This window comes from Lactuca saligna, chromosome 8 (assembly GCF_052625555.1).
Source record: "Lactuca saligna cultivar CGN05327 chromosome 8, ASM5262555v1, whole genome shotgun sequence".
Classification (NCBI taxonomy): Eukaryota; Viridiplantae; Streptophyta; class Magnoliopsida; order Asterales; family Asteraceae; genus Lactuca; species Lactuca saligna.
Window position 1 is genome coordinate 70767384 of NC_136424.1, and position 72089 is coordinate 70839472.

The 72089-nt window shown below is 37.1% G+C and overlaps 3 protein-coding genes, 1 non-coding gene and 1 pseudogene across 4 annotated transcripts; 3 read left to right on the top strand and 2 right to left on the bottom strand.

The window, feature by feature from the left end:
* Window positions 1–18677: 18677 nt before the first annotated feature.
* LOC145010804 (myosin-9-like) lies at window positions 18678–27403 on the bottom strand. The gene is made up of 35 exons (XM_078969352.1): window positions 27155–27403; window positions 26934–27079; window positions 26668–26824; window positions 26511–26569; window positions 26272–26431; window positions 26037–26186; window positions 25816–25952; window positions 25215–25361; window positions 25020–25121; window positions 24875–24932; window positions 24690–24791; window positions 24583–24620; window positions 24356–24482; window positions 24080–24262; window positions 23832–23963; window positions 23629–23738; window positions 23458–23518; window positions 23208–23385; window positions 22909–23114; window positions 22700–22819; window positions 22470–22568; window positions 22151–22375; window positions 21931–22070; window positions 21727–21838; window positions 21595–21639; window positions 21265–21516; window positions 20829–20981; window positions 20551–20757; window positions 20335–20478; window positions 19930–20000; window positions 19731–19830; window positions 19574–19630; window positions 19352–19489; window positions 19185–19267; window positions 18678–18998 (listed from the first exon to the last, which is right to left on the bottom strand). The coding sequence occupies exons 1-35, from the start codon at window positions 27230–27232 to the stop codon at window positions 18872–18874; spliced, it is 4404 nt and encodes a 1467-aa protein (XP_078825478.1). The 5' UTR covers window positions 27233–27403; the 3' UTR covers window positions 18678–18871.
* A 6431-nt stretch (window positions 27404–33834) lies between these two features.
* LOC145009747 (myosin-9-like) lies at window positions 33835–35065 on the top strand (annotated as a pseudogene).
* A 3712-nt stretch (window positions 35066–38777) lies between these two features.
* On the top strand, window positions 38778–39212 carry LOC145009748 (uncharacterized). Its single transcript, XM_078968385.1, has one exon. It carries the CDS (start codon window positions 38778–38780, stop codon window positions 39210–39212), a length of 435 nt encoding a protein of 144 aa, XP_078824511.1.
* Window positions 39213–41660: 2448 nt separating this feature from the next.
* Window positions 41661–41731, top strand: TRNAG-GCC (transfer RNA glycine (anticodon GCC)). The gene has a single exon. It is a non-coding gene; the product is annotated as a tRNA-Gly (tRNA).
* Window positions 41732–43020: 1289 nt separating this feature from the next.
* Window positions 43021–45138, bottom strand: LOC145011281 (Membrane fusion protein Use1). Its single transcript, XM_078969974.1, has 8 exons — window positions 44938–45138; window positions 44679–44776; window positions 44433–44500; window positions 44249–44321; window positions 43968–44089; window positions 43785–43892; window positions 43435–43534; window positions 43021–43356 (listed from the first exon to the last, which is right to left on the bottom strand). The coding sequence occupies exons 2-8, from the start codon at window positions 44760–44762 to the stop codon at window positions 43180–43182; spliced, it is 732 nt and encodes a 243-aa protein (XP_078826100.1). The 5' UTR covers window positions 44763–44776; window positions 44938–45138; the 3' UTR covers window positions 43021–43179.
* Window positions 45139–72089: the final 26951 nt, after the last annotated feature.

Genomic DNA, 72089 nt, shown 5'->3' on the forward strand with positions numbered 1-72089 from the left:
CCTTCAGCTGTCGAGACGCATATGCTATCACCTTTTCTCTTTGGGTCAAAACACAACCCAATCCAACCCCAGACGCATCGCTATAAACGGCGAAGTCTTCAACTCCATCGGGTAGAGAAAGTATTGGTGCCTCGCATAGCTTCTTCTTTAACTTCTCGAATGCTTCTTTATGCTTATCACTCCAAGCATAAGTAGCTCCTTTGTGGGTCAAAGCTGTCAACGGACTAGCGATCGAAGAAAAACCTTGGATAAACCTTCGGTAATATCCGGCTAATCCTAAAAAGCTTCGGATCTCCGTGGGACTTTTCGGTTGTTCCCACTTCATTACAGCTTCAATCTTTGCTGGATCAACCATTATCCCTTCCTGGTTGACCACGTGACCCAAGAATTGGACTTCACGAATCCAAAAATCACATTTGGAGAACTTAGCATACAGCTTCTCCTTCTTCAAAACTTCTAACACTTCTCGCAAGTGTCTGCCATGCTCCTCCTGGCTTTTCGAGTAAATCAGAATGTCGTCGATGAACACTATCACGGATTTATCAAGGAACGGATTACAAACCCTATTCATTAAATCCATGAATGCTGCCGGATCATTGGTTAGTCCAAACGACATAACCAAGAACTCGTAGTGTCCATATCTAGTTCTGAACGCAGTCTTCTCTATATCCTACTCTCTTACTTTCAGCTGATGATATCCTGACCTTAGATCGATCTTCGAGAAATAACTCGAACCTTGCAATTGATCAAATAGGTCATCAATCCTTGGCAACGGATATCTATTCTTTATTGTTGCCTTATTCAGCTCTCGGTAGTCAATGCACATCCTCATGCTTCCATCTTTCTTCTTTACGAATAACACCGGAGCTCCCCAGGGTGATGAACTAGGTCTAATGAAACCTTTGTCCAATAACTCCTGAAGTTGCATCATTAGCTCCTTCATCTCCATCGGTGCTAATCGATAAGGTGATTTTGCTATTGGCGTGGTTCCTGGTAACAAGTCAATTCTGAACTCCACTTGTCTATCAGGAGGTAATCCAGGAAGATCTTCGGGAAATACTTCCGGATAATCACACACCACTGGAATACTCCGCATCACCTTCTTCTCCTTCTTAGCATCAATCACGAATGCTAAATATGATGTAAATCCCTTGGTCAAACACTTTCTGGCTTTCATTAGGGAAATGATTCCAGAATTCACTCGGCGTTTGTCCCCATACACCATAAACGATTCATTCCCAGGCGGGTTCACTTTAACTATCTTCTTCTTGCATAAAATTTCGGCATCATTGGCGCTAAGCCAATCCATTCCCAACACGATGTCGAAACCATTAAGTTCGATAGGCAATAATTCTTCGCGGAACTTATTCCCATTCAAGTCGATTAAGATGTTTTTCATACGATGGCTAACAGGTATAAACTTGCCACTAGCAACTTCGACTAATAAAGCATTATCTAGCCTATCAACAGGCAAAGCTAGTTTTCTACCAAATTCATGCGATATAAAGGAGTAGTTGGCTCCAGAATCAAATAAAATTTGGGCAGGCAAATTGTTAACGAGAAAGGTACCTGAAGCGACATCAGCTTCATCCTTAGCAGCTTCCAGTGTCATCTAGAATGCTCTCGCCTTCGGCTTTGGTGGAATGTTGGGCTTAGCTGCCTCCTTCTTCTTCGGACAGTCCTTCAAAATATGCCCTTCTTCATTACAACCAAAACACATCCTTTTGTTGTTCGGACATTCATTGGCAAAATGTCCAACCTTTCCACACTTGTAGCAAGTTACATCCTCGCTACATTTCCCGAAGTGCTTTTTCTTACACTTTTCACACCACTTCGCTTCTCCTCCTTTTCCCCCACCAAACCTTTTCGAATCAGATTTCGAAAATTTACTTTTCCTACCGGAACCAGATGTTCCCTCAAACTTCCTCTTCTCACCAACCTCAACCTTGTTGGTGGTTCTCCCCTTGATCATGTTCTCAACAGACTTGGAAGCCCAGATAGCTGCCTCTAGAGTAAGTGCCTGACGTACTGGCACTTCGTACTCCCATGGAAGTCCCTTCTCATACCGATCCACCTTAGTCAGCTTGTCTGGAACGATACGCAAGGCAAACTCCATCTTGTCGGTGAAGTTATTGGTGTATTCATCAACTGACATACTGCCTTTCGTTAGAGTCAGAAACTTGTTCTCTAGCTCCAATAGATTTTGAGCCGAACAGAACTTGCGCTTGAACTGCACCAAGAATTCTGCCCATGACAATTGCAGTGGCTCATTTGGGCTCAAAGTTTTCCCTAGAGTGTTCCACCAACGAACGGCTCCACCTCAGAATTGACGCACGGCATAGATAGTTTGCAACTTACCTCTGCAGCCACACGTCATGAAGGCTAGCTCCATTTCGGAGATCCAATCCATAACCCCAATCGGATCCTCCTTTCCATTGAAGGTCGATGGTTTGCAAGTCAAAAAGTCCTTGTACTTGCATCCCATTCCATCATTCCTTCCATCGCGGTTATCTTGCCTAACTATCGGTGGGTTGGCTTGACCAACTGATCCACTGAAGTTTCCACCTTCCGAGTGCCCTTCATTTAATTTAGGCTCTTCCACACGAATCGACAGTTCTTCACGATTTTGTTGAAGCAACCGTCTAGTTTCCTCCATCTGACGATCCAACATCGTCTGAATCATCAATTGCACACCAGCCATGGTTATTGGCTCAGGTGCTGCTGCTACAACAGGTCTTGGTTCAATCACTTGTGGTTGATTCCTGTTTTCATCAGCATTTCCAACTCCACTTCTTGTTCTCACCATTTTTGATCTACACACCGAATAAGGTGAAATTAGATCCTTATTCACGATAGATATCCAAATCATCCTTATCACTCCGAAAAGTTTACATGCTAGTTCTAATATCGTAGACGTACGCTTAGAATCCTACACACATAAAGTTTCTAGATCCGGTCGGCAACAGACCATAGATCCGAACAAATAATATCATATATGGAAACATATAACATTTAGCACATAAAAGCATTTTAGACAACTTTCCTAACATAAACTAGTGCTCGTGTCTAAAACATGACAAACACACATCTCAAAATTCCACTTAGCATTCTAAGTTTAAGTCTAGAAATCCTAAAAATTCCTATTTCGCTTAAACTAATGCTCTGATACCAACTGTGACATCCCCAAAATCTCGGCCAGAAAAGACCGATTTTCATTTATGCTTTTAAATATTTTCAGAGTAAATCCTTTTGATTTGAAAGAGTTGCGGAATTTGTTCCCAAAACAAAACATGATAAAACGATGTTTACCAAAGCATTTCATAAAAGAAATGTATTTCCATTATAATCAAAACTCGGGGTGTCATGTTCCGATACAGACCAATAAGCATAAACGAATACATTAGAAGTCATATAACAAATATAAACATATGCAGACTTGCAAACAAAACAACTTGATGGTTCATCCATCTTACGCCCTTGCGCCACTTCCTGTAATACAAATAAAACTGAGTGGGTCAGGCTTGGGAGCCTGGTGAGCATATAGGGTTTTCAACCCACAATAAATAATTAAATTAATTATTATCAACCAACCATAACCCAGTTACCCATTCCCGTTATTCTCACTTTACGTCCCTAAAATAACTAACACAAGGGACCTAATCTAAGAATATTTTCATCGGGGTGACAACACATGCTGCGGGGTTTCCTCAGCAATATAAGTCAAATAAGGCAACCATGAGGGGGATGGAATACAGCGAATGAACACCCAAGTTCATTAACACCTACAGGTTATGAGCCTGATAGCGTTCCACTAGACTGTCTAGAAAAGTCCGTGGTCGTCCTCTAAATTCCGCTAGATGACTGAATCAAACAACAACGAGGCCTCTCATCTGTTTATTACACACCAACTATCTATCCATGTTCTACCCAACATATTAGTAGATAAAAACATACATTTTATACATATTTTCAAAACCTGTATAGCATGCTTGATCAAAACATTTTCCATATAACAGATGAGACACACGCACATAACACTTATTTCATATAGAAATAATCATATCTGTAAGATAGAAGAAAGTGAATATACATTCACACACATAACAACAAAATATACACATAACACGTATCTCGTATAAAATACTTCATAGTTATACATTATGAGAAAGTAACAACGCATTCACACGTATAAACGACAATAAACTTAATACCCTCGAACCATACTTGTATTATTATTGCGTTTATGAAAGGTAGTATACACTTACTTGATCAGAAGATGATCGGACAGCACTACGACTTGCAGAAGTAGTAATCCACAGCAGATCTGGAAGATCTCTACGAAAATCGAACTTCTCGCGGGCAGAGCTTCGGCTCGGAAACCGCACTTCTCGGGATCTTCGGGATCTCGGGACTCGCTTCGGGACTCGGGAATATTACCGGGGATTCGGGATGGCTTCGGGGGTAAAACCGCAGAGCTTCGGCACAAAAACGAGAGGAAATTAGCAAATTGGCCGGCTGCCCTCGCATCCTATTTATAGGAGGCTGGAACCCCCTCGTACGCGGGGCGTACAGCAGTACGCAGCGCGTACTGCCTCCGAATTGCGTCACTGCATGCGTCATCCGAAGTGTCGACACTTTGGCTATACGCGGGGCGTACTCGAGTACGCGGTGCATACCTCGGATCAGAGCCGTGACTCGTCTTCGGATAATGCTTCCGAATTTTCAATTAAAAATAAATACAAATTAATTAATAAACTTCGGAAATTCATATCTTCTTCATAAGAACTCCGTTTTCGACGTTCTTTATATCCACGGAAAGGTGAGACTACGCTCTACAACTTTCGTTTAGACTCCGTCGGCTAATTTTGAATTTATTTTTATTATTTATTTTTAATAGGCCGGGACAGAAATTTTCGTTATAAATTCATAACTTCTTCGTTTGACGTCCGTTCTCGCCTAACTTTTTATCGCTTTGATACTAACAACGAGATATTCGATTCTCGTTTAGATCACTAAGGCTAAATATCGCTCTAACGTAAATCTCACTTTTTACGTTAATCAGCGTTGCCAGTTCTGTCGCGAAACTTCGACAGGTCATAACTTCCTCGTTATAACTCGGATTTCGGCATTCTTTATATCTTCGGAAACCTTGTTTCAACTACTACAACATTATCTAAAGATATCAAGTTTATTTTACACTTAAATTTTGACGCTTATTTTTATTCTTAATTAATCAAACCACATAATTAAGCAATTAAGCACAAAACACATAATACTCAAATAATACACTTATATTATTTCAAAACGGGTTACAAAGGTTAACCTAGACCATTACATTGATAAAAATGGCAAGCCCGGAAACACAGGCGTTACATCGTGGTCATAATTGAATTTTGAGAACGCAATATATATATAGAATTTCCTTAAGTCGAACCATTCAGACATAAAATTCTTGAGAACGCAATATATATATAATTTCCTTAAGTCGAACCATTCAAACATAAAATTTATATATATGTCTTTGACTAAAGATGATTAAAATTTCAATCTAAGCTTCTAGAATTGAAATGAAGTATAATTTTCTCTCCCTTAATTATAGCAAAACGACTTTTTCAACCCCTACAACTTCACGAATTGAAACTTTTGTTTTCTATAATTAACATTGCTAGCTTGCAATACTAATCATAATTATCATGCTCCCACTAACATGATGATTATCAGCATAACACTTATGCTCCCACTAGCTCTGACATATTTCCAGAAATCTGCTGGACTTCTGAAATTTAGATTTATACACCCTTTCTTAGATAGCTCACATGTGTGTCTAAACAATTTTCAGAACTATGAAAAGGGATGCTGTAATCATAGTCTCAATTCCTTAGACCTTTTCGATTTCTCACAAGTCCATGTTAGTGTGCCGGTTAACCACACACGCTCCACTAACGACTTTTGAAAATGCAAATAACACAATTGCTATCTACTTAAAATCTACTTAGTGAAAGCGTTTCCTCACCATCATTTTCATGAAACGGAGAGAAACCTTATGACACTTAGATTTTATAGTGTATGAGTTCCTATCCATGTTAATTTGTCAAAACCATAATTACAAGATAAGGTTAGTGACAAATTTCAACCTTACATGGATTAAACTTGTTCAATCTTAGTTTCTTGTCACCTTGGTAGCACAAGGCCCACCAATGCTTCCAAGTTGAACTCTGATAACTCACATGCAAATTCAACTTATTTGAAGTAGGTACAGAAATAAGAATTGTGTCAACACGATAGGTTGCAAACCTTAAGTCGTGTGCTAGTGATAAATTATAGGTTTTACTCTTGATTAAATCTTGAAACTCTTTCAGGATCTTTAAGGCTCCCACTGTCCCCTTGACATATAAGTTTCCCCAGTTAAGAACCATTCCTTGACAAAATAAATATTCTAGGGATAGTGCGGATTCTTATCAAGACTAACACTTGACACAATTGGTCTTAGTTGGTCTTTGTCTCATCCAAGACATCACAACTTACCAATCTCAAATGTACAAGATTAGAAAACATTTTACACTACATTTGACAAGTGTTTTAAACCTTACTTTATGTCACTCAATGGTTACAATCTTGGAGTATGACTCTAAGAATTGTTTTGGAACGAAGTATAACTCATCTTCTTGATTTTAACCAATCCAACAATTCATGACCTCTCTTCTTAGCCATAACAATGCACTAAGACGTCCTTAGAGTATGAATTTGTGATATGGTTTCATAATCATTAAGATGATCATGAAATATGATACTAAAGTACTCTCCCATCCTTTCAGATTTGAGAAACTTTTATCTTTCTGCATAAGTTGATTCTTCTCATTTGTTTTTGTCATACATTGTATCCTTTCCAATGTTACAGAATTATACTTAACCTTATAAGTATAATCATATTTACTAATCTTTAGTAAATCATGACAAATCAATCTTTGTGGTAGACCTTGACCAGCGCACACCCAGTGTACCTAATTCCTTAGTCCTTCAATTGACTCACATATACATGTGATCAAAGAATTAGTCTTAATTTTCAAAGATGAAAATTCTCATTCATCATACAATACAACTTGTATGATTCCAAGTTTCTGTCCAATTGAAACTTAGATGATGAAAAACTTTCTTCATTTGGTAAATTCAGACACTACCACAAATGAAAGAATCAAATCCACTTTCCAATATTGCTCTTACTGGAAACATATAAGCAACAATTTTCCACAGATGCCATTGTAAGGATATTTTTAAAATAAATAAAATTAAAACCCCTTTTTTTTCTTTTTTATTTTAAAACTATGCGGAAAACTTATCCTTACAATCCACATGAAAACCTTGTTGTTATCTATTCATAAGCAATATATTATAACTCTTAAGCAACAGCTCAAAATTCTGATTACCGAACCATGCGATCAAAACCCACCTTCAAAATCAGAATCAACATATACTTACTTTAAGCTTCCTATCTTTTCTTTGATTCTTAAAACATCAGCATGAGACACATTCACATTATGTAATAAGAATCTCCAAATAGGAACTTAATAGAGTTAGACAGTGGACTTTACCCGAAGTAGAGTCAAACCTCTTGACTTGATCAACCTTATGACCTTTTAGGTGAATAGGGCAGCTTCGCAACCAATGCCCCTTCCTTTGGCAACAAAACACATGGACCCTTTGGTAATGGCACATGAGACTATCTCAGAATTTGCCTTTCTCTTTACTATTGGGTCAATCGAGTTCACTATAGCCGATCCCTTTCCATTAGGAAGAGAAATCTTTTTCTAGATATCCAATGCTACCATTGTCAATGTCCATTTAAGACTTGGGAAGTTGTTCTTTTAATCAAATTTGCTTTACTAGTGTTCCAAATCATTGTTGATTCCGCAGCACAAAGCAAATAGATAAGATCATTAAGGGTCATGTCATAGTCTGTCTCATAGTAGTCCCAAAGGGACTCACTATGTTACCAAGAAAGTGATTGAACATCCAACTTTCACGAGACTTTGACACCCAACTCTCCCGGCTTGTCAATATGTGACTTTATCTCCAAGATGTGAGCACACATAGACTATGCTTGCCAATAGGGATTGAGTGACTTTAAACTTTTCAAGAACTTGTGGGTGAGGGATAATAATTGGAGGAGGTGGAGGAAGTGAAGCATGATATTGAGGGACACTATCTTCAAGAGATTTGGGAAGATCATAGTTGTCTGAACCAGACATCTATAATGGGAGGAAATCAAGTTAGTTGATTCAAAGTCCTAAATATAACACCCAATATGAAATATTAAGGCTAGGACCCAACACAATATTTTATAACTTGGAAGAGGGATGCCGTAATCCAAGCTATAAAATATTTGAAGGTAGGCGAATGACGATTCACCAATTTCCACCATGAAAAAACAAAATAATTTATTAGGTTTTAATTGGATTTGAAATTCCTAGATCTTTTGAGATTCATTGAACTTTTCAATGGCATGTTTCAATCTCGAGTGTGCCCTCTCAAATTTTCTGACTGGGATGCCGAGGATCACAAAACAAGATGTGAATAACCATACCAATTCACTTGGTACCCTTAATATTATCACCTAATCAATGTGTTGGTTAACCACATACGCTCCATTGATCTATGACAAACATTAAGTCACCCTTCGTGATCCTTACTAATCCAAGTTAGTGTGCCGGTTAACCACACACGCTCCACCAACGACTTGGTAAGGTACAAAGTGTGAATTCCATGGGCTAGCACCAAATTCACATTTTTCCTAAAGTAACTAAGATTGGGAATTAAATAAAAAAATATATTTAGTTATTTTATAATAATCTTTATACTTTTAATGATAATTTAAAGTCATTGTCCTACCCGTTCGGCTAACGACCCTCCACCGATCAAGCAAGCGGTGGGTGAGAGTGGACACCCGTTAAGTCGCCATTTTATAGGCAACAACCTTATACCCACCTTATAGACCGGCTTCGTGAATGAGACCTACTAACGGTAAAACGACTTGTTCTTATACATATATATATAATAATTAACCATTAATGTTATAAATAGTATAAGTGTTGAATTTTAACTTTTAAAACTCTAAGTGTTGGAATTAAAGTTTATTAAAGTGTGTGAAACTTTTCCAAATTCCAAAACTTGAGGACAAGTTTTGTAACTCTTCAAAACTTTTCATTTCATAACTTTTGAATTAAAGGTTCATAAAATGAAGACTCTTCATTTTATGTACCTTATGTGTTTTTAATGTGTGTTAAAGAAAAGTGGCCTTTGGATATCCATAACTTGAGGACAAATTATGGACTCCATTAAAACACATAAATGATCAAGAATTAATCCTAAACAATTCAGCAAATAATTCCTATCATCTTCTAAATTCATAAGAACATGAACATGATTATCAAAGTTTCAAGAATTATATGACCACATACAAAGCATGAAATTTTGATATATGCTATTGTAAATGGATTACAACAACCATTACACCAACTAAAATAAGTTTTAAAACATCAAAACAGTTTAGGATAAAGTTTCTAGTCCATTTCCAGCAACAAAAGTCAAAAATCTGCATTTTGAACCTTCTACTCGGCGAGTGCACGAACCTACTCGGCGAGTAGGATGAATTTTGCCTTGGACTCGGCGAGTCCATCATGCAGACAACAAAAATTTTGACTTTTTTCACTATTTTGCATAAAGTATCAAACAAGCAAGCCTAGGCTCTGATACCACTGTTGGGTTTTTGAGCAATCTAACACTTCCTAAGTGTGCATGCAACCCTAATAAACCTTGGATCTATGTTTGTCTAAATACATGCAAAATAATAATTTCTCCAAGGTTCATAACCTATCTAACATGGCATGGGGTACTTTTAAACATAAAAGAATTAGATGAGATTACATACCTTTTGATGATGAGTTTGATTCCTAAGGAGTTTGAGGGCCAAGCACCAATAGTGTGAATGCCTCAAATGGAATCACAAATCACCACAAACTCTTGGAAAACTTTGAGAGAGTGTATACACACTTATAAAATCGGCCACACACAAACACACACACTAGTGGTTATTTCATGCAACAAAAGCATGCTTATATAGTGTACATGATTAGGGTGAAACCCTAATAACCCATGACCTTTCCTTTTCCAAGGATCCATGGGTTAAAAGCTCCATGGATCATCCATGGACTTCCATACAATCCTAGCCCATTAACAAATGAGTGTTAGCCCACACCATATAAAACAAATAGCCCACAATCTAATTAGTCTTCCTTTTAATCTCTAAATTAATTCATAATTAATTTAAGACTAAGACTAATTAAATAACATGACTTCATATTAATATATTATAACTTATAACATATGTGTATAACTCTCATAAAATTATCCATAAATAATTTGGATGAAATGCAACCCAAATAGACCATGTCGGGTCGGGTCAAGTATATACCAAATAAGTTATGGACTTAGACACCTTATCCAACAACAATATCAAATAATAGTGTGGTAATTTGGGGTTTACATATTGGATCCGGTTGATCGTACACATCACATCCTTTCTTGATTATTAGCAAACATTTTTAAAAATAATTTTGTTAAACCTTTTCATTTCCTTAGTTTGAGAATGGATTCACACGGGTGTTCCTCTAATTCACTCAAACCAAGGCTCTAATACCAACTTGTAACGACTCAAAAAGCACAACAAGTTAAAACTTTTAAAAATAACCCATAGTCATAAAATGTTTACAAAATCATTGTTTCCAAATTGTTGATCCATATCAGAGTATCCCAAAACCATAAATCCATAAATAGAGGATGTGTATGGTCATGCCTCCGCCTTCCCGCGATCATCAGAAGTACCTGAAACAACAACTAGAAACCATAAGCCAAAGCTTAGTGGTATCCTCAAAGTACCAACACACAAAAGAATTAAAATATACAACAGCATGTCGTGTCCAATCAACCATCGGGTTGGAATACCCCAGGTCCGTTCATTCTCGGGATAAAATACCCCAGGTTGGAATGCCAATATACAACATGTCAACTCAGTCATTAGACTGGAATACCCTCAGTCCCTCAGTTCAAGTCTGGCATGCCAACCGGCCCTCAGCTTGTATCTGGAATGCTCTCAAGCCTTCAATATCAGTTTGGCATGCCAACTAGCCCTATGCTCATGTCCAGAATGCTTTCGAGTTTGTTGGCTACATCACAAAGCAGTACAAACTCAACTCGACACAATATATCGATATATAACTGATAGCAAACATAAGCAACAGATATATTATCATGCATACAGAAATCACAGGTCATCTTACAGATCTACCAGTTTAAGCATATCAGCAACTAGCATATAATCATGCAAATCTATTCCATTCTCAGCATATCAATGTATAATAGGATATCAATCCAATGAGTCATTCTTGGGGCCTTCAACCCTTAAGTACAATTAGGAAAACTCATCTCACAGTCTCGACAATAGCTAATGAGGTACTGACTCTGAATCTCAGCTCTAACTGTCACCTATTCATCCAAATGACCAATTCTCAAACACTATTAAAAATACCCAAAATACCTCTTGGTTAAACTTGCTCAAATTCAAAGTCAAACTAGTCAAAATCAACAAGTCAACCGAGTCAACCCAGCCGAGTCAACACAGAACGTGTATGCGGGGCATACTCCAAAGGTATGCAGGGCGTACCTAAACCTTGACCGCAGATAGGAGCGTTGACCTCGTACATGCTGCATACTCAAGTTATGTAGGGCGTACGCCCAGATTTCCAAAAACGCCATTAAGAGCTTAATACCTGAAGCTCTTACGTCCAACTTTCAGATCCAAGGCTAAATCATCCTCAAGAGTCATAAAGTTTCCAACTTTATGACTTTGCATGTCCATTAAGTCCTTAACTCAACATCTTAATACATTAAGACACTCTAAAGAATACATGGAGCAAAACCAACCGTTAAGACCCCATTTTTATAAATCAAGACCCTTCCTAAGGTCTTAAAGGGCGACTTAATGGATCAAGAACAGGCCATGCTCAAGAATCACCAATTTCGGACCAAAAAGTGACTTAAAAGAGCAAAAACCTAGATCTACAACATGGAGTGGTAAAGTTGCAAGCTTTATACCTTTTAAAGGTTGTAATCAAGATAGAAATCCCATATCTAAGATGCTTCCCAACTCCAAGCTCTTCAAACATCACTCTTCTCCTTTAAGAACTCCTCTAAAACACTCCCAATGGCTCTAAAAAGGCACCCTTTCATTTGGGGTTGCTTGGGGGTCGTTCTCACAGAGGGTGGTTGAAGAAGGAAGGGGACATTAGGTTATAATGATGATTATATAGGGCCAAAACCCTAAAAATTTGGGTTTGCATGATCTTTATGTATGCCCTGCTTACGAGGTGTATGCCCAGTATACTATGGCGCGCCCTAGTATGCTTAGCATACACATGTACACTCAGCGTACTCCCAAAATCCTTAAATTACAAAAATGCCACTATGGGCGCTTTTTGTACTCTTTCTTTTACTTAGGGACCAATATGAAATAAATCTTAATATAAGGGTCAAAGTTAGAAGTACCTCATCATTGAGATGATACACATAACGTTTGACATGCCCCCATGACGACTGCAGGTCACCATTTTGTGTAGAATTTTGCTAAAAGCTTTGTAACTTGTTCCTTAGACTACCAATAGCCACCAAACTCTAACAATTGGTTATTAAGGACTAAATAAAAGTTATCAACTTCTCAAATACACAATTAGTTCCTATCCTCATGATGACTTAATCATTAAGACCTTTATCAAAATGTTAAGTTCATAATCCTTACAAACACTCAAATGAAAAGGTTAGGAGCTCAAGTTGCTCAAGAACACTTTTTAACCAGTATGACTTATTCCTAAATCATTTAATACCTCATTAGGTGTTATCAATTACATAAAACCACAACCAATCTCTTTTCAGGTACATGACTAACTATAGAATCCTTAAATTCCATTCTATGGTTCCCAATTTTCCCTTTGGGCCAAAACAATCACTAGGGTTAGAACTTCACTAGTATCCCTTCATTTTTATGTTCCAACATCATATACGGAGTGTAAATTCATATCCATGAATGTCATTCACTTATAATAAGTCAATCATCACGTAGTTATCCATAGATTTCCTACAATGCCCTTATGGCCACAAGTTCCATGGATTCATGTAATAATCAATCAACACTTAGTATTTTGCATCAAAATCATTCTAATAAAATCCATTGATGGCTATGAACTTCATTTGCTCAAAAATTGCTCAACTACATAGGATTCCATTGTTTTCATCATATTGTCCCCAAATCCATTTCAATTCAAGCTTATACATGATTCTACCATCATGGATGAGTTTGATCATTCCAATTGGATTTACTGTTGTCAAACATCATCTATGTCATAGAATCAAATCCTATTTCATCATCAATTGCAATATCCCTAATTTGGGTTTTTTAGGGTTCGTGGAGCTTTTTATGTAAATCATCAAATCCATCAATGGGATGATTGGATTGAGATTAGAACCATGGAAACCAATCAAATGATGTTAGAAAACCAAAAACTAACCAATATTTCTCATAAAATTTGACATGTGGTTTATCCACTTTATAAATTTGAATTTCTATATTGACTGGAAGAACAGTTATACCTTGCAAACCTTAAGTCCTCTTCTTTGCTTGTTTGCTTAATTCCTCACTTGGATCAAACCTTATATGGAGAAAGGGTGAAGAATCGACATTAGGGAGCTTCTCATGGCTGAAAATCACGTTCGGAAGAGGAAATGGAGAGGGTGCATCATATTTTTTTTAAAATGTTTACCGTTTGGTCCCCTATGTATGCCGATTTTCTTAATTTCCACCATAACCTCATATTTTTTGTTTTTAACTTAAGTTTTGACATAAGAAGTCCTCCTCCATCTATTATATAACTTTGATAGTCTTTTCTATTGACTAAGTCAACCCTTTGGTCAACTCACTTTGTCAATTTGGTACTTTTGGCCCTTTAACTTTTAAAATGTTATTATTTTCACTTCGAACCTTCTAAACTTCATATCAACTAATGATATAATTATTCCTTAATGATTTAATTAAATAAATCATCTTTCATTTATTTACTTTATGAATTTAAGAATCTAGTCTTAAATTTTAGTATGCTACAAATATAGTATGGGCATATAAGCGTAGTATACTTTTTAAACTTAACTCCAAACAATGTTAATACAAATATATGTTTTGTTAATATGATGTACTTATAAAAATGGAAAAAATAAATTGGGTGTAATTTCTACCAATAACAAGATATTAAAATTGGCATGGGGTGGTGTCGGGTGTAATTGAGTTGAGTACCGCCAAGCTCGAAATTCGACTCGACTAAAAAGTCGCACTCGAAACTCAAGTCGAGCCTCAATTTAAAGCCAAGACTGGATATAGTAATCGACACTTTTGAGCTCAATCGCACTCGAATCAGTTAGTTATCTGCGGGGAGGAAATGCATTCACGAATAAACATTAAATAGAAATAGAAATATGACTAAACTCATGAGCTGGACTCGATTAGATTATGTAAAATATGAATAATATAAAGGGTAAAAGTATAAATATGACTAAGCTCGATTATTCTAAAAAACTCCATGAGTCGAGTTCTATACTCGAGATCAACTAGATAATATACTCAAGTAACTCGAGCTCAAGCTTGACTCGACTTGAACCGAGTCGATTTTAAATATTTTTCTACCGGTCTCAAATATCTTATGAGTTTGCTCAATTCAGTTACACTCCTAACAGCCTGGAACTAAGCCAACATGTTGATTAAGGAGGGAAGGAATCAAGTCCACATGATTAATATAAATATCATACATACTTATAAAGCTAGCATTTTTTCTTGAATCTCATGCATTTGAAACCCCCATTCTTTTTTCCTTTCACCACATTCATTTGAAACTCCTATGACTTTTCAATTTCTTTATAATAATAATTATAATTTGGTAATTAGGTTAAATAAATATCAAATCTAAAGTGTATTCATATATAAACTAAATTTCAATACTAAAATAATATATTTAATTCAACTTATAAAATTGTGTTTTTTAACTTTTAACATATTATACTTAATTTATTAGTTTTAATATATTGTTGGATGTAAACCATTATGATTTTAAAGGTATAATTTTTGAACAATTTGTATAAAATACTTAAATTATTAATTAAAATATAACATTATAGGCTCAACTTAAATATAAATTTTATTTAACTTAAACAACCCAAAGATTATTTTATAAATAGTTAAAAGTGATAAATTGTAGTGTCTTTCTAATAATGATTGTAACTTGGTTAATAAGGTTAAATAAATATCAAACCGAAAGTGTAATCATAAATAGACTAAATTTTAATTTTAAAATAATATATTTACTTCTATTTATAAAGTTATGTCTTTAATTTTAACATATTATACTTAATTTATTTAATTTAAAATGATGTTGCATGTAAACCATTATCAGTTTAAAGCTACAATTTTTGAACAGTTTGGACAAAATACTTAAATTGTTAATTTAAATATAACATTACAGTGTCAACTTAAATATAAAGTTCAGTTCCACTAAAAAAACCAAATAATATTTGGTAAATAGTTAAAAGTGATAAATGCAAAAACTAAATTGTAATATCAGTTTAACTAGATAAAAATAACTCTATATAAATGATTATATTGTTACCTTTAAAATCAAAAAAATAATGTTTGTTGTTTTAAATAATTATAATGATAGAAATTAAAACATTAAACAAATAAATTTTAAAAAATTAGTTAAAAACAACAACTATAAATAATATTAAACCGTATATAATATTTTATTTTATTGATGTGTAACTCGCGAGTAGAACGATTGGGATTATGACGTTATAATAGATTTATATATTATCATATAATTCAAATAATCAATATATTAAATCAAATTAATATACGAATTATTATATCAAATTTAACAACAACGTTAGTGTTATACTTTAAAAATATATGTTTGTAAAGATTTCAACTATATAGGTGTTTCTGCGCATTACAATGTCAACTCAAATATAAATTTCAGTTTCATTTAAAAAAACTAAAGAATATTTTGTAAATAGTTAAAAGTGATAAATTGTAGTGATAAAAACAAAAACTAAATTGTAATCTCAGTTTAACTAGAATATTTCTAAAATATATTTTTATAATCGTTAAAAGTTTCCAAATAAGTAGCTTAAAATAACTTACACTAACAATAGTTAAAAACAACTCTATATAAATGATTATATTATTAGCTTTAAAATAAAAAACAATGTTTAATGTTTTAATAATATAATGATAGAAATTAAAACATTAAACAAATAACTTTAAAAAAATTAATTAACAATAAAAACAGCTATAATTAACATCAAATCATATATTATATTTAATTTTATTCATGTGTAACTCGCGGGTAGAAATCATTCAAACGATTGAAATTATGAAGTTATAATAAATGTATATATTATCATATAATTCAAAATAATCAATATATTATATCAATTTAGTATATACAAATTGTTATATCAAATTTAACAACAACGTTATTGTTATATTTAAAAAATCATATATTTGTAAAGACTTCAACTATATAGGTGTTTATGCGCAACGCGCGGGCATTCGCCTAGTTATAAGTATATAAAAATGCATTGATGTATATAGGAGGTAATTGTGAAGTTCTCGTATAACAAATATAATGAATTTTCATTTTTCTCATTACATGGTTACATCTATTATGTAGCTAATTGTCTTGTCGTATTAAAATCCCAACTCTATGAAGATGTGATTTGAATCGGAACAATAGGTCAAGACATATATTTGTTGATATTCTTGCTAATTTGAATATTTTAGTGATGTGATTTATCTCTACTTTTAAATAGACAAATTCCTTGTTAATATGATTCTTTTTAATTTTTTGGTATATGAAGATCTCGAAAACTAGTAAAATTTTGATTTCTAAACATATGTATGCATAGTTGCCGCTTACTTTGTTTAGATTACTTAGGCTACAAGGACTGGTGTTAATATCACCAAGCACCACCTGAGCTTCTTTCTTGCTCACATCAACATCCAACCCTTACAGATGAGAGAGACTCGGTAGCCCACTGTTGATGGAGACATTTTTCTTCACTTGTCGAGTTTGAGGGGCGGTGCCCTCGACATGCCAAGCTCCACGTAGGAGATGCCAAGTTGCTTGTAGTCCCACTCCTCATAGCCTTAGTAATATCACATTAGATGTGAAAGAATGAATTAATAACTTATTTTATATTCTTGAAAAGGTTGAAGGACTATTAAACTAAGGGGAAAATGAATTTGTAGATTAATGAACTATCATTTTTGTACATATCTAGTTATGCTTTTTGTATACAGTTTACCATTACATTCACGAGAAGTTCAAAACCTACCATTTTGATTAGGTATTGCATCAAAATTGAATCATCGCCACCAAAAAACCAATCTAAAATCAGTTTCAACCTGCATCAAAATCTATTCAAACCCCCAAGCGATTCAAACCTAAAAGTTGATTTAAATCTCCAATCAATTCAAAATTATTCCAACAATAAAATCGCATCTTGAATAAAAGTGTTTATAAGCGGCGCACAATTCAAGAAGAAATGGGTGAGAGAAGGACATGGGAGTAGCGTGGTTTTCATAAAATAAGAGGAGAGATAGGGGAGCTAGGAAATGTATGGTCTAAACAAGAAGGATGTCAACAGTAGCAAAGAGAGGGATGATGCCGTTTTTATTGGATAGAAGGAAGATATTGTGTGATTTGTAGTATTTAAAAAAAAATAAACTTGTAAGATGGTGTTTTCTTTATTCTTTAGAATTGTATTGGGTGGAGTGATAAAAATTGCTAAATATGTATAAAAGTTAGTTGAATGATAAATTTTATACAAAATATTAGTTTGATGGTGTTTTTTTAACAGAAAAACAAACTATACCAACAGCAAAAAAAATAATATTTCTTTAATAACAAACTGAAATTGTAAATTCTGTAAAAAAAAATAACTAAATGGTATAAAAATTATATTCAATTATCATTTTTTCAAAGCTAAAAAGCTCAAATAACGCGATAACCCAAATTTCTCAAACTTTAACTTTATTGAACTAAAAAGCCGTTCAACGTAATGTTTTTACAAAAATATTTGTTATTATAAAGTAATCACATGGGAATTGTCAAGACATGTGAAAAATACCTGATGTATATAATTTGAATTTGTCAAATAAAACATGAAGACATGCACTAAAATAGTAATGTTCTGTTGTTACGTTTGTCAAAATTCAAAAGCGTTCTTTTACAAATCTTATTCATTCTTATTTAACACATGTTTTCTCTTTACACCTTGATCCTATCAACATGAATATCAAAGTTTGACACCTTTTTTCAATCCACGAATAGTTTTGTTTACTCTAAAAAATATTAACTACTAAAAAGATTCTAATCTCATCAACACTCACTATCTACGAGAGAAAAAAAAAAAGTTGATGAATTGATATAACGTGATGTATACGTAACGTTTAGGGTTGACAATAAGTAACAAACATTGACGAGGAGTTTACCAATCAATATCTTTGTTGATTTTTTGTCTACCAATGTTTTTTATTCATTGTAAGATATTAATCAATGTTTGTTTTATTATCTACAAAATCCATTTCCTCTATCCTCCTATTTTTAAAACTACAAAAATATAAACTATAGCTCACCAACAAGTCAATAGAAGAAGATCCAAATGGCATATTTGTAAATTGTACTAATTCACTAAACATTATGCTAAAATTGGAATCTGATCATGACTCGGCACGTGGCAATAAGAAACTGAAACCTGAATTGTCACGAATAAGTGGTGGGGGCTCCACATCTCCTATATTAATCTGATCCATTGATTTCGAGAGATCATCAACAGAGAATGGTATGCTGCATCACAGGATATAAAACCTCATATGTTAAAATATCAATAGAAAAATAAATATATATATATATATATATATATATATATATATATATATATATATATATATATATATATATATATATATATATATATATATATATATATCCAGAATTTTATTCTAATAATAGTAAATAAATGTTCAAAAAAACCTTGAGTCATCATCCAGCAAGAAAGAGCTGCTCACTGCGTTATTTGAATCTTCTGTCATCAGCACTCTCATGTTGGAAATAACCTGTCAAATAGATAGGTAATAATTAGACTAATAAATAAATAAATAATTATAGTAAGTTTGTGTTGATTAAAATATAAAACATACATCTGGAGAAAGGCTATGTGTGCCATATTTGTCATCCCAATACATAGTACTGATTCTGTATAGCTGTTGTATGCTAAGAACAGGGCACAAATCATGACTTATTTCATCCAGTGTCTTTTTTGGCTTTTGATGTATAACCTAAATTCAGCAAATGGAAAATTTGATAAGCAATTAATCAGATAAATTGTATAAAACAAAATTAAAAAGCATAAGATGGAATACCAGGAACCCGATAGCTTGTCTTATGTGCTTAAGCTCATCCCAAGCTGATCCCGCATACTGGAATTTTGATTTTATTATTATTATTTTTTTTTTTGTAAAATCAAATAAACAATTAGCAACAATATTAAAAAAAACAAAAGAAAAAAGTAAATGTTACTTCTTCAGTTGCTTTGTAGCACCAATGTTCCAATTCAGATAATCCTGCCTTTACATATTCTCCATTACTGAAAGAGCAGCATTCTCTTCTCAACAGAAGACTGCAAGTATACAGATTAAAAGAAAAATAAATAGATAAAAAGATTAAATTAAATGAATAAGTAAATAGACATCTAATGAAAAGATTATTGTGTGAGAACCTGTTGAATAATTGTACATTGATGAAAGAAAATATCTGTGTGAAGATTTTGCGAACCAAAAACGGTGGCACCTACAAGGACAGAATAGTAATTTTTTATATTTTGCATTGAAATCAAGCATGAGAATGATTATAAGAACATAAAGTTATGCAATAAAATAGGTTTACTGTTATTTCAGTTCTTGACTACTGAATGGACTTTCAAAGACATTGTACTTTTGAAAGTTCTACCCATTTAGCATATCATACATTGAATTTTTTTTTTTTGTTCTTATAACGATATTATACATTGAAAAATCTACTTGAAAATTGCTTTGTATTTGGATGACATTGCTATAATAAACAAATCAATGAAAGTAGGTTGGTATTTCTGACATGTGATGTGAGTGAGAGATAGTGGACTAACATTGTTAGACTTCAACATGTTTAGGAAGCATCCAATGTTGTTAACAATCCCTTGCCAGTGAGCAATGAGAATGTCCTGAGAAGCAGCACTTGCTAGAGCAACAGCTGTCCCTTTTAGCAAGTTTGCTCTGGATATTCTTGGTGCCTACTCATTCCCAAACTAACATGTTAAAAAACTTTCCAAAGAATTTATATAATAGGAGTATAGGTTAAGTACCTGAATGCACAATCCAAGCAAGGGGGAAATCTCTTTCTTTAAATTGTCACGTATCATTCCATATATTTTTTCAACATATGCTGTTAACTGCTGCTTGAAAAGCAAAGCAGGGTATTTGGCTTCAACTTGCTGCAACGTGTCAGATGCACCATCTGACCCCGCATCTATCATAGATATGTTTACACCTTGCGGGGTTCCACGAAAGCTCTACAAAAAAGAACAAATATAAATACAAGATTTTGTTTTTTGTTTTTTTGTTTATTTATTTTATTAATTACCTGAGTCATCCTTCCAAAAAGGGTAGCTGATGTGGTTCGCCGGTGCTGTGGGGCCCCAGCAGCGCCACTAGCTTTCAATGTGCGTTGTAACAACAGGAGCAGTGTTGATGCATTTGATAACCAATACGCTAGCACATCGTTGTTATCTTGTGTCTTCATTCAAAAGGTACCATATGTTTAATAATAGAGTAAATTACATTTTTAGTCCCTAGGTTATGTATAGCTGATTTATGCAATTTTGGTCCTTGTAATGTTTTTGGTCCTTGTTTGTTCCATGAGTAAAGCTGATTTTTGCAATTTTGGTCCTAAAATCATAGGAGAAAACTTTTTGGGACCAAAAGTGAAATAATCAGCTATGATCAACGACTTAAAATGTAATTTACTCTAACCGGATGTAGGTGTACCATATGGATAGAGATTTTTGAACAAATCATACCTCAATTGCTTGGCCTATGGTTTGAATTATACGATCAAAAATACTGGTTTTTTCTACTTCAAAAGACCGCCACTGTCTCAAACATTTGTATATGATGCAGGCGGCGACTGGGCGGCCTTTTGAGAACCCAAGCTGTTGGGCGATACATCGAATGAGCAGATCCTGATATTCTTGTTGTTTCTCATTAAGCGACTTTTGTGGTCTCTCCTCCACGTCATTATCCCTCATTTGCATTGAAGGGCTATGAAGATCCTGTAACATTTTAAAAGAGAGATGTAAAAATCAATTCAAAATACTAATTATAAGTGATTTTGAGATGCCTCAACTTACCACAGGAGTACTAGGAGTACTGGTACTTTTTGTACTTTCGGTTCTCTGTCATTGTTCAAGAAAGAGAGAGATATGTAAGCGTTGGAATTTATCTGTAAGATGAGAAAGGGAGATTGTTTATTATGAGTGTACCCTAATTGACTTTGAACGTGCTGCCTGTAGCTTGGTGTTTTGTGCCATTGTTAAGGCTTGTTGACGAAGGACCTTGTTTTCAGACTCTATGTTGGCGAGCTTCTCTTCAAGCCTATCAAGTATAAGAATATAGTAAATTTAGTTTTTTTTTCTGAAGTAACATGTGCAAACAGTTCTTAATATGATGACTGTAGGTGTACATACCTATTCATAGATTCCTGAAGTTGATTTGCTCTGTTCACTGTTTCTTCCAACTTCTGCTGTTTAACTTGACTTGTTTCCGCAGCTTCGTTGCACTTCTTTTCGGATTCATTAGCTCGGTTTTTCTCCGATTCTAATAATTTCTGGAAATCAACAATTATGTAAAGTGAGACTTATTAGTAAATTGAGATGTGAGATAGAATTATTAGAAAACCAACATTACCTTCAATTCCTCAACTTCTGCACTTAATTTATCAATCTTTTCTGTGTCTTCAACATGGATTGGGACAGTTTCCTTAACAATAGTCGATGCTTCTTCAATTGCTTTCTTCGCAGCTTCACGTTCCTTTGTAAGCAATGTATTTGTTTCATCAAATTTAGCCTGCATAGCTTGCAAGGAGTTCTGCAATTTCAGAATCTCCTGTCCTTTTGCTTCTTCCAAGTCAGTCTGCATCATTACCCATTTTCATTTCATCACAACACAAATTGAGTTTTAGTTCACAGAATACTAAATAATAATAACATATAGATTAACACATTACCTTCAACCGTTTTTCCAACTGTAAACGCCAAGTCAGGTCTTCCACCTGTGCTTGAAGCTTATCCTTTGCTTCTTGTAATGCCCCTGTTTCTCTTGCAGCCTGTATATATGTTGAAAATTTTATTAACATTTGTCATTGGACAGGTTGTTGGGGATCTTTGAGACCATTTTTCCCAACACTAAATTGATGCATGGTAACTTTTAGTGTAACTATATATAAGAGAAGCCAACCATCTTTAGTTTCCGAAGCTCTTTCTTAGCAACTCTTCCCCTCCATCGAGTCTGAGTGACAATTGCTGCCCTCATCAGTCTCTTATAGTATTTAAAGTCTCTATGACGATGCCAGTTAGCCTGCAATCATTGGTTCGTTAGTGTAAAATAAAAATAATAAATAAATTGAATTTAAAATGCAACATGTAAATATCCAGGTAGGTACTGACTTGAACAAGGAGTGCTGCTTTGGTTGTCTTTTTGTATCTAAATGCATTATGAGCAGCCATGGCCCGCAACCCTGTCTGGAGGACTACACTTGAGTGCTTAAGTCTGTCGTATGACATCCAAAATAAGTGTCGCCTATAATTTTTCTGTATTTTAAGTGAAGCAGCCTGCCTTTTCATGTGATCGAATAATTTAGCAGCAAGCTTTCCTGGTATAAACAAAAGAGAGGGTGAGTGAAATCATTTACAGATCATCATACATGCAAAAAAAGGGTGAGTGTTATTTATGTGGAAAGACAAACCTCTGCAGAGAGATTGTAATGAAATGGAAGCTTTCCTCAAAGAAAGGAAACGGTTCCTAGTGATATGAGTTCTTATTTTTCTTTGAATTTTTTTGGCTGCAGTGTTGAGTTTTTGTGCTCTCCTTCCATCTAGTTCAGCCATCTGACCAGCCCTAAGGAAAACTTTTGTTTTTCCTATCTGGCAAACCATTTATACATGGAAAGTTAGTAAAAATTAAGAATGCTAATGGATGCAACATCTTATATTTACCTGAGACCCTTGAAGCCCCATTTTGTCAAGAATCTTTTTACATGCATCCTTTGCATCTAGACTGATAATATAAGCAACAAACTCAGTGTAAGAGTAAGAACCAATATGTTCCTCACTTTTCAGCATTGTTTGAATTGGATAAAATCATAAAAGAAAAGAGCTTTTACTTACTTCCCTCCCAAAACCTCAGGGGCCAGAAGACTGAATCGGTTAAGGAAATCAAAAAAACTCTTGCGAGTTGGGTATCCAGCCATGCTTATACGGATAGCCTCTAGAACCCCCTTCATGATTAGTAAAAAAAAAAAAAAAATTATATGAGACTAAGTATTACAAATTTGAGTTAGAATATTGGTATTTATTTCAAATACACTCACCCCACAACGTAATTGTTGCATGATGTTGGCATTCTCAAAGATAGAAGGTTTAAGAAGATTATTTGGCTTCACACATCTAATATAATGGGGTTCTGTGGAATTTAGAGTCTCCATTAAAGATTGAAGTTGTAGCTGCATTAATCAAGAAAGATATTAGATCTATTTTCCCAACATCTATATTTTCTTTCATTCTTTTTAGGACTGATTTCTTTCTCTCTGTTGTGGGATTTTTTTTAGAGAAAACTTGCCTTGAAGCGAGAACCTATTGATGAAAACTTAGCAGATTTGCTTGAAGATTTGTTTGACTCCTCAGGGAGTGGAGGGAAAAGCCCTGCTACGAAAGAGCATTTGGAAGCCATCAATAAATCTTGATGTTCAGGAACAACATAATCTTTGTTTTTGTCTAGAAATAGTTCCGATTGATAATTAACCTGAATATAAATAAAAAGCAAATAGGTACTTCAGGTCTGGATAAACATTAGCAGCTCCTTAGTACGTGATGGATTATAAAAAATTTCATATACCTCTCCTGCATAATGAGAAATGGTGAAATCGCTTCGAGCCAATTTGGGTTTGATAAATCTTGGGTGTTTAGTAAATGTTTGGTAAAGCTTCTGTGCAAATGTTTCATGAGTTGACTTGGGAAACATACTGTAAAACATAACAAGTGGCATAAGCTAATAAAAAATCTGAGTCACCATGGTAAACTGTAAACAGACATATCATCAAACATTTTTTTCATAGTTCATACCATGCTTCATCAAGCAGAGCAATAATTCCACCAGGTTTCTACAAAAGTAGCACAACCATTAAAGCATGATTTTCAAAGTTATTATTTAGATTTCAAGTTACACAAACCTTTTCAATAAGTTCTAGGACATCTTTATTATCTACAAACTCTATGTAGCTCCAGTCAATTTGCTCTTTCGTATATTCCTCTTGCTCCATCTTGAAAACATGCTGCAGGAAATAAAATAAAAAACAATGAACATCTATGATAAGTTCAAAAAAAGGGATATGTGACCCTTTATGTCAAATCTCACCTGATTGAAATGTTGTTGCAGCTTCTCATTGGTGAAATTAATACAAAATTGTTCAAAACTGCACAAGGAAAACTCTTGGTGATCATCATGATCAAGTCAAGAAGAACCACTAAAACTAATGATTATTTCGCCAGATCAAATTTACCTATTTTGCTTGAAACTCTCAAACCCATATATGTCAAGAACACCAATCAGATATTTTGAATTTGGATCTTGCCCAATAGACATATTAATTTTATCAACTAACCTGCAGATTTGAATGATCATGCACCTTTAGAAGTTAGAACCAATGTAGTAATTCAACTTATTCTAATAAAAAAAAGGACAGAGAACAACATACCAATCAAATAAACGGGAATATAATGTCTTGGCCAAACCATCCCTGCTAATGGTTGCAGCATCAGGATTAAGACTTCTTTTAATTACTTCTTCAGGGGTAACCATCACACGTTTTAATAATGCATCCTCCAGTGCAGCACGATCACACCTGCAATTCATATAAAAATCAAATCAGAAAGGATAAATCCATACACACACACACATATTGTTTCCAAAAACAACCAGGAAATTCGTTTCTGATGTGGAAGATCAGACACAACTGCAACCACAAAGATACTACAAACCTCTATAATCAACATACAAAGCAACTGAGGGACAAAGTTGCAATCACATAAACCTCTACAAACAAGACACAAAACAACCAACAAAAGTTTGTTTTTAATGTGGAAAATCAGACAAAACTGCAACTACATAGCATACTACAAACCTCTAAAAAACAAGACCTCCCTCAAACTTGGAGCTTTGATACCACTTGTTGGGAAAATGATCTCAAAGATTTTCAAAACATACATATATAGACAGACACGCACGCACACACACTAACACACATACACATATATAATGATACAAGAAAGAAAAAAATGTATAAGTTGTAAACACACATGAGTAGCTCTGCACACGTCTTCAGATGAAATTTGGATTTGTCATCCTTCAGGAGCGATGAATCAACCTCTTTTCCTTTGATAAACTGAACATTACCAAGATGGAGAATTGCAGCCACAAGTCTAAAAATTGCTTCCTGGATAGGAGGACATGTGATATTGTTATTGCAGTTTCATTTGAATTTACAATTAAATTATGAAAATAATGAGGTTCCTGTAACCTGGTCCTTGTCAGTTATTCCAACAACATCCATAGCTCTCCTAGTTGCAAGATACTCATGAGCATCACTTATACCAACAAGTTGGAAGCAATTTGATTGATTGAGATAGTGAAACGATTTAGGGTCTCCCAATTTATATTTCTCAACTTCCTGAGAAGAAATCAAAAGAGCTATATATTATTTCATAAAATAGCTAGAATCTTAGTTACAGAATGTGCATTGCGTGTGATTCTACCTCCGGAGGTGCTGCACATAGAAGATAGAAACAGTGATAGTTACGTTCAGGATCTGAAATCTGACAAACACGAGATCTTTCTAGAAGGTATGTCCGGATGGCTGCTCCAGATATTCTATCATGTTTATCAAACTGAATCTCAACAAATTTTCCAAAACGACTGCACCAAGATGGATAAAAAAAACATCAGAAATTCACACTGAAAATGGTTTTGTGACATAATTTTACAATTACTGCACCTTGAATTATTATTCCTGACAGTTTTTGCATTTCCAAATGCTTCCAGAACTGGATTTGACTGAATTTACGACATTTAATCGAAAGATTCGGATGAGTTACTTTTAAAAAAAAAAAAGTTATTTTCATTGAGAAATCTAGAAGCTTTTGTCAACTTACTTCTAGAACTTGTTGTTCAACTGTTCTTCCTTCAGTGCCTTTACGACCACCCAAATAGGCAAGATATCGCATAAGCATTTTAGTAGTCTCTGTCTTACCAGCCCCACTTTCACCACTAACCAAGATCGAGTTGCTTTTTCCTTCAGTAATCATTGCCCTGATTCATCTCAAGTGACAATGTTTACATAATTATATTAATATATAGATATATATAGATATATAGATATATGTTAAGTTTTCACATTGCAATAAGAAAGGCAAATTACCTAAAAGCAACATCTGCAATTGCAAAAACGTGAGGACTGAGTTCCCCAAATGGTGCTCCTTTGTATTGTTCCATCATATGAGTCTCATACAAGTGAGACAGTCTTTGAAATGGATTAATGGCAATGAGGATATTTCCGGTATAAGTCTGCCATTATATAGTCCATAGCTATAATCAACAATAGCAAAAAGATAAATGAACGAGTCTTGAAGATCTCCTTACATAAATTTCATTTAGTTGAAATCTTGTGGATAAATTCTGCAAAACTCCTGGTTCGTGCAAATAAGAAAGCTTGGTCATGTCATCAACTCCGCCAGCTGGAGCATCCACATCTTTTGGATATATTTTTGATAATTTTGCAGTAATCTGTCAACAGTTATGGAGAAAGTTCCCAAAGTGATGAAAGTATGGAGCTAGAAACTAAAATTAAGTTCTTTACTTTTTGCCTTTAATCTTAATAACTGTGTATCTTTTTTTTTTCCACATAAACTGTGAATTTAAAAGATTAAAATTAAGCTGATGCTCAGTTGAAAGAGTATAAGATCAACTTACTTTTTTTCCATCAGTTGTTTCAACCTCAACTTCCTGTTTATTAATCTTTGTAACTTGTCCATCAACCCAGCATATACTTGGGTCTTCTACCCATACATGGGTGCCTAGGATGATATTAACTGCTTCAGCCTGCAGTATGATTAGATGCCAGATGTTTAGGGAGAATATACAAACATGCAGCTCTCATAGGAGATATGGAGCATTTAATCACTTGTATGCATTTCTAATCATGTCGTGTAAGTATATGCACCATTGCTCATAAACACAAAAAATACTCTACATTCAGGGATAAACGTGTCATATCTTGAATCAAAATTTTCAGTCAGACTGAGTGCAACAATTCATTCATATTTCAATAACATATACCAAATCCTTAATAATAACATCATGTAATAAGTTCAACTACTGTCGTAAATCAACATAAAATCACGCATTGATATAGAATGAGAAGCAAACGTACCATCTCAACACTGAAATCAGAGTTTGATTACTTCCACTCCCTTCATCTCTCGTGTCCTTCACATCATAAATCAAAATCGACCGCGCACTGCGATCGTATAGTGACAAACGAAAACTGAGTCGGAGTGTGGAAATGAGGTTACCGTCTCCGGCGAAGTAGATACGGCCCGGCAATAATGAAGAGTGCAAAATTGAAAATTCGAGAGAGTATTGGATTGGTGTGATTTGTGAAACATTGTTGTTAGAAAACCCTAGGGAATCGGAGGCGCTTGAATTCATGTAGAAATTCGCTGATTTCTGGGAGGTTCTTGTGGTTGTGGCTCTCTTCATGGTATTTTGGCGGGGGAGAGACGAGTTTTGCTTCAACCATAAACACTCTGATCCTACAAAGTTGGAACAGGTCTAATCATTCTTTTGTTAATTGCTTTTATAAAAGACAAAACAATTATTTTCCGTAAAAATTAAAACAAATATGAAATTTCTATTTGGAGTTTAGCTTTTGTTTTTAGAAGATATAATTAGAGATGTGGCTAAAGTTAGGACAAAGTTATATTATATAGAGAAACTAAGGGTGCGTTTGGTTGTGAAAAACTGTTTTTATTTACTAAAAAATTGTTTTCAGAAAATAGAGTTGAATTTGCGCTTTCAATTTTCAATGAAAATTTTAGAAAACGCGTTTGGTTGAAATTGAGAGAATTTTCATTTTTCATCTTAGAAATTTGAAAAACTGTAAAAATCACTTTTCTAATTTACATACAATTTGAAAAACTGAAAATTTTCATTTTCTTGGAAAATTTTAGAAAACTGAACGAACCAAACGCGTTTTCAAAATTTCCGTTTTTCAACGCATCCTAAATTTGTCATTTTTCTTAATCATTTTTTTTAACCGGCAAATAGATAGAAAGTAATTCGACCCGATGGATCATGAATATCTGGCAGGCCACCAAGAGGCGCACCACTCACCAATCACCACCAAAGCAAACGAATAATCGAACTCATGCCAATCCAAGGAAAATCCCCCAAAATATGCTCAGTCAAGAATCGAACTCTTAACCTTACCCGCTGAGACCTATAACCCAAGATGCATCACAACCAGCTAGGCTGGTGATTACTTGCGTCATTTTTCTTAATCACCTTCTAAAAGACAGCCCACAATTTTATCTTCGTTAAAGAATGTTCCGATTAATGGCGTATTTATATGTGTTTTTTTTTTTGTGATAAAAACATGTTTAGAATTGTTGAGGAAGTTTAAATTGTAGTTGTATGAAATTTAAACCAAAATGTTTATTGTTTAACCTTCACAAATTTATGACGTTCAAGTTAGACACGGTGCAAATTTATTCTTTAATGTTTGGTGTGTAAATGATGGTTATTTACTTACTTATGTGGTGTTTTAACTGGTAGACATATTTGTTGAATTAATGAAACAAATATAATGTAATAAAACAGTAACTTGTAAATATAAGATGGACTAAAATGGTGATTATTTGCAACAAAAATCTAGAAATAACTAAAAGTTAACAATATTTTACATATTTTAAATGAAAGTCAACAAAAATCTGGTTTGGACATGACAAACCATATCATTTTAACCGCAAAACCGCACCCGTTTATTTTTCGGTTAAAAACCAATAATGCACCGAAAGAACCGTAAAAACGCAAGAAAAAATCGCACCAAATAAAAACCGCAAATTCTGGGTTTTCTATAAATAACTGTAAGTTGTGGTTCAGTTTGGTCCAAAAACCGCACCATACTCACCCATATTCTATACCATATAAGGATGAAAAAAATATATGAATGTAACAGGAAAATCGAACCTGAAATTTTTAGAATGAATTTTAGATCAGAAAGTTATCAGATAGAATATGAGATTCTTATATGCTTAGGATGATTATTGTATTAAGATCATACATATGAGATTCTTATATGCTTAGGATGATTATTGTATTAAGATCATACATATATGATTACTGATCACATATGTGATCCTATTTACATATCTTCATATCATTTATATTTTTATAGTACTTATAATTTTATTATTAATAGATATGATTGTAAAATTGTTTTATACATTTTATGTGATATTAGAAACAGAAAATTTAGTAATCTAATTGTCACTTACTTCTTTAAATAAAAATTAATTATATTGTTTTTTAAAAAAAAATTTAATTATATTGTTTTTATTATTTATGTTATGATCTTGACTAATTTACTAAGAAATTTGAATATTATAAATTGTATATGATGATGGTTATATTTATACAACATTCTTAGATATTAAACTTATTGTTGTTAGAAATTAGAATTAAAAATTTTTAATTATTTTTATTTGAGATTGTTATATGATTTTAGATAATGAAAATTCCATGAAGTACATTTAACATATGATGACCATAAATAGAATACCTAATATATGCGAGTATACCTACAAACCAGGTGTGTATTTAATAACTGAATGTCTGACCTGACAAGATGAGATAGAGTTTATAATATGGTTTTATAATTTGATATGAGACTAAGATCTTCGGTACATGTCTTATACATGTTCCACTACCATTCATAATATTACGATGAATCCACATTATTCAAGAGTGTATGTGAATCCCATTTGCCATGGTCAACATATATATATATATATATATATATATATATATATATATATATATATATATATGAACTAAAAAATTAGTAGGAACCGTAAGGATAAATCCAACAATTTTCTTTTATTTTATTTTTGATAATGACATTTTTCTTAATTGTTCTATAATGGAAACAATATCACGGGATTTCAGTGGCATGCACATGCATTCAATTGTTGATTCCTTTTATCCGCCACGTGGTTGGTTCTTAATGGATAGACTTATTTAATATTTACACCCATTTTATTTTTTGGCAATAATTTTTTTTCTTTGAAAAAAAAATCTAAAAATACTAAAATTCTTAAAATTTAATTCTCTACAAATGTAATCATGAAATTTTGAAAAAAAAAATTTATTTTTTATAATTACAAAAAAATCCAGATAACAAATTCTCTAAAATTAAAAAAAATTAAGGAATACTCACTATTCTAATGACTTTGTGAAAATAATTTTTAAAAAATAAGATGTTTTAGATACCAAACTTGATTCTGAAAGATTAAAAGTTTTTAAAAATAATTAAACATAATATGATGCAAATAGAAATGATTCAAAATATTTATGATTCAAAAATATTATGATTTAATATGTTTATGATCTTTAACTTGTTATGATCTAAAAATATTTTGATTCAAATATTTAATAATCCTTAATTATTATATTTTTTATGATTTAAAATTAAATGATTCAAAAATTATAATTATCCAAATGTTATGTTGAAAATAAAAACTTTATTTAATTCAATGTATTATGATCCACAAAAAGTATGATTCAAAAAAAGTATGAATGAAAAATATTTTGATCCTTAATATTCTTCTTATTTAAAATTTTATAATTGTTAAACATTAAAAACTTGATTTGATATTTAGTTTAAAAATCAAAATAATCAAAAAGAAAAAAAAAAGAAAAAAAGAAAAAACCATACTATCTTCAATTATGTAGTAAAGATATTAAAAAAACAAAAAACGAAAAAAAATTAAAAAAAAATTTCTTATATATATATATATATATATATATATATATATATATATATATATATATATATATATATATATATATATATATATATAAACATTAAAACCGAGCATATATCTATTTAAGAAAAAAATTGAATATTTTTAAACAAAAAATTTTAAAAAAAATAATAATAAAACGAAAAAAACAAAAGAAATGAAAAAGAAAAGGAAACCCCGTTTAAATGACGTTTCATGGCTGTTCGTCGCGCATGATTATTCCCTCGAGTATGTATTACATTCCATGCATGTGCGTCGTGTGCGAACGCGCCACAACCAAGTAAATGAGTTTAAAGTTTGTGCCATTGACGAAATGATTGGTGGAGAATAGTACTAGCGGTTCCTACCAATCTTGTAGATATATAAATGGGGGTTTTATGTTACTTTTTGGTCCCAAATGTCTCATCTTGTGCATGGCTTGTTCTTGTCAAGTTTAGTTGTCCTTTCAGACCCTAGGAGGGGTCCTAAGCCATAAAAATGAAGTCTCTTTGGTTAGTTTTGCTCCATGCATCTTGTAGAAGGTCTTAATGGATTAAGACCTTGAGTTAAGTTCTTAATAGGTGTTTAAAGTCATAAAGTTGGAAACTTTATGACTCTAGAGTGTATTTGAGCCTTGGATCTTGAAACGACCCACAAATTTTTGTTTTAATATTACTAAAAATCAAATCATCGAGTATCATATATATAATAAAAACCATGGAATGAGTAACTCTATGTCATAGTAACTGTGTCAAAACAAAACTGTATCTATCATAACAATATCCGAAATAAACTCCCAGGATAAAACTGAAGTTGTGGTGTGTGCGATGCCATCATCCCGAACTCTTCCCTTTGCTAGCGGAAGTACCTGAAACCAAAACTGAAACCTGTAAGCACGAAGCTTAGTGAGCTCCCCCGAACTACCACATACCATACAATAACACATAAACAACTATTGGGCCTTGCCCACTGCATCGGACCGGAGTCCGGAAACTGTATCGAACTGAAGTCCGGAACTAACCAGGGCCTTGCCCTCTGCATCGAACCAAATCCCAGATCTAACTGCATCGGACCGAAATCCGGAACTGACTGGGACCTTGTCCCCTGCATCGGACCGAAGTCCGGAAACTGACTGAGCATAACATAGCATAAACATGTCAACTCACATAAGCACATATACTGCATACTACATCGGACCAAAGTCCGGAACACATAACACAAAGACATGATTGAATCACAAAGACATCAAGCACACTGAACTACTGCATCGGACCAAAGTCCGGAACTACTACTAACTAGACGGGTCGGCATTGTGGTCGTAAACCCGTTCCTACTAGAAGGATACTCACCTCGTAACGTTGGCTGCTGAGATGCTAACTCTAAAACTGGCTGACTGTTGCACCGGAACTGTCCGACTACAAATTCCAAAAACACTAGGTCAGGTACTGATAAATGCCCTCAAGGTAAAATGACTATTTTACCCCTGGTCAAAGTCAACTCCCTGGTCAGTGTCAACTTTTAGTTGACCGGACTCGCCAAGTTGGGCTGTCAACCCGCCGAGTCCCTATTATCCATTCTAGTCCTCTACTTGCTTCTACTCGTCGAGTTTGGCAAAGACTCGACGAGTTCTTCTTTGATGCTAGCATCGAGTCTAACTTCATCCAACTCGCCGAGTTGTATGAACAACTCAACGAGTTCTCCTTCTACAAATGAACACACCCAGGCTGTGACTCGCCGAGTCGGATGAACAACTCGTCAAGTCTGAAGAACAACTCGTTGAGTCCTAAGCATGCTATTACTAAACAGTCGATTCTAATCGATTTCAGTGCTTCCAAATCATAGATCTGAGCTTCTAGGACTGGTTTTACACGTAAAGTTTCCAACTTTACGTGCATGCACAAGAGTATAAAGCTAAAATACCCAAAATCAGCAAATACTAAGCACTTAGGGTTTGGAACAAGGCCAAGATTGCATAAAGGTGGCTATAATAAGCTTCTTGGGTTCAATAACGTCCAGATCTAAGGCTTCCATCCAAAGGAGAGTCCATAACTCAAATTTTGAATCATAAAAGGGCTCCAAAGAAGACATAACAAGCACAAAAGAGGTCTTATTGGAGGAATACACAAGGTCATAACTTCATTACCTAAATGAGAAACAGATGGAAGCTAACTCTTGGATCTCCTTCCTCTCTTAAGGACCTTATTTCCTTTCTTCTCTTCCAAAACTTCCAAGCTAGCACAAACACACTCAAACTCAACAATGGGGACTAGGGTTTACAGGGGAAATGCTCTAAAGGTGCTGGAGGTTGGGGTGGGAGGCTATAATGACGTTTAAATAGGGTACAACCCCTTGAAATTTTAACAAGTCATGAACTTGTTTTTTCAATTTTAGCCTATTTTTCATAAAAATGTTTTTTAAAAAAATACTATATTCATCTCCTTCACTTATTGTGTCCTTGTAGGTGCCATCATGTTTGGTTCGGAAAATCTTCACGCAAAATTTTTCTTACATCAATGCACGATTATTCAACAGGTTGTGAGACAAGAAGATTTTCGTGCATGCCTATTTATTTACACGATTTTCATTTGATTTTTTATTTTCTAATCTATGATTGCAGTGTTTTATTGAGACGAGAATGCACAACTTTCAGTAATGGAGAATATGTGAAGGCAGGGTTGTCTAAACTGTACCATTGGTGTTACAAAGCAATTGAAGATGTAGCCTTTTCTTTTCTCTTCTTTTTCTCTCTTTATTTCATGTTGTTTCTGTCTTCTTAATCTGATCTTTGAGAAATCAAATATTAGTATGTGGGATCAGCTTGGGTTGAACTTAAGCACATAAGACAAGCTGTTGGGTTCCTGGTATTCCAACTTATGTTCTTAATAGTTTATAGAATTATCTAACTTTTATCAATTCTTTGTTCAGTTGACCTTTGATTTTTATTTATTGGATTTAGGTTATACATCAAAAAGCCAAAGAAAACACTGGATGAAATAAGTCATGTAATGTGTCCAATTCTTAACATACAACAGTTATACATAATTAGTACTCAATATTCGGATAACAAATAGGTCACGCATAGCCTTTCTCCAGATGTATGTTCAATTAACACAAATTTAATATATTTATTAATATTATTAACTACTCATCTCATCTCATTTCCTGTGTAATTCAGGTGATTCAGAACATGCGAATGCTCATGGATTCAGATAATTCCGAGAGAAGCTCATTCTTGCTGGATGATGACTCAAGGTTTGACATATCAGAACAAACTTCAAATTGTTTTCTATTTTGGCATTTTTTTTTTCTCTTAATTGGAACTTGTATATATCTAAGCAAACATTTCCATGTCTTGTGATACAACATACCATTCTCTGTTGATGACCTCTATAAATCAATGGATGGGGTGAATATAGAAGATGTGGAGCCCGCACCACTAATTTGTGATTATTCAGGTTTCAGTTTCTTAAAGGCGCAAGATGAATCATGAATAATATGATCATTTGGATTTTGGATTTTGGTTTCATTCTTATTGCGCTGCTTGCTCCCTAGTGCTCATTGTGGTTCACTTATCTTCTAGTTGTCCCTGATGGGACTGGGTAGTGTGACTCAACATTAGATTGAAGATGTGTGGTCTTGACCTATTTAGTTAGTAATTGATAGATTAATTTCAGTAATGTTTAGTAATGAGTTTTTTTTTTTTTTTTCAATTTATCAAATTGATGAGATCGGAAATCTAGTTAAAAATGAAACAAGTCAGGATGGAATAAACTGCTAGAAAGAAAATCAGACGGTGTATTTTACTGTATAACTTTTTTTTTACTATTTTATTCATAGGTATTGTTGTTATGATATTAGTATAATATAGTCTTAATTTATAATCGTATTTTACACACTATAAATTTATCATAATTTTTTTTTGAAAAAATGACAAGAAAATATTTACAAGTTAAGTTAACGTGACCTATGGTTTTTCCACTCCAATGATGTCTGGAATATTTGGTTTACCTGATAAACCAAATCAAATTACCCAAAACCAATTAAATCAAGCTTTATTAGATTTGGTTACTATCAGTTTAAAAGTTATAAAATTGATCAAACCAAACCAAATAAACATAACACTCATCCCCCTATTTGTTTTGGGGATTCATTATGTCCGTGTAACTGATTAAACTTAAATAAGAAAATACTAGTTGTAGCTGCTTTTTTTTCTTAAGTCTAATTTTTGATTTAGAGCATCTTCAATGTTAAACCTATATTATAGGTTAAAAATATCATCACACCACTATTTTAGTAATATTGACCTCTAATTAGATTGTTTTTCCAATGGTTCAGCTCTTTTATGACTTTTTTATTAATTTAACTACTTCACTCTTATCTATCTAAAACGATATATAGAACCCCTACATTTAACTAATTGTTTTTAAACACGTATTTTAATATAAACATTCATTCACTCACGTACAAACGATTAACATATTACTATAGCATATATTTTTATATATATTATATATTTGTTTATCTATAAACTTTAGATAGACAATAAATACTTAAAACTAAATCAAGGGGATAAAACAAGATATTATTAAAGAGAAAGGGTTGAGTGTCCCGCTAGTGGAGCTCCGACAAATACCTTTTTCTCCGCCTATCCGCCCTTCATCTATCACTAACCATGTCCTCTTCTATTGCCGACTGCCACCTTATATTTGACGCCCTACGTCTCTCCATTACATGTGACCACCTCCTCTCTGACAATAATTCCTCCATCTCAAATCTGATACATACAATTGAGGGACCATTGTTGATAGATTTGCCAACCAGGTGTCAAATTTCAAAACTAGGGCAAAACCTGCAGAAAGATGTATACGCAGGGACCAAAACTGTAATTTACTCTATAAAATATGTAATATGAGTTGTTTTTTTTTTCATTCCTTCCACTTTTATTTGAAGTTCTAAACCCATGGTTGTCAAAATCGCGATCATGATCATAGGATCGTACGATCCTACAATCCTAGGTATGAAAAACGATATGGGTCGTAAAATGATCGTATTTGGGGTAGGATCGTAAGATTATAGATATGATCGTAGGATCGAGATCCGATCAAATCCTACCTTCCTTTGATTTTTTTTAATGGAATTTTTTTACCATTTTATGTCTTTTACCCTTTACCAATCTATCATTTATCATTTTTTATTATAACTTATGACTAATATTTTGAAGTTGTTATAACTTTTGAATGAAAATTTAAATATTTGAAATATGTTTCATGATTAAATATTATAAATTAAAATTGTATTATATTTTGTAGGATCTTAAGATCTCAATCCAGATGTTGCAAACCCAAAAACGATCCTAGGAGCTAATCTTCACAACCTTGTTTAAACCTATAAACTTTTGAGTTTTTCATTCGGTTGGCGGGTTGGGTTCAATGTGAACATGATTCAATAACACAATAACCTAACTGATCGGAAACGCCAACAGCTTCACGACTTTTAGTTTTTACAAACTCGCCGGAGAATGCGTTTTAATTTTTAGTTCCTTTGCCAGAAAACAATTGTGGCTTTTCAAAGCTTCGCCTTTTGATTTTCAATTCTCACGGGAGAAGGAATCAATGACAATCTCACAATCAGAGGCAGTTTAGTAGAGAACCGTTCCTCTTCCATCAATTCAAACTGAGATTCTCTTCAAAGTCATCGGACTTCTTCAACTTTCCAAAATGAAAGTCTCATCGGACTTCTGTGATCCTAATAGCGATTTCTTCCCCAATGCGTATCAGCTCCAGGTAATTTCTTTCGATGCACTCTGCCATACAAATTTGTTTTGCTATTGGAATAACATGGTCCGAAATCATCACTTTCCTCACTTGCAATCTTAGTATACGAGTCCGCCACCATTTTTTTACTGAAGCAAGCGTTTAGCTATTGTTCATGAAACAGCCCCAATCCATGTAGAAGAAAAGATTGACAAATTAAGTGCAGAAGTGGAAAAATTGAAGGTAATGTTGGTTTTCTAGAGGTTCTCTCTCCAGCTCCCTCTCCCCTCTTTAAACCCTTTCTGTGTATTCTGCTAGAGATTAAATAGTTAAATTCTATCATTTCCTATCAAATCAAAAATATTGAGATTTCTTGTGCCCTAAAACCTGTTGAATTTTTCTTTGATTTAGTGAATGTATCAACCGTTAGATTCCCTTTGTTTTTTCTTAGGTGTGGTGCTAATGTGATTTTATTGAAATCTAGTGAATGTATCAACCGTTACATGAAAAGCTCCCATGCGTCAATCTACATATACAGGCTGCAAGAGAAACAGGTGCACTACAAGAAGCCAATGATAGGCTTTAAATTCTAAAAGCAAGTTGAAAGCTTCACTTGGTGTTTACAGTTAGCAAAACATGTGAAGGCAATCATTCTTTTTTGAGCATAAGGTTTAAGGAAAGCAATGCAAACTAAACACGTATAAATAGCAAATGAAATGAATCCTTATTCTTCACATAACTGTTGGGCTTCGGAGTTTGTTAGAATCAGAGAGAAACCAATATTTAGAAGAAACTCTTAAAAGGGTGAAACAACTTGAAGAATCTTTGATTTTGTATGTTACACCTAAATTCATCATAGTAACATAACAATTAAAACAATTTATCGATGTTTTGTTAAATTAAATGATCAAACTAACATTGAAATAAAAAGTACCCAATATTTCTATTTTCAGCAATGATAGCTCAGTTTCTTAACCCTTCACAAATAGAATATACATACAAATGTCTACACACATATGGCATATATACATAAATACATTGATATATACACATACATATAATACTCGAATCCGTGTTAGTAACGTCGTTGTTAATTCCAACTTTGGTCCTTCCACGAAACTAAGATCAATGAAAGGTATTTAAAATATATCTTCCAAAACAAGTCATGTCTGAATAGTCATTAGTCATTAGTCCTTGTGATTAGTGGTCATCTAAACACGACAATCGTATTCCATATAAATCCAAACACGAAAGACAAATTATACGCACATAATTCCACACGACGCACAAGTGTCGCGAAATAGGTAAGCATAGGACAATACACAAGCGACCATTAAAGATATAATTAAAAACAGCCGGCTAAAGAATTGAACAAGTCTTGTTAATCAAAGGAATAACCCCACTCCCACCCTTTTCCTTTTTAATCACATAAAGCTTGTGCTTTCTTTAATGGATTCCATAATATTGGATCACGAAGAAGCTGATGAGCAGATGGATTTACAAAATGGCCGATCCTATGAGTGCATGTATTGCAAGCATGGGTTCACTACAGCTCAAGCGTTGGGTGGACATATGAATGTCCACAGGAAAGATAGAGCAAAGAGCAGATCTAATCCTTCAAAGAGCAACACTAGACCCCACCAGCCATGCTTGATCACTCGTGAGTTCATGTCAAGATCTACTCCTATAATCTATGATAACAATCATGGAAAACATAAAAACCCTAATGGATTGATCATCACGAGTTCAACTCGAGAGGAGATGAGATTGAGCTTAAGTTTAAGCTTACAGTTTGGTTTGTCACATGAAGGAGAAAGTATTCAAGAGGGAAATGAAGCTGATGATGAACTGGATTTGGAGCTTCGTCTTGGGTATGATCCATGAAAGTGTCCGGAGAATATTTGTGCCTACTTGCATTGTATAAGTTGTTAAGGTAGTATATACGCATATACATATACATTTAATTATACATAAATACACACAAGTTTTTTGATGCAAAAACACGCAAAAGATTGTTACATTTTGCATAATTCATCCGAAAGATGTAGAGAAAGTGCTATGAGGAATTGAGGAAACTTTAATTTGAAAATAAATGTTAGATATGAGAGGCTATCATTTGATGTTGTTTTTTATATCTTCCGTTAAATAAGGATCTAATTCGTATATTATCTTGAGTTGGCATGGATGCATCAAGAAATAGCTGATAATCGTTTCACATTCTTAATTTGTGATTTTTAATAAGAGTTCAATCAATTATTTCTGACGTATTGGCTTGTTTATATTGATGGTCTTACTTTGACTTTATGAGTCCTACTTATTAGTTTTATTTTCAGATATAAATGTACATAATTTTTTGAATAACTATATTTATATACACGTAAAAGAAATATGTATCAAACTTTGTGATTTTTCCACATTTCATTAATTAACCATAACTAATCTACCAAAAAAAATAAGGAAAATACTGAGCAAAGTCTTTATATTCCAGGGTTATTAATTGTAAAACCGTAACTTTACCTATTTTCTAATATAAATGACAAAAACAAACATCTGTTTTCAAAAAAGAACTAGACACCCACAATTGTTTACACATTTGAGATTTTATCCGATAATTCTCAAAAAATTCCTTATAATTTGGGCTTATTGATGATAAAGTCATGTTTTTTTAATGTGACAAATTAAGAACATTATATTATTATAATATTATTGTATTCTTTTTTGTTTGAAATATAGTATTATTTTACTGTAAAATCCTATTATATTTCGTTTACCTCACAATGGTATAATCATATAGTATTTTTTTCTAAGGTATTTTTAATCTATTTGTATGGTATAATCATATAGTATTCTTTCTATCTGATTGAAAGTATTTTTAATGTATTTGTATTGTACTATCTCTGTCTAAAAGAGGATCTTGTCAATTATAATTGATTATATATATTTTTTGACATAAGATATTATCTTCTTGTAATTTTATTGTATTATATGTATTCTCTATGCTTGAGAGAATATATATCTTTAGTCTGAATATAATTGCTTTTTCTGTCAATTTTTGTACGATAACATAATAGTAAATCCGAATATATTGTTTTTTTTTTTTGTCAAATTTTTGTACAATAACATAATATTAAAGGGTGTTTGGGAATGTTTATTTAAAATATTTATTAATTTTTTTTAGTTTAACATTCAGTAATAAACTTTTTTAAGTATTTAAATAAATAAATATTAAAAATATTTTTTTTGACGTAAATAAGAAGTTTAGATAAGTTACTTTATACTTATTTATTTAAACCTTATCCTTTTACCCTTATTTTAACATAAAACGTCCTTCTTTTCTTATTTCTCCTTATTTTGTGTTGTACTTTGACCTCCGACATAGGATTCAACAATTGATTATCCTTTTCTTTTGATATATTATAGCGTTGAATCACTGAGTTAACGATAAACAGATAAATGAATCAAATGATCTTAATTAGCACAAAACAAAAAACTTGTATATTATGTTTGGAGTCATGGAACTTCATCAATGCAATTCAAAGCAACAAGGTAAGCTACTTTGAGTGTTTGACTATCTAAAATAATCAGTCAAAAAAATGATACTTATAATTTAGAATTACAACAATGCTAAAGTCGATATTTGTAAAAAGTAATTTTGCTGCAAATTTCGAAAAAAAAAATAAAAAAAACAATAATAATAATAATGACATGCTAGTTCTTGAAGCCTAATTTCTATCAAGCTCTTAGTCAACATATTTTTTCCCAAAATTTTTTTGACAGATAACTATTATCACTTAACAAATTGTTTGATTTTGATCCCATAGACTTGTTAAAAAAAGTAGGGATAATAACAGAAAAATGACCATATTTTTTCAAAAGTTCAGTTTAACTACCAATTTTTAAAAATTTATGAAAAAACCAACAATTTTTCATTAAACGTTTCAGGCCGACCACTATTACATATTAGAGTCAATTTTAATTACGAACAAAAACATTATATTTTTCCAAAAATTCGCTATAACCATCAATTTATGGGTAGTTTTTTAGCACAAAATGAACATTGATTTTTTTTAATACAAATATAGATCATAGTGGTTGCCATAAAACTTCTATCAAAAAATTAGTCATTTTTTTAACACAAATGAAAAGTAGTATGTTATGTCATGGTTAAACCAAAAAAATGACAAAATATAATGGTTTTGTAATCGTTCTTTATAATTAAAAAAAATGTTTAACATAATGTCATGGCCTTACAAATTTTATTGTAGCGGCTGAAAATATTTCAAAACAATACTCACTGTTGATATTATTTTAAATTTAATGAAATAAACAAAAGCACCAGTGGTCTAGTGGTAGAATAGTACCCTGCCACGGTACAGACCCGGGTTCGATTCCCGGCTGGTGCAAAGTCACTTTTTTTGTTTATGCAGTCATGTTCTTCACATGATAAACAAAAAATACCATATGCCTATATAGACTTAGAAATGTAAATATGGAATCGTCTTCTTTGTACAGGGCTACAGCCCTACACCACTAAAAAGGAATTTGTCAGATTGGAATTAAATTGTTAATCTGTTTGTGATTTGGGGCAATTATAAAGCAACACATACGCCCATTGATTTTTTTTTTTTTTGTCAAATTTTTATTGCTAATTTGTATGTCATTGTTTCAAGTTTTCGCTTTAGATCAAATTGTAATCTTGTCAAAATGAAACTTTCATATTTGAGACTGAGACAATGAGTTTGAATGAGAGATTGGGTTCGTTTTTTCAGCCAATATATTTTCATCTTGATACTCTACATAGATCTAAGGAAGTGCCTTAGTGAATGCTCATGCTCCGTTGAACACCTAGAGGGTGACATTAGAAGATAAAAGGGCTACAAATCAACATTGTTAAAACATGTATCTTTGGTGTGATTTTAGCAAGGAGACAAATGAAGAATGAGTAGGTGTTAGTATAAGGGAATGTCATTTGAGCCTTAGAGCCTTAGAGGTGGTATGGACATGCCATAGGTAGATTATCATCATCGACACTAAGGAGTGTAGAGTAAAAGATGATTGATGATAAAAGCAAAAAAAAGATGTCCTAGAATAATGTGAGACTTGATGTGTAACAGTTTTTTTTTGCAAAAGACATGACCTGGGCTTGTGGAAACATAACATTAGGATTGACAGGTCGCCTTCCCCCATTTTGCATAAATAAGTAGTTTTTATAAAATGTTGCAATTGGAGGCTTTTGCCTATTTTATTATATAGTATAGATCAAATGAATTTTCAATTACTATAAGTTCAAATTACCATCTACATAAGTTCAAATTCTATCAGCTATATTATCTGACTTACTTTGGTAGTTTGGCTATACTCTTTCCCAAAATTTTATAAACGACTTTTGAAAATTCTCTAGTAATGGATAATGAGTATATGACATCTATAGTAATCAACATAAAATCTTATCAATACTAAATTTAATTCCAACAGCTGAAATTTGTGTTATATTTAAGAAGAATCTGGATATCAAACTGATCGTTAACTACATTGGTTAAATTTGTGTCCAATGTCCAACTCAAACATCAAATTAGTTCCAACACTAATTTAATATTAGTCACTAGTCAATATCAGAATGGCAATCCGTTTTCAATTACTTTGTTAATTTGATCAACTAAATTTAATTAAAAAAAGGAAAAGAAACTTAAACTTGTAAAAAATAAATTAATAACATAACACAAGTTAGTTGTCACTATCTACTTTAATCATATTACTTAAAATAAAACCCTATTTGTACTACAAGATACAAATATTTTCAAGTGATGAAAGTCGACAACCATAAAATGTATTTAACAAAGGATGGATGCTTTCATGTGACTTTGATAAGAAAAACCACCATGAAAAAAATACATGTCATTAGAAGCATCAAAAGGATGTTGAAACATGAAGTCTTGGAAGCCTCCGAGTATATAGCCATTGCGTGTGTATTGGCTCTCCCTGTGCTTGCTAAGCTATGTTCCACTGCTTCCTCTGTCGAATCAAGAATCTGCACTCCAATTACACCAAACCTGTAGTCAGTCACAGTAACAGTCACAGAGACAGACAGAGTGACAGACAAACTTACTTTTTCGGTGTTTTTTATGGATTGATTCATCATGAGAGTACTCTCTTTGAGTTGTCGTGCAAGGTCAACCATTTCATCAGTCAAGTCTTCTTGAAGCTTCCTATTTAGGTAGGTCCACACAATGAATTAAATTCCTTTTTTTTTTTTTTTTTATCTTTATAACTGAAAATTACTTATTTACCAAATAACATCACTGACAGAATTATCAGCATTGATTTGGGAAAAAAAATATGAAATATTGATAGAACCAAAGTTCGTCCATAAATATCCTTTACTTTTGTCTAAATATAAATATTAAATCCAACACCTTATGCCATGAAAACTTTGTATCTATTTAGGACAAAAAGTACCTGTGTTTTGAAATATGAGCCTGTGCTCCAGCATCCAGTTTGATAGGAGCTGAATCAGTTGCATCAATACTAGTATTTTGGCTTCTGTCTTCAACACTTGATGTGGGCCTGTTGAAAAACAAAATTCATGTTTCCTTTTTCCCATTAAGTCAAAAAGATAACATAGGCAAGACCTCTACTCACACAATTCTTCTTCTCAACCCTTGAGAAGTGCCAGTGGAGATACTTTCCGCTTCAGTTTTTGTTGTATTGTCACTGACAGAAGTGACAGCAGTGGGCAGCTCTGGAGATTCTATGGTGTTCAACTAACAGGTAGAAGGGGAAATCGCATGTTAGAATGTACATAAGTGAAAGATAATTGCTTCAAACTTTCTCCTAATAACTTGCTTCAACAGCATTCAACTGAAAAATGATGCTCTATCTAACATGAACATGCCCAAGATAAGGGATGGAAATATACGCACCACTTGAGAAGCCAAGTTAGCTGCAATAGCTTCAATTTTCTCAGAGTAATCACTCACTGTAGCTTTTGAAACTCTACAGGAACCAAAAGAAAATCATGATTTTATCAAGATGCCTCAATTACTGTTACAGAAATCCAGCCACATATAAAATGCCTACAGAGAGAAGTGGAAATCGGATTCAGACCTTGGTAATCCTTCTGAAGTTTTTTCTGCAGCGAGTTGCTCCAACTGCTCCCTTAGAGTGCCAACATACTGCAAAATCAGCATGATCAAGCATCATTTACACAAAAGTTGAAATGATTGGTGGTGGGATTCAGATCTATATGAACCTGATTTACAATAATAACTATCAAATCCGAAGAAGATTAATATACATGTAAGTGACAATTGGATTGAAAAAAAAAACTAATTACCAATGTGTATGACGTACATGAATAAGTTTGGCTTGATGGTGTTGCTGAGGGGCAGTTGCAAGCAATCGCCTCAAATTGATTTCAGTTTTACTCAATCCCATCGTCAAAAAAAACCCTAGAAAACATAATCAGTTACGATCATATTTAGAAACTGAATGTTAGCGTATAACATAAGAAAATTACACACACAAGAAGGATATATGACTGAAAGACTGAAAATGTTGAATGATAGATGAGGAAATTCATAAAAATTGGGAGATATTTTGATCCACCCACCTATACGGTTTGGATGTAATTGGTCAATGTTCAAGTGAAGATCAGTATGCCCTGTGCTTCTTGATGTAAAATGATAATCTGATCGGCAAAGACGATTTTTGGTATTTAAGGGTAGAGTGGGCTGTGGAGGGGGTAGCAGGCGGTGGCGACGGTGAGCTCTCGGCAAAATGATTAAAATTGCGATCTCATTTTAACAAATTAATTATTTTCGACTTTTTAAATATAGAAAAAAAAAAATTGTAAAAATGGTGAGGCTGAAGGTTTTGGACTTGCACTATCCAGCTGTCACTTTGATTTTGTTGATATTTTAATTTTTTTTTAAATATTTTTTAAAATGATGAATTTTTCCTTTAATTATGTTTTTTAATTTTCTTTTTATTTACTTTACTAATTTTATGATTAAAAAACAGAAAAGAAATACTCACCTACTCCTACTAACTCACCCGACCTCCCCATTAACACACCAAATTCATCATCGTCTCTCTTAATATGCATTGTTGATAGAAGCTTTGAATAGCCATTAGAGTGGCCCATTTTCATCAGAGATCGATGTCTTCCACCGTCCGATCAACGTGGTTTAAGGTTTGAAAACCCCCAGTTCGTCTTTTCATATCTAAAACTCTAGATTCCTTCAACGACAACAATCTTTGTGGATATTCATACATGAAGATGCCAGTGACACTAGGGTTTGCTGCAACAAATATAAATTTGTGGGTTTGGAAAACCCTAACTTGTCTTTCTGGATGAGATGTTGGGGTTTGATGAGATGTTGGGGAGATGAAGAGCTTGATATCAATGGCGGCTCCAACGAAGGGTTTTTAGCAACGTCAAAGGACCCAGACCATTTATTATTGCTAGAGCTACATATATGTTCATTGTTGGAGCTCAGGCCACCCTTTTTCGTCTTTCTAGATCCAAAATCGAACTTGCTAGTGAGAGAGAGATATGTGTTATGGTTTGGTTAGGGTTTGAACTCGCCCATACCATCTGTTTGTAGCTTATACTTTTATAAATCCGGTTGCTCCTGTGGATTTTCAAATCTAGTATTGTATTGTTATAAATCTCATTGCTCTTGTGGGTTTAAAATTTTGGTTGTTCTTGATTTTAAGGTTGCAAAGCAGGAAAAATAGATTGTTTTATTTTTCATATCAGGAAAAAGAAAACATGTTTGAATTCATCAGATGTGGTCGTAGTTCTTAAGTTTTAATATGAAATTGTGGATATGGAATTATCTGAGTGTTTTGTTACTCAGATATGGAACATTTGTGTCGCAGTGGTGTTGGTAGTGACCGACGGTGGCAGTGTGTAACACCCATAAAAATCATGAAAATTTTAAACTTTTAAAACAACCCAAAATCATAAATTGTTTACAACATAGTTTTCAAAATTGTTCCATATCAGAGTTTCCCAAAATCATAAGTCAAAACATGAGGATGTGTACGGTTACGCCTTCACCTTCCTACGATCGTCTGAAGTACCTGAAACATAACCCAAAACTATAAGCCCAAATCTTATTGAGTTCCCCAAAAATTCAAACATATAAATAAATAACACATATATAATAACAGCATGCAATGGGTCCACAACTAAAAGGCTGGATTACCCCTGAGCCCACAACATAAGTTTGGCTTGCTCCCTAACTAGATCAGTCCTTGGACTACATACCACAACACCCTCAGTAAGTCTTCCATGCCCCACCCAACCCTCAGCTCGTATTCGGAATACTCAGGAGCCCTCAGTATGAGTCTGACATGCCCTACACGGCCCTCGGCTCATATCTAGATTGCTCTAGGGTTTGTTGGCTACCACACGAAGCAGTACAACCTCAACCCAACCCACACAATATGTCGACATATAAGATACTAACATATACAGATAATCATACAGACAGTATCACAAGTAGTCTTACCGATCTAACACACTAGCATATCTATTCCATACTCAGGATATCAAAACTAGCATATCTATTCCATACTCAGGATCTAACACACTAGCATATCAAAACTAGCATGCATATCTATTCCATACTCAGGATATCAATGAATATCAGGTTATCAAACCAATGGGTTGGCCTTGTGCCTTCGACCCGTAAATATAGTGAGGAAAACTCACCTCACACACTGAACAAAAGCGGATAAGGTCCTGACTCCGAATCTTAGCTCCAACTATCTCCTATCCCATCGAAGTGACCAAACCAATTAGAATTTCCAAAATACCCTTAAGGTTAAACTTGGTCAAATTCAATTGGTCAAACCTACTAAGTCAACTGAGTCAACCAATCGATTCAACTCAACAAGGCTGACCTAGTGCGAGTACCCAGGGCGTACTTCGGAGGTACGCTTAGCGTATGCGAAGCCTCGCAGCTAACCACCATCGGGGTGGTTAACCGAGTATGCAGAGGAGTACTCTTGTAGCCTCTAAACTCCATTTAGTGCTTAATGGATTAAGTACTTAAGCCTGTCTTTTAGATCCAAGGTCCAAATACACTCAAGAATCATAAAGTTTCCAACCTTATGACTTTCTAAGTCCAAAAAAGTGCTTAACGCAAGGTTTTAATCCATTAAGACCTTCTAGAAGATGCATGAAGCAATTCTAACAAAAGGGACCTCATTTTTATTGCTTAGGACCCCTCATAGGGTCTGAAAGGACAACTCAAAACGTCTAAAACAAACCATGCACAAGATAAGACTTTTGAGACCAAAAGAGTAACATAAAACACCCAAAAATAAGATCTAGCAAACAAGTCATCAAAATATGAGATTTATACCTTGAAATTATCGAGAATGGTGAAAAACTTTCAGATCCAAGATGCTTCACTTCTCCAAGTTGAGCTTGAGCTCCTTCATTCTTCTTCTAATCACACAAACACACTCTTTAATGCTTGAAATGGCCTCACAAGATGATTCTAGGGTTTCAATCACAAAGAGAGGGTATAGTTTGGTTAGGTGAAGATAAATGATACCATAAAGATGCTTAAATACCACTCAAACCCTAAAAATTAGGGTTCCCATCCTTAGCTAGTACGACTTGCATACATAAATGTACGCCTAGCGTACTAGGGGGTGCCATAGTACGCTCAGTGTACACACATGTACGCATGGCATACTTCTCCTACCAAAATGATAAGAATGCCATTAGGGCTTCAAGGCACATTCTCTAGGACTTAAGGGCCAATATGTCATATAATAAAATTAAAGGGATGAATTTAGAAGTACCTTAACATCGAGATGTTACAATTCTCTCCCGTTTGATCTAGACTTCATCCTCGAAGTCTACTGCGGAGAATAGCTTTGGATAATGTTCCCGCTTTTCAGCCTCCGACTCCCAGGTCCACTCGGAGAATCTCTGATGTCGCAACTACACCCTCACCAAGGGTATTTCCTTGTTGTGCAAGACCTTCATCTTTCTTTCTACAATAGCGACTGGTCTCTCAACATAGTTCAGGCGCTCATCGACCTGAATATCATCAAAGAAAACCACCGCATCCTCATCTAATACGCACTTTTGTAGTTGTGAAACATAGAAAATGCTTTGAATCTGACTGAGCTCTTCAGGTAGCTCCAACCTGTAAATAACCCTGTCAACCCTGGTAATCACCTGAAATGGACCAATATACTGGGGACCCAACTTCCCCCTTTTCCAGAAGCATATCACACACTTCTAAGGTGAGACCTTCAATAATACCATATCGCCGACCTGACATTCCAACTCGAATCGGCGCCAGTCGACATAGATCTTCTACCGACTCTGAGTGGTTTGCAGTCTCTGCCTAATCTGTTGAATAAGTTCCATGGTCTAAAGGACTACTTCGGTCCTTCCCATAACCCTGTAACCAACCACACCCCAACAAACCGGGGTCCGACATCTCTGCGCATACAAGAGCTCAAAAAGCGGACCACTGATGTTGGAGTGATAAATTGTAACATCCCGTATAAAATAGAATAATGAAATAATAAACCCGGAACCCCGAGAAGTAATTTTATTATTATTGTCCAAAATCAAATAATAATTAGTGGGGTGTTGGTTTCGAGAAGCCAAATGACAAGATTTGAATCTCTGGGGGTTAAAGTGTAATTTCAGGATCTATTTTGAAATGGATTTCAGAATTCAGGGTGTATTTGGCATCATTTGGATTTAAATTGAAAGGATTTTATGGAGTCGGGGGCCAAATGGTAATTTTGGGACTTAATATGAAAGGAAAAGGAGAAGGATGGATCGGTTTTGTCAAATATGGATCATAATTGAATGGAGCGGGTATATAACTATTCTATTGCATCTAAACCCTAACCCAATACAACTTTAGGCGTCACCTCCCTCTCTACCCTTAACCTCCAGTCGCTACTCTCATTGTTACTATGTTCGGTCGCCGCTTCCTTGCCAACCGGTGTTACCGATCAATCGTGCCCTCACTTCTTCGCCGCTTTATATTCTTCTACTTCTAGCTCCAATGTCGGACGTTGTTTGTAACCGGAGATAAACCACAGACACCGACGTTGTGGTCGTGGGAGTACCGGTCAAATTGGTTACTAATGGCTTCGTTATTGTTGTTGCCACCATGCGGCTGTTCCGTCGTGAAGATGTTGCCTGTCTCACGATGCTACGTTCCAGCTACAACTATCGCTGCTTACCACCGTTGTTAGGTGTGGGTGTGTATGCTTCAGCCCATGTATCGCGAGCATGGGTTTTTTTGGGTTGCTGATTGTGATATGGATGCTCGATGGAAAGAAAATCCAGAAGACAAACCACCATGGCTGCCGGCCATGGTGATTGTTGAAAATGACGCTGTTGTTGCCTGCTTTCCTGCCACCATCTACTACCTTTTGCCTCCTCCAGGTCGTTGATGGGTGTTTTACGTGGCCAGTTCATGTTTGTGTGCATTTGGTGTTGCTTTGAGGATGGTTGTGCCCTTTTGGCCGGAAACCATGGAAAAACCACCATGGGTGCCAACCATGGTGGTTATCGCCGCTTTTCTGTTATGCCACCACCAGCCGCCATGTGGTGGTGGTGGTGTGCGTGTCTCTATGTGTATGTGTGTTTATATTTGTGTGTGTGTTATCGGGATTGGGTTGTAAACTATAATCGGTGTCGGAATGATAATAAAAACTCAAAAACCACCATTGTAGGGTGGTGGTTGTAGCACCTGGTTCCTGGTACGTAAAATTTATCTAAGTGTTTGTCATTTTAGCCTTGGACTTGGCAAGTTGTAGGTCCGACTCACCGAGTAGGGATGCGGTCCGGGGGCACGTTTAAGTTGGCAACTCGGCGAGTCCATATTCTGGACTCAGCGAGTCACCGCTGTTTGATGAAACCCTAAATTTCAAGGGTTTGCACCCTATTTAAACCCTCATTTCCGCCCCAAGCTCGCCCCCATTCACCCTCAGAGCTCCCAACATCGTTTTTGCCCTTTTTCCTTGTGAGATTGAAGTGTTTTGGTGTGTTCTTGAAGTTTTTGAGGAGAAAGAAGAGTAGATCAAAAAGAGGAGAAAGAGGCCAAGCATCTTTGTGACATCTTAACGTTTTCCTTGAGGCATAGCTCGTTTCTCCTCTGTTTTCAAGCTTGTAGTCCCTATTAGCTTCATGAAAGTCCTTCTTGATCCATTTCCCAAGCTTGTTTGTGCTTTGTGGGTTGTAATAAGTTGTTAGCCTTTAGATCTAGGCATGATTTAGTCCCTGGAGCTTGGATCTACTACCTTTATGGAGTCATATTGCATGAAAGTCCTATATCTACTCCTTTTGGTGCACTTTGAGCCCTAAAACCTTCATTGGTGATTATCTACACGTAAAGTTGGAAACTTTACGTGTAAACCAGGCCCTAGGAACCCAGATCTATGAATGACATGGAATAGATTCAAGCAAGATCGCGTGTATAGTTTTTTGCATGAGGCAGACTCGGTGAGTCGTTCATCTGACTCGGTGAGTCGGGTAGCGAGTCGCCGGGCTGTTCCCCTTTTTGTGTTTGCGAGTTGGAGTAGTGAGTCATAGGGTATGACTTGGTGGGTTGGAAGCCAAACTCACTCATGAAGTCACTCGGCGAGTCAATGCCATGACTCGGCGAGTTCATGGCAATCTTCTTGTCTCAAGAACAACTCGGCGAGTCACAGCTTAGAGTGTTCTTTGGATGAAGGCAAACTCGGCGAGTTGTTCATACAACTCAGCGAGTAGGATGAAGGACTAGTGGACTTGGGTATAGAGGAAGGGACTCGGCGAGTTGGCAAGCCAACTCGGCGAGTCTGGTCAACTGGCAGTTGACTGTGTCTTGACTCATGACTTGTTAAGGGTAAATGGAAAATTTACCCTGAGGGCGGTTAGCAGTATTTGACTAAGTGTTTGGTGGGAATTACAGTCGGAGGATTTCCGGAGCAGCAGCAACAGACAGACCATTGCCACACAGATCAGTGGCTACTACGAGGTGAGTTACCTTCTAGTAGCGGTGGGTCTAAGGCCACAATGCCGACCCACCAGTAGGAGATGTATGATAGATGATTGTCTTTGTGATATCATCTAGGTTTGCTACTACCTGCTATGTTATATGCTAGCATGATATGTTGTATGTGATAGTAGTAGAGTTCGGTTGTTAGGACCGAAGGGTAGTCAGACACCCCATATACGTCTGACAGTATATGATGATATGTTTGCATGCTGGCTTTTTACGTTATATGCGATAGAGGTAGTAGGAGGGGACTAGTCCCCGAGTTTGGTTGCTAGGACCGAAGGATAGTTTAGGCACCCCAGATATGTCTAATAATATGTTATGTTATGATATATGTGATAGTAGCAGTAGGGGTGAAATAGTCCCCGAGGTTCGGTCGTCAGGACCGAAGGGTAGTCAGCACCCTAGAATGGCTTGACACGGGTAGGTCGGCACCCCAGAATGGCTTGACACGGGTAGGTCGGCACCCCAGAATGGCCGTACCGGGTAGGTCGGCACCCCAGAAATGCCAGGCAATATGTATGAAATGTGATTGTACGGTATGCGGTATGATGGGGGAACTCACTAAGCTTCGTGCTTACAATTTTCAGTTTTGGTTTCAGGTACCTCTTCTTCGAAAGGGAAAGAGCTGGCGTGGTAGCGGCCCATCACACACATGCTCCGTATTTCGCATCATGAGATCTCCTGGGGATTTGTACTCTGACATTATTATGTTTTATGAAATGTTTTCCAGACATGTGATATCTTTATAAAATATTATGATCAGTAAACGTTTTAATTCGAATGTTTTGCTAAATGTATGTTTTCAAAAATGAAATTTTTGGCTCGTATTTTGGGGTGTTACAAGTTGGTATCAGAGCCCTGGTTTGAGGGATTCGGACACACCTTCGGGGGTGTTTGAACTCAAATCGAGGGAATAAAAGATTTTGGAAAGAGAAAATGTTTTCTAAAAGGCTAAGTAAAGGGTTTCAAGAAAGAACAAAGTGTGTGATGTGCGCGACCGGCCAAGCTCAAGTAAGTATTCCCCAATGTACCCATACAAGTTTATATATGTTTATCAGTTTCTGTAGAACAGCATGCTAGAATAGGACTAAGGATCTAGGAGTGATGTCTTATGTGCTTGCTTTATGTGCTTCAGTATATGGAAAAGTTGCATGCTAGAATTGAGTAGACAGCAGTAGGGTAGCCTATTTAGGTTATTCCTGATAGTGCGAGTTTAGCATTGTATGCTAGTTCAGTTTTCTCTATGAGGATAGAGTTGCTTGAGATTGTTTTCTTTATGTCCAAATGTTGTTTGCTTTGTGCTATGTGGGATTTGAGTGATGGGAGTTAGCTGTTAGGTGGATACGTTAAAGTCACATGTGATCAGGGTTGAATAATCTCAGAGTGTTGGATTTGACCCTATTGCGTAGCTCTTGTTTGAGTCCTAACCGTTGTAAGGATGAGTCCCTTACTCGAAGGATTATCTGAGCCTCGTCGCATGTGATTGTATTCAAGTAATAGCTAATTGGCATCACAAAGAGACCATCAACAGCTGAGGACTGGGATGGGTGGGTCAGAGGTTTCCTAGGGAAAGCCTAGGATAAGAGTAGCAGTGATCAGCGGTAGTGGAAGGGACCTGGTTGAGTCGAGGTGGTCTTTGGAGAAGGTATGGATAGATGTGGAAGGTAGTATGGGCCCGTACTACTGAAAGCAGAGGATCCGTACCCGAACCAAGGAAGGTTAAGATAAGACCAGGGAGCTTGTAGTAGGTGTGATCCCTCCAGGGGTATCAGTATCACTAACAATTGTTATTTCTTTTGCATTTCAGAATGGTGGTACTATGCCCGAGGCCAGCAGTTGGCAGTATAGGAGAAGGATCGGGTTCGGGACTAGGTTCTGAGCCAGTAGATGAGGGGCTACGCGAGTTCATCGCGTCAGAGATCACCAGAGGCATCCTTGAGTCGACCCCCATTATCTTCGGGTCGATCAAGGAAGGGATATTGGAGATGATGGAGGATCGTCTCCGGGAATTCAGGAGCGACGTGGCATCTGGCCAGTCAGGACCCCGCACACTGTCCTTCAAGGACTTTCGGGGCAGGGGTGCGCCGGATTTTCATGGAGTGAAGGACCCCATAGCTGCCAGATGATGGATTGCAGACATTGAGTCTACACATACGATTAGCTTCTGCCCTGAGGGGTCGAAGGTGAGATATGCAGCATGGTGTTTACGTGATCGAGCTAGGGATTGGTGGGAGTCCGTTAGAAACTCATTGGGAGCCTCTGATGTTGAGGCTATGACATGGTCGGACTTTGCGACCAGGTTCAGGGCAGAGTTTGCGCCGATTGTCGAGCTTCAACAGCTGGCCAGAGAGTTTTTGGATATGAGGTAGACGACGGAGACTGTGGCGGAGATCACCGCCAAGTTCCAGAGAGGGCATTATTAGTGCCCCAGTATGCGGGTGATGAGGACATGAGGAGGACCCGCTACCATAGCATGCTCTAAGCTGATATTCGAGAGCATGTCAACTTTTCAACTTGCCCTACCTTGGACTCTATGATTGTGACAATCGTCAATCTTGAGTCAAGTCAAGTCATCAAGTCAAGCCGGTCAACTCTATTAAACCTTGTGTATTAGGGTTGGTGTTATGTTCGTATTGTATAACTTGCTATATTAATGGGAAAACATCACTAGAGAAAAGTTTTGTGTTAAAAATTTTCCTAAGCCTTAGTACTAATCAGTGAATTAAACTGATGAAAACCATGTTGCATACTCATCGGGAATGTGTAAGATCCTTAAACAAGGCTTAACAGGGTTTACGAACCATGCATTGCGGTGCCGGACACTCACAACTGTCCCACATGGATCCTCTCTCAATCGTTTTCACTCTATCTCTGTCTATGTCAAATCTCTCCTAAATCTCTCTAAGTAGGTGAAAACTCTCTCAAATATCTCTCTATATGAGAAATCTCTCCAAGAATGTTAAATCTCTCCCAAATCCCTCCACGTATGTGAAATCTCTCGCAAATATCTCTTTGTATGAGAAATCTCTCCAAGAATGTCAAATCTCTCCCAAATCTCTCCAAGTGTGAGAAATCTCTCCCAAATTTCTCTCAAAAGTTTCCCGTAACTTTTTGGAATCATTCGGGTCATTCCGGCCCTTAACCGGGTCAAAAACGGCTTAAAACGGGGCGAAAACGAGAAAAATAGGCTTTAGGAACCGAAACCGGAATGAGAGGCTTCTTAGGACCAGAGACCGAGCCTCTGGTGGCTAAGAGACCAGAGGCCGAGCCTCTGGTGGCTAAGAGAACCGAGACCGAACTCGCCCAGGAGGAACCGAAACCGAGAGTACTGTTCACAACCGAGCGGTCGGTCCCTCTCGGTCCGCCTCCGCCTCTCTGTTCGCTCCCTGTTCGCTTCTCACTCTCTGTCCGCTATCCTCCCTCTCGGTCCGACTCCGCCTCTCTGCTCCGCTTCTCACTCTCTGCTCTCTTCTCACTCTCTGCCTCGCGCGCTCCTCTGTCCCCTCCCACCTCTCGGTTCTTCCCTCCTTCTCCTCTCCTCTCGGCTCCTTCCCTTCTCTCTTCTTCTTCTCTCGGTTCCGCCTCCCTCTCTCTCTCGGTTCAGCATAAGAGGGCCGAACCTCGGCCAGGCTTCGCATTTTTGTCATTTTCAGCCCATTTTTGATATTTTTAACATTTTAAGCCCGTTTTTCGTGATTTTAAAGCGGGATTTTCTCCAGAAATTTTATTTTAACATAATAAACCCTAAATATTCATAATTTAAACATATTTTTATAAAAATCATTAATTAAATAATAAAGATTTAATGAGGGATTTATTTAAGGTAGAGTGTTGACTTTGCCTTAACTTATGACACAAGCAACCACCCCACACCCACTCTATGACCAGCCATACCCCCCCACCTTACCTATGTCACTTCAATGTTCCCTTACACTCAAGTTTCACTCACTCCCACGTTTTTGAGCTGGAACAAACAACCACACTCCTCATTTTCTCTCATTTCTCTCATTCCACTAAGTAACAAACACCACTTTTTTTCTCTCAAACTCTTCTACACAAATTTTCGAGATCCAAGGCTGATTTCAAGTGTTCTTCCACACTTAGTAAGTAAAAATTCATCCTCCCTATTACTATTTCACTTCATTCTACTCAAATCTTTGGTTGCTTACACAAACTCCCTAACTATGATGTTAGATTCTCGAAAACCTTCAAGGCATCTCCAAGTGTTCTTAAATTAAACACTTCCATTCTTCAACAATCATCTACTGAAATCACTCAAGGTGAGTTCATACCCCTACATTTTCATGATTTCTCAAGTTTTTAGGGGGTGAATACAAGTTAAAACACTAAGAACCTATCAAAATTTTTCTAACAACCTTCATCAGAAAAGTTCAACTCCATTCACGGACTGTTTTGGGAATCTTAAATATTTTTGTTTTCAAAACTGTACAAGGTGCAAATAGTTCAAGTTTTTAGATTTAAAATGGCTACTTGCACATCTCCATACGATTTTTCTACAATTTATGGTGATTTTTACAAAACTGCCTATCATTTCAAACAACAATCCGGACCAGTCTGTGATTATGGACTTTTTCAACCAAGTTAGAGGTCATATTAATTTGTGATAAAAATTATGAGCAAACTAGACACATTTTGTGAACTCTCAGAATTTACGGATCTAATTTCCGACTTCGTATGATTTTTCTATGATTTTTCCAAAACAGGGCAGAATCGCTAAATTTTGCCAACAGCATGTAAATATCATAACACTTTGTATTATGTTGAGCAAAGTGTATAATCATAAGTTTTAGTATTTGTATGTGTTTCCTTGTTAGTTTACCATTATGAACTGAAACTATGAAATTCATACTAAATATTAAATATTATTCATTCATTTTGGAACACGTATCATTAGACTATAAAAAGTATAGTTTGATAAATTCACAATACTAATACATTTCCATAAGAGGATTCATACATATTACATACATTTTAGATAAACTATAATAGGTATAGTTTATGATACATCACTCAACGCACTCGTACCAAAAAGGGTACATCCATACAAGAAAGATTTATATTCACACACATTTCACGTAAACCTGTTAACCTATGTTGTGAGACTCTCTCTCTCTCTCCCCGTACGTCCGAGTGCGGGATATAATTCCTGGTAGTTATAATCAGAATCTCCTTGAGGGAGAACGTGATACTTGTATATAGATCTATATTGGGTTTGACACCCCACACCTTGCTGCTAGCTACAGTGGGACCTGCAGGTCTACGGGTGACAAATGTCATTTCATTTTCGCAACGCCTGAGAAACGTTGTGGCAGGTTCACATAGTCATAGTATGATTATAGCGACTCACTTAGGGGGATAACAATTCATGAAGTTTACGGGGTTTCATAAAACCGAAGTAGGTTTAGGATGATAAAAGAAATTTATTTTCCATAACATTTGAAACTCACAACATTTTTACTAAAAATCGATGATTTCTCATACACTCTAGTCTTTGATTATAAGGCTACATATCTCGGATTTCAAGGGAAATATCGGATATTTTTTTTCTGAAACAAACGCGACATTTACATGTGAAATACTTCTACTAAGTTTATTAATAAAAGCTTATGAACTCACCAACCTTTGTGTTGACACTTTTCAAACAACTTGTATTCACAGGAAGACACTAATCAGGTTATCAAGTGCTTTTGAGGATGGGACGTTAAGGCATCAAACTTTTCACATTTTGACAACATATTGTAATTGATTTTGAAACATGTAATTCATACAAGTGATGTAACTTTTTCAATTATATATATGTTGGTTGTGTTTGCTTAAATTACTATTAAAATTGTGGTTATGATGCTATACATGAAGTCCTCCACCCCCGGACGTTTCCGCCATCCTTGGTTTGGGGGTGTGACAATGATTGCCAGGGCGAGGGAGAGAGAGATAGATCTGGAGCATGTCCAAAAGAGGAAGACAGAGGAGGGACAGACAGGAGGGGCTTCGGGGTAGAAGCCCAAGGGATCAGATGGTAGGCCGAAAGGCCAGTCAGGACCGAGCCGCTGCAGGAAATGCGGCAGGCCTCATGAGGGGGCATGTAGATTGGAATCGTCGGGCTGCTATAAGTGAGGCAAGACGGGGCATTTCAGCAGGGATTGTACCGCCCCTGCACCTGTGATACAAATGTCTGAGTTGATGTGTTTCCACTGCAACCAGAGAGGCCACAAGAAGGCCAATTACCCCCAGTTGACATCACCAACGCCGGTTAAGGCACCAACTCCAGCTACCCTGCGGATTACAGATGGCTAGCAGGGCAAAGCAGAGGCTCCAGTGGTGAGGAGCCAGGCGTTTCAGCTGATTGCAGAAGAGGAACGCACCGCACCCGATGTGGTGACGGGTATGATTCTTTCCCTCTACTTTATTTTACGATGTTATGTTATTGATATGTGCTCTGTGTATATGCATTAGGATCGTTCCATGTGAACGGTATTCCGGTTCAGGTGTTGTTCGAATCAGGTGCCACCCGATCATTTGTTTCCCTTGCACTTAGCAAGAGGTTTACTGAGTCCTCGAGCATGTTGGATTGCCCTTTAGAGGTAGAGATTGCCGATGATTGATCGGTGCGAGCGTCCGCAGTATTCAGGGATTGTGTCCTAAGGATGTTTGAGGAGCGCTATTTGGTGGATTTGGTTCCCACACTGTTGCGGGGGAACAAGGTGATTATAGGCATGGATTGGTTGAGCCATAATGGGGAGGTGATAGATTACGCACAGCAGCTAGTGCAGGTCAAGACCCCAAGCGGGGGAGAGTTGGTGATCCACGGCAAGAGGCTACAGCGTGGACCTATAGTATGTTCAACAGCGAGAGCTAGGCGCTACCTTCAGCAGGGATGCGCGGGGTATGTCGCGTACGTTATGGATACCCGGGAGACGGGTAAGGCGACGGTGAGCGAGGTTCTAGTGGTGCGAGACTACGTTGATGTGTTCCCGGAGGAGCTTCCTGGAATACCTCCGGAGTGTCAGGTAGAGTTCAAGATCGACCTAGTTCCTGGTGCGGCTCCGATAGCCAAGGCACCCTATCGGTTGGCTCCTCCCGAGATGCAGGAGTTGTCTATGCAGCTGCAGGAGCTGCTAGACAAGGGATTTATTCGTCCGAGCAGTTCACCTGGGGAGCCCCGATCCTGTTTGTGAAGAAGAAGGACGGGTCGCATCGGATGTGTATAGATTATCGGATGTGTATAGATTATCTGAAACAAACGCGACATTTACATGTGAAATACTTCTACTAAGTTTATTAATAAAAGCTTATGAACTCACCAACCTTTGTGTTGACACTTTTCAAACAACTTGTATTCACAGGAAGACACTAATCAGGTTATCAAGTGCTTTTGAGGATGGGACGTTAAGGCATCAAACTTTTCACATTTTGACAACATATTGTAATTGATTTTGAAACATGTAATTCATACAAGTGATGTAACTTTTTCAATTATATATATGTTGGTTGTGTTTGCTTAAATTACTATTAAAATTGTGGTTATGATGCTATACATGAAGTCCTCCACCCCCGGACGTTTCCGCCATCCTTGGTTTGGGGGTGTGACAGATTGGTATCAGAGCACGGTTTATAGTGAATTAAGTATGTCAACCACATAAGATATACAAACTATAAACACATTTGGGACTAAAAGTCTCTGATTCTTAAAGTGATTTAAAGAGTTGTACTTTTAGAAAACAAATAATTTCTTGTTTTAAAGTATACTTGCATGCATTCTATACTAGCATGGTGTCATAACTTAGGAGAACATAAATTGAAAGAGGAGGAGTCGAACATTATTAATACGCCTTAGCATGTGTAATCAGTTCTGGGAAGGATATAGCCTGATCAACTATATCCATCCAAGAAGTAACTTACGCACACTAAGGAATAGTCGTAATGAGCGACAAATCTGAAAACCTAATTACACTCCATAAAGAACACGCTAAGAACCAAATATAAACATTTAAAAGTACTATATGAGTATTTGTACGTTTCTATAGCGCCAAATTATTATCTTCCGATACGTACTTCTTAATCCCGTTTCTCGTGCAGACGACATGGCAGGATTTCACATACCCGGGGACCCCTATTTTCCCAATCAGGGAAACGCGGGATGGATCGAAGACGAGCCCGAGGAGGATCCCGAAGAGGAACCCGAGGAGGATCCCGAAGAGGATCCCGAGGAGGATCCCGAAGAGGAACCCGAGGAGGATCCCGAAGAGGATCCCGAGGAGGAGCCCGAGGAGGAAGACGAACAAGGAGAAGAAGAGGAAGACGACCAAGAAGAAGAGGAAGAAGAGGAAGACGAGGAAGAAGAAGAAGGTGATGAGGTAGTCATGGTTGGGAACGAAGCGGAGGAACCACCAGAAGTATTCAACCCTCCCTACATCGCGAGGGTACCCGCGCACCGTTTTGGTTACAACGGACCTGAACCCCCTTGGGTAACAATGATCGAAAGATGGAGCCGACAACAACGCCAACGGTCACCATATGGCTACCAGCGAGGTTACTATGATCTCACTCATGGTGGACCGGCTGATAGGGCTCTCCCCGTCACGATACAACGAATGGCAAGAATGGATGATCGTGGTAGGACAACGACAGATCAGGTCCGGGAGTTAAGTGCCATTGTACAGTCTACTACGGATCGCACCAGAAACCTGGAACGAGACTCCCACCACCGAGACCAACTCATTCAAGACCTTCTCGCGGCTCAAGCAGAAACAAGAGAGTATCGGGAAAGATACATGGCACTCGAAGAGAGAATGGTTGCAGCCGAACGCAAATTGGCGGAACTACAGGGCGCATCGACATCATCGCAGCCTCCGTCAAAGAAGGGTCGCAGTGATTAGAGCTCGTTGCTATTCTCCCGTCTAGGTAGTAGAATTTTATGAGTACGCGTTGGTGCTACTCCTTGTATGTAGGTCGACCCTGCGACTATGTGATTACACTATTCAAAGGGGTTTTGTAATGCCAAAAACTACCTTTTGTAACGATGTAATGTAGACCCTTATGAGGTAAAACTTTTCTCTCTAAGCGTTATGTACTAAAAGTTATCAATGAAATTTGGCATGTATTTTATTTATTGAATGTTGGGCACTATACATCATAACCTGATCACACAAACAATTACGAATAATAAAGTTATGATAAAATACAAGAGGGATGAAACCAGTAACACTCGACTCGTTATCACTATTGAAGTCTTACCGACTAGTCATTTTTTTTATGACAGAACCATGCCACCAAGGAAAAGACCAAGGCCTTCCAGCAACCCAGTGCCGCCTCCACCAGCACCTCCGCAGTTTGATCCTGCAATGTTCCAGGCTGCAGTAACGGCAGCCGTGGCGGCAGCAATGTCGCAAATGGGAACCCATGGTTCCGGCGGTTCTGGATCCGGAGCTACAAATTCCATTCATGGGGACAGTACGGGGCGTACGAGGGAGTGCTCTTACAAAGACTTCACGAATGGCAAACCCGATCCTTTCAATGGAAGCGGGGGCGTTATCACACTGGTTCAATGGTTCGAAAGGACCGAGGCAGTTTTTGAAATCTGCGCTTGTCCTGAAGCGAGCAAGGTCAAGTTTGCAGCATTCAATTTCACTGGAAAAGCACTTACTTGGTGGAATGGCCGAGTTAAGTCACTTACTCCTGCAGTAGCTAACGCGATCAGCTGGGAGGATTTGAAAGCTCTAATGTTAAAGGAATACTGCCCGAGGGGCGAAATACAAAAACTTGAAGAAGAACTTTGGAACCTCAGGATGACAGGCACTGATCTTGAAACTTATACCGCCCGTTTCAACGACCTAGCACTCCTCTGTCCAACAATGGTCACTCCAGAAGAGAAGAAGGTGGAACGATATCTCTGGGGCCTATCATCCCAGATTCAAGATAGTGTCTTGGCCTCGAAACCCACTACCTTTGAAAGTGCCAAGGAATTGGCACAACAACTTATAGATCACAGGGCTAGCCGTGGTACCGTGATAACCACCACCGACCGAACAAAAGGAGGGAACAACAAGAGGAAGTTCTGGGGAAATAAAAGGAAACAACCAATTCAGGACTCCGCCAAAAAGCAACCGATTGTTGCTGTTCACGCCGCCACTACTGCTGCCGCTCCAGCGCCACCGAAACAGTATACAGGAACTCTTCCCAAGTGCAACAGGTGTAACTACCACCATAACGGTGCTTGTCGCGAGTTACACTGCAATAACTGTAACAAAAAGGGGCACACTGCACGATTCTGTAGAGCGACTACCCAACCCGCCACACAAGTCGCTACGACCGCCAACACTGGAGCAAGCCAAGCCTGCTATGGGTGTGGTGAAACGGGACACTTCAGGAGGAACTGCCCCAAGGCACGAGCCCCTAATGCTGGGGGTGTAGGGAGAGTCCTAACTTTAGGGCAGGGAGAAGCAGTCAAGGATCCCTCTGTGGTTACTGGTACGTTCCTCCTCAATAACTCTTATGCATGCGTACTTTTCGATAGTGGGGCAGAAAGGAGTTTCATAAGTCACCAATTCAAACATATACTTAAGCAAAATTCTCAACCACTAGAAGATTCTTACATCGTAGAAATGGCAAATGGAAAGGTTGAGCGCGCTAATGATATTTACATAGGGTGTACTCTCACTCTAGACAACCATTTGTTCAAAATCGACCTTATGCCGGTCACCATAAAAAGCTTCGATATAATCATTGGTATGGATTGGTTAAGCCTTCATCGTGCCGACATTCTATGTTACGAAAGGGCCGTCCGCCTCAATCTGCCGAATGGCAACGTTCTCACCGTTTATGGTAATAAACCTAGTGCGAACCTGCAAATCATCTCTTGTGTTAAAACCCAAAAGTACCTCCGAAAGCAATACCAGGTTTTCTTAGCCCACATCGTAGACAAGAAACAGGAGGTGAAGGACATCAAAGAAATTCCAGAAGTATGCAACTTCCCTGATGTTTTCCCAGACGATCTGCCTGGTGTACCACTCGCACGACAAGTCGAATTTCGGATCGACTTAATCCCAGGAGCTACCCCCGTCGCCAGGGCTCCCTATCGCTTAGCACCGGCAGAAATGCAAGAACTATCCAGCCAATTGAATGAACTATTGAGCAAAGGGTTCATCAGGCCAAGCTTCTCACCTTGGGGAGCACCAGTCTTATTTGTAAAGAAGAAGGATGGGTCTTTTCGCATGTGCATAGACTATCGAGAACTAAACAAACTCACTATCAAGAACCGTTATCCCCTACCCCGAATCGATGACCTCTTCGACCAGCTCCAAGGAGCCAGCTACTTTTCAAAAATCGACCTGAGGTCGGGCTATCATCAACTGCGAGTTCAAGAAGAGGATATCCCCAAGACGGCATTCAGAACTCGCTATGGGCACTATGAGTTTGTAGTGATGCCATTCGGGTTAACTAACGCGCCCGCGGTGTTCATGGATTTGATGAATCGAGTGTGTCGACCCTTCTTGGATAAATTCGTCATCGTATTCATCGACGATATCCTGGTCTATTCGAGGAGCGAAGAAGAGCACAGACATCACCTACGACTAGTTCTGGAGGTTTTAAGGACCGAGAAGCTTTACGCTAAATTCTCAAAGTGTGAATTTTGGCTCCGAGAAGTAGGATTCCTTGGCCACGTAGTAAGCAAAGAAGGAATACATGTGGACCCCTCGAAGATCAAAGCAATCGAAGATTGGTCAACACCTACAACGCCGACAGAAATCCGACAGTTTTTAGGACTCGCAGGCTACTATCGAAGATTCATACAAAACTTCTCCAAAATCGCTAAGCCTCTCACCACCTTGACTCAGAAAGGGGTGGTGTTCGAATGGGAAGATAAACAAGAAGCCGCCTTCCAGACACTAAAGCAAGCCCTATGCAGCGCACCAGTCTTGTCTCTTCCAGAAGGAACTGATGATTTTGTGGTGTATTGCGATGCTTCAAATCAAGGCCTCGGCTGTGTGCTCATGCAAAGGGGAAAAGTCATCGCTTATGCATCAAGACAACTGAAGACACATGAAGTTAATTACACAACCCACGACCTTGAATTGGGAGCTGTGGTGTTCGCCCTGAAGATTTGGAGGCACTACCTCTACGGCACCAAGTGCACCATTTTCACTGATCACAAAAGTCTTCAGCACATTCTCAATCAGAAAGAACTAAACATGCGCCAAAGAAGATGGGTGGAATTACTGAATGACTACGAATGTGAAATTCGCTACCACCCAGGCAAGGCTAATGTAGTAGCCGATGCCTTAAGCAGGAAAGAATACTCGGGTCGCCGAGTAAAATCCCTAGCCATGACCATCCACTCCCAACTGGCCACTCAGATCAAGGACGCCCAATTAGAAGCCCTGAAACCAGAAAACGTGGCAAGCGAAGCACTAAGGGGGATGGATAAGAACTTGGAAGTCAGAGGGGATGGAGCTCATTATCTCATGAATCGAATCTGGACACCGAAGTTCGGTGGGTACCGAGACGTTGTAATGGACGAGGCCCACAAGACTCGATACTCCATTCATCCGGGGTCAGATAAGATGTATCTAGACCTCAAAAGGTTATACTGGTGGCCAAACATGAAGGCTGAAATTGCTACTTATGTGAGCAAGTGCCTCACTTGCGCCAAGGTCAAGGTGGAATATCAGAAGCCATCAGGACTACTTCAACAACCAGATATACCCGAGTGGAAGTGGGAGCGAATAACCATGGACTTCGTAACCAAACTGCCTAAGACATCAGGTGGGATGGATACCATATGGGTGGTTGTGGACAGATTGACCAAGTCCGCGCACTTCCTGCCAATAAAGGAAACAGACAAGATGGAAAAGTTGACCAGGACGTACATTAAGGAGATCGTGCGACTACATGGTGTACCAACATCCATTATCTCGGATCGAGATAGTAGATTCACCTCGCGTTTCTGGCAGTCCCTACAAAAGTCTCTGGGAACCAGGTTAGACATGAGTACGGCCTACCATCCACAAACGGACGGACAAAGCGAGAGAACCATCCAGACGTTGGAAGATATGCTGAGAGCCTGTGTGATAGATTTTGGTAAGGCATGGGATACCCATCTACCGCTTATCGAATTCTCTTATAATAACAGTTATCACACTAGCATTGGAGTCGCTCCATTCGAAGCTCTCTACGGCCGCAAGTGTAGATCACCACTGTGTTGGGCCGAAGTTGGAGATACTCAGCTAGCCAGAGGGCAAGTCCCTGATAGCACCCTTACGGGGCCGGAAATCATAAGGGAAACCACAGAAAAGATCATTCAAATTCGGGAAAGACTAAAAGCGTCTCGTGATCGACAAAAGAGTTACGCAGATAAGCGACGCAAACCTTTAGAATTCCAGGTCGGAGACCGGGTCGAAAGGGGTGATACGTTTCGGTAAACGGGGGAAACTAAACCCAAGGTACATCGGTCCGTTCGAAATCCTTGCTAGGATTGGTCCTGTGGCGTACAAACTCCGACTACCACAAGAACTTAGTAATGTGCACCCTATCTTCCACGTGTCCAACTTAAAGAAGTGTCTGTCTGACGAGACACTCGTAGTACCGCTCGAAGAAATTGAAGTTAATGAAAATCTCCACTTTGTGGAGGAACCCGTCGAGATCATGGATCGAGAGATCAAGAGAACAAAACAAAGTCGCATTCCCATAGTGAAGGTTCGTTGGAACGCGAAACGAGGGCCTGAGTTTACCTGGGAACGTGAAGATCAAATGAAACAAAAATATCCACATCTTTTCCCAAATCCTTGAAGTCCCAGCCGAATTTAAATTTCGGGACGAAATTCCCTCTAACGGGGGGATGATGTGACAATCGTCAATCTTGAGTCAAGTCAAGTCATCAAGTCAAGCCGGTCAACTCTATTAAACCTTGTGTATTAGGGTTGGTGTTATGTTCGTATTGTATAACTTGCTATATTAATGGGAAAACATCACTAGAGAAAAGTTTTGTGTTAAAAATTTTCCTAAGCCTTAGTACTAATCAGTGAATTAAACTGATGAAAACCATGTTGCATACTCATCGGGAATGTGTAAGATCCTTAAACAAGGCTTAACAGGGTTTACGAACCATGCATTGCGGTGCCGGACACTCACAACTGTCCCACATGGATCCTCTCTCAATCGTTTTCACTCTATCTCTGTCTATGTCAAATCTCTCCTAAATCTCTCTAAGTAGGTGAAAACTCTCTCAAATATCTCTCTATATGAGAAATCTCTCCAAGAATGTTAAATCTCTCCCAAATCCCTCCACGTATGTGAAATCTCTCGCAAATATCTCTTTGTATGAGAAATCTCTCCAAGAATGTCAAATCTCTCCCAAATCTCTCCAAGTGTGAGAAATCTCTCCCAAATTTCTCTCAAAAGTTTCCCGTAACTTTTTGGAATCATTCGGGTCATTCCGGCCCTTAACCGGGTCAAAAACGGCTTAAAACGGGGCGAAAACGAGAAAAATAGGCTTTAGGAACCGAAACCGGAATGAGAGGCTTCTTAGGACCAGAGACCGAGCCTCTGGTGGCTAAGAGACCAGAGGCCGAGCCTCTGGTGGCTAAGAGAACCGAGACCGAACTCGCCCAGGAGGAACCGAAACCGAGAGTACTGTTCACAACCGAGCGGTCGGTCCCTCTCGGTCCGCCTCCGCCTCTCTGTTCGCTCCCTGTTCGCTTCTCACTCTCTGTCCGCTATCCTCCCTCTCGGTCCGACTCCGCCTCTCTGCTCCGCTTCTCACTCTCTGCTCTCTTCTCACTCTCTGCCTCGCGCGCTCCTCTGTCCCCTCCCACCTCTCGGTTCTTCCCTCCTTCTCCTCTCCTCTCGGCTCCTTCCCTTCTCTCTTCTTCTTCTCTCGGTTCCGCCTCCCTCTCTCTCTCGGTTCAGCATAAGAGGGCCGAACCTCGGCCAGGCTTCGCATTTTTGTCATTTTCAGCCCATTTTTGATATTTTTAACATTTTAAGCCCGTTTTTCGTGATTTTAAAGCGGGATTTTCTCCAGAAATTTTATTTTAACATAATAAACCCTAAATATTCATAATTTAAACATATTTTTATAAAAATCATTAATTAAATAATAAAGATTTAATGGGGGATTTATTTAAGGTAGAGTGTTGACTTTGCCTTAACTTATGACACAAGCAACCACCCCACACCCACTCTATGACCAGCCATACCTCCCCACCTTACCTATGTCACTTCAATGTTCCCTTACACTCAAGTTTCACTCACTCCCACGTTTTTGAGCTGGAACAAACAACCACACTCCTCATTTTCTCTCATTTCTCTCATTCCACTAAGTAACAAACACCACTTTTTTTCTCTCAAACTCTTCTACACAAATTTTCGAGATCCAAGGCTGATTTCAAGTGTTCTTCCACACTTAGTAAGTAAAAATTCATCCTCCCTATTACTATTTCACTTCATTCTACTCAAATCTTTGGTTGCTTACACAAACTCCCTAACTATGATGTTAGATTCTCGAAAACCTTCAAGGCATCTCCAAGTGTTCTTAAATTAAACACTTCCATTCTTCAACAATCATCTACTGAAATCACTCAAGGTGAGTTCATACCCCTACATTTTCATGATTTCTCAAGTTTTCAGGGGGTGAATACAAGTTAAAACACTAAGAACCTATCAAAATTTTTCTAACAACCTTCATCAGAAAAGTTCAACTCCATTCACGGACTGTTTTGGGAATCTTAAATATTTTTGTTTTCAAAACTGTACAAGGTGCAAATAGTTCAAGTTTTTAGCTTTAAAATGGCTACTTGCACATCTCCATATGATTTTTCTACAATTTATGGTGATTTTTACAAAACTGCCTATCATTTCAAACAACAATCCGGACCAGTCTGTGATTATGGACTTTTTCAACCAAGTTAGAGGTCATATTAATTTGTGATAAAAATTATGAGCAAACTAGACACATTTTGTGAACTCTCAGAATTTACGGATCTAATTTCCGACTTCGTATGATTTTTCTATGATTTTTCCAAAACAGGGCAGAATCGCTAAATTTTGCCAACAGCATGTAAATATCATAACACTTTGTATTATGTTGAGCAAAGTGTATAATCATAAGTTTTAGTATTTGTATGTGTTTCCTTGTTAGTTTACCATTATGAACTGAAACTATGAAATTCATACTAAATATTAAATATTATTCATTCATTTTGGAACACGTATCATTAGACTATAAAAAGTATAGTTTGATAAATTCACAATACTAATACATTTCCATAAGAGGATTCATACATATTACATACATTTTAGATAAACTATAATAGGTATAGTTTATGATACATCACTCAACGCACTCGTACCAAAAAGGGTACATCCATACAAGAAAGATTTATATTCACACACATTTCACGTAAACCTGTTAACCTATGTTGTGAGACTCTCTCTCTCTCTCCCCGTACGTCCGAGTGCGGGATATAATTCCTGGTAGTTATAATCAGAATCTCCTTGAGGGAGAACGTGATACTTGTATATAGATCTATATTGGGTTTGACACCCCACACCTTGCTGCTAGCTACAGTGGGACCTGCAGGTCTACGGGTGACAAATGTCATTTCATTTTCGCAACGCCTGAGAAACGTTGTGGCAGGTTCACATAGTCATAGTATGATTATAGCGACTCACTTAGGGGGATAACAATTCATGAAGTTTACGGGGTTTCATAAAACCGAAGTAGGTTTAGGATGATAAAAGAAATTTATTTTCCATAACATTTGAAACTCACAACATTTTTACTAAAAATCGATGATTTCTCATACACTCTAGTCTTTGATTATAAGGCTACATATCTCGGATTTCAAGGGAAATATCGGATATTTTTTTTCTGAAACAAACGCGACATTTACATGTGAAATACTTCTACTAAGTTTATTAATAAAAGCTTATGAACTCACCAACCTTTGTGTTGACACTTTTCAAACAACTTGTATTCACAGGAAGACACTAATCAGGTTATCAAGTGCTTTTGAGGATGGGACGTTAAGGCATCAAACTTTTCACATTTTGACAACATATTGTAATTGATTTTGAAACATGTAATTCATACAAGTGATGTAACTTTTTCAATTATATATATGTTGGTTGTGTTTGCTTAAATTACTATTAAAATTGTGGTTATGATGCTATACATGAAGTCCTCCACCCCCGGACGTTTCCGCCATCCTTGGTTTGGGGGTGTGACAATGATTGCCAGGGCGAGGGAGAGAGAGATAGATCTGGAGCATGTCCAAAAGAGGAAGACAGAGGAGGGACAGACAGGAGGGGCTTCGGGGTAGAAGCCCAAGGGATCAGATGGTAGGCCGAAAGGCCAGTCAGGACCGAGCCGCTGCAGGAAATGCGGCAGGCCTCATGAGGGGGCATGTAGATTGGAATCGTCGGGCTGCTATAAGTGAGGCAAGACGGGGCATTTCAGCAGGGATTGTACCGCCCCTGCACCTGTGATACAAATGTCTGAGTTGATGTGTTTCCACTGCAACCAGAGAGGCCACAAGAAGGCCAATTACCCCCAGTTGACATCACCAACGCCGGTTAAGGCACCAACTCCAGCTACCCTGCGGATTACAGATGGCTAGCAGGGCAAAGCAGAGGCTCCAGTGGTGAGGAGCCAGGCGTTTCAGCTGATTGCAGAAGAGGAACGCACCGCACCCGATGTGGTGACGGGTATGATTCTTTCCCTCTACTTTATTTTACGATGTTATGTTATTGATATGTGCTCTGTGTATATGCATTAGGATCGTTCCATGTGAACGGTATTCCGGTTCAGGTGTTGTTCGAATCAGGTGCCACCCGATCATTTGTTTCCCTTGCACTTAGCAAGAGGTTTACTGAGTCCTCGAGCATGTTGGATTGCCCTTTAGAGGTAGAGATTGCCGATGATTGATCGGTGCGAGCGTCCGCAGTATTCAGGGATTGTGTCCTAAGGATGTTTGAGGAGCGCTATTTGGTGGATTTGGTTCCCACACTGTTGCGGGGGAACAAGGTGATTATAGGCATGGATTGGTTGAGCCATAATGGGGAGGTGATAGATTACGCACAGCAGCTAGTGCAGGTCAAGACCCCAAGCGGGGGAGAGTTGGTGATCCACGGCAAGAGGCTACAGCGTGGACCTATAGTATGTTCAACAGCGAGAGCTAGGCGCTACCTTCAGCAGGGATGCGCGGGGTATGTCGCGTACGTTATGGATACCCGGGAGACGGGTAAGGCGACGGTGAGCGAGGTTCTAGTGGTGCGAGACTACGTTGATGTGTTCCCGGAGGAGCTTCCTGGAATACCTCCGGAGTGTCAGGTAGAGTTCAAGATCGACCTAGTTCCTGGTGCGGCTCCGATAGCCAAGGCACCCTATCGGTTGGCTCCTCCCGAGATGCAGGAGTTGTCTATGCAGCTGCAGGAGCTGCTAGACAAGGGATTTATTCGTCCGAGCAGTTCACCTGGGGAGCCCCGATCCTGTTTGTGAAGAAGAAGGACGGGTCGCATCGGATGTGTATAGATTATCGGGATCCTGTTTGATATGTTATGTTTTGCTAAATATATGTTTTCAAAAATGAAATTTTTGGCTCGTATTTTGGGGTGTTACAGTGGTTGTCGCCACCAGTCGTCATGTTGGGTGGCGGTGTGCCTAGTTTGCATTTTGACTCGTTTGGGATTCTTGGATAGCATGGGCCTGATGAAATCCTAATGGGCCCAATGAAACCCTATTAGGCCTATTAAAACCTTAATTGGCCCAATGAATCCCTAATGGGCCCAATGAAACCCTAATTGACCTAAAATCCCAACCATGTGACTAATGGGCTAGTATTGGGTAGGAAACCCTAAATTAGGGTTTGGAAAACCCTAATGTAATAAAACCCTAATTTTGGGGAATTATCGGGACCCGCACTTGAATTAATTACGAAATTGAAAATGTTAATTAATAATCATTTACAAATTAACCTACTGCAATATTGAACTTAATAGATTAAGTCCTTAATGGGTTAAGTAGGAGCACTTAACCCTAATTGTCATTTCATGTGAAAACCCTAGTTTCACGTGGGCCTTGATTTGGGCCTTCATACTGGGCCTTTATGATTATGTGATATTGGGTCATGGGAATACCAAGAGTTTGGACTAGAATAATTGGATGGGCCTTAAGGAAAGACCATGTAGAGGTCTGGATTGTCCTCGCGGCCCACAACTTATGTCCGACTTGTGTGACATCCCCATTTTCATGGCCAGAAAAGACCGATTTTGTTTATGCTTTGTTTAAAAATTAGAGTAACATTTTAAATAAAAGTGTTGCGGAATTTGTCCTAAAACAAAATATGATAAAGATTTATCAAAAGCATTTCCGTAGAAATGTATTTCATTAAAAAGACTCGGGATGTCATGTTCGATACAGATCATAAACATAAACAATACAACATAGGCCTTACTACATTATTCCGTACTTACAGGCCTAAAATTCCTTAATCTCTCATCCCAAGACATCACATCTATGATCATGCACCACTACCTGTAATACAAGAAACTGAGTGGGTCAGGTTTGGGAGCCTGGTGAGCACATAGGGTTTTCAACCCACAATAAATAAGTTTATTAAGTTTATCAAACCAAACAAACCCGATTACTCGTTCCTGTTATCCTCACTCTACGTCCCTAAAACATCTAACAGAAGGGACCTAGTCTAAGGACTATCATCGGGATGGACACTACTGCTGTAACGTCCCAAAAATACAGGCCAAAAATTTCATTTTTAAATACGTCATTATAAAACCAACAGTGTAATAAAACATCTATAATATCATGTCATGTCAAAACCAAAGTAGAAATAATCAACGTGTTATCATAAAATAATATCAGAGTGTAATCCCAAAGATCTCATGTGCGGAAAACCATAGTGTGATGCGTTGCGATCAAGCCAGCTCCTTTCCTTTAAACACGAAGTACCTAAAACCAAAACTGAAAACCGTAAGCACGAAGCTTAGTGAGTTCCCCCATCATACCACATACCATAATCACATAACGTACATATATTGTCAGGCATATCTGGGAGCCCGACCAACCCCTTCGGTCCTCTCGACCGGATACTGCCTAACATATCTGGGTGCTAGCCTCCCCTTCGGTCCTCTCGACCGGATACTGCCTAGCATACCTGGGTGCTGGGCTCCCCTTCGGTCCTCTCGACTGGTAACCGGGGACTATTTCACCCCCTAACACTACCACATAAAAGCATAGCATAAACACATAAGTCATATACTGCCTAGCATATCTGGGTGCTGGCCTACCCCTTCGGTCCTGTCGACCGGTAAGTGGGGACTATTTCACCCTTACTACTACCACATAATATCATATCCCATATATCATAATCTGTCTAGCATAATTGGGTACTAATCTACCCCTTCGGCCCTATCGACCGGTAACCGGGGACTATTTCACCCCCTACTACCACTATCACATTTCATCATATCATGCTAGCACATAATGGCACACCCCCGAACCAGACGACGGAAACGTCCGAGGGCTATCGTGACTTATTGAATACCATTACAATGCATATACATGAAACATAACATGAAACATCACCAACATTTGGAATAGTACAACCGTTAGTGTTTACATTCGTTACATTGTTCAATCGTTACATTCTCAAAATAACTGTTCGACTTCACTTAAACTACAGCA

Bases quoted from the DNA above. Each gene is read 5' to 3' on its own strand.
- LOC145010804 (XM_078969352.1), bottom strand. From the start codon at position 27,232: ATGACCAAGCTTTCTTATTTGCACGAACCAGGAGTTTTGCAGAATTTA. The intron at 26,825-26,933 runs GTAATTTGCCTT...GAGATGAATCAG, and splicing joins ATTGCAGATGTTGCTTTTAG to GGCAATGATTACTGAAGGAA. The intron at 21,640-21,726 runs GTACACTCATAA...GAACAATGACAG, and splicing joins CACGTTCAAAGTCAATTAGG to AGAACCGAAAGTACAAAAAG.
- LOC145011281 (XM_078969974.1), bottom strand. From the start codon at position 44,762: ATGGGATTGAGTAAAACTGAAATCAATTTGAGGCGATTGCTTGCAACT. The intron at 44,501-44,678 runs GTACGTCATACA...CTGATTTTGCAG, and splicing joins ATCAAGCCAAACTTATTCAT to TATGTTGGCACTCTAAGGGA. The intron at 43,535-43,784 runs GTACTTTTTGTC...CTACCTAAATAG, and splicing joins GCTCATATTTCAAAACACAG to GAAGCTTCAAGAAGACTTGA.
- LOC145009748 (XM_078968385.1), top strand. From the start codon at position 38,778: ATGGATTCCATAATATTGGATCACGAAGAAGCTGATGAGCAGATGGAT.